The sequence below is a fragment of the Carassius carassius genome, chromosome 30 (assembly GCF_963082965.1).
Source record: "Carassius carassius chromosome 30, fCarCar2.1, whole genome shotgun sequence".
Classification (NCBI taxonomy): Eukaryota; Metazoa; Chordata; class Actinopteri; order Cypriniformes; family Cyprinidae; genus Carassius; species Carassius carassius.
This window is the reverse complement of record NC_081784.1, coordinates 19,886,128-19,956,988: the sequence shown is the minus strand read 5'-3', so window position 1 is coordinate 19,956,988 and position 70,861 is coordinate 19,886,128. Positions and strand designations below refer to the sequence as shown.

The 70,861-nt window shown below is 39.0% G+C and overlaps 6 protein-coding genes, 1 long non-coding RNA gene and 1 pseudogene across 10 annotated transcripts; 5 read left to right on the top strand and 3 right to left on the bottom strand.

The window, feature by feature from the left end:
- The first annotated feature begins 24,516 nt into the window (after positions 1–24,516).
- On the top strand, positions 24,517–27,880 carry LOC132111183 (butyrophilin-like protein 8; annotated as a pseudogene).
- Positions 27,881–28,979: 1,099 nt separating this feature from the next.
- LOC132111182 (uncharacterized) lies at positions 28,980–31,363 on the top strand. Of its 3 annotated transcripts, XM_059518342.1 has the most exons (9): positions 28,980–29,077; positions 29,315–29,401; positions 29,576–29,737; positions 29,988–30,071; positions 30,169–30,306; positions 30,525–30,617; positions 30,815–30,898; positions 31,063–31,151; positions 31,262–31,363. In XM_059518342.1, the coding sequence occupies exons 1-9, from the start codon at positions 28,996–28,998 to the stop codon at positions 31,295–31,297; spliced, it is 855 nt and encodes a 284-aa protein (XP_059374325.1). In that variant the 5' UTR covers positions 28,980–28,995; the 3' UTR covers positions 31,298–31,363. The 3 variants fall into 3 exon arrangements, 1 of the variants encoding a protein (XP_059374325.1); XR_009424748.1 differs by lacking the exons at positions 28,980–29,077; positions 29,315–29,401 and having other exon boundaries at positions 29,580–30,071; positions 30,525–30,898; positions 31,063–31,155; XR_009424749.1 differs by lacking the exons at positions 28,980–29,077; positions 29,315–29,401; positions 29,576–29,737; positions 29,988–30,071; positions 30,169–30,306 and having other exon boundaries at positions 30,387–30,617; positions 31,063–31,155.
- Positions 31,364–34,230: 2,867 nt separating this feature from the next.
- LOC132110848 (neurofilament light polypeptide-like) lies at positions 34,231–37,561 on the top strand. The gene is made up of 3 exons (XM_059517859.1): positions 34,231–35,352; positions 36,120–36,244; positions 36,343–37,561. The coding sequence occupies exons 1-3, from the start codon at positions 34,372–34,374 to the stop codon at positions 36,401–36,403; spliced, it is 1,167 nt and encodes a 388-aa protein (XP_059373842.1). The 5' UTR covers positions 34,231–34,371; the 3' UTR covers positions 36,404–37,561.
- A 1,001-nt stretch (positions 37,562–38,562) lies between these two features.
- Positions 38,563–40,003, top strand: LOC132111181 (small ribosomal subunit protein mS26-like). Its single transcript, XM_059518341.1, has 4 exons — positions 38,563–38,936; positions 39,044–39,190; positions 39,502–39,625; positions 39,807–40,003. The coding sequence occupies exons 1-4, from the start codon at positions 38,716–38,718 to the stop codon at positions 39,939–39,941; spliced, it is 627 nt and encodes a 208-aa protein (XP_059374324.1). The 5' UTR covers positions 38,563–38,715; the 3' UTR covers positions 39,942–40,003.
- Positions 40,004–45,795: 5,792 nt separating this feature from the next.
- On the top strand, positions 45,796–51,406 carry LOC132110845 (uncharacterized). The gene is made up of 2 exons (XR_009424686.1): positions 45,796–45,840; positions 50,507–51,406. It is a non-coding gene; the product is annotated as an uncharacterized LOC132110845 (long non-coding RNA).
- LOC132110843 (pantothenate kinase 3-like) lies at positions 50,718–56,027 on the bottom strand. Of its 2 annotated transcripts, XM_059517851.1 has the most exons (8): positions 55,924–56,027; positions 55,537–55,795; positions 54,023–54,375; positions 53,208–53,461; positions 52,926–53,102; positions 52,209–52,332; positions 51,875–52,000; positions 50,718–51,790 (listed from the first exon to the last, which is right to left on the bottom strand). In XM_059517851.1, exons 2-8 carry the CDS (start codon positions 55,763–55,765, stop codon positions 51,740–51,742), a joined length of 1,314 nt encoding a protein of 437 aa, XP_059373834.1. In that variant the 5' UTR covers positions 55,766–55,795; positions 55,924–56,027; the 3' UTR covers positions 50,718–51,739. The 2 variants fall into 2 exon arrangements, with proteins under 2 accessions (XP_059373834.1, XP_059373836.1); XM_059517853.1 differs by lacking the exon at positions 55,924–56,027 and having other exon boundaries at positions 55,533–55,671.
- Positions 56,028–56,113: 86 nt separating this feature from the next.
- Positions 56,114–64,777, bottom strand: LOC132110842 (uncharacterized). Its single transcript, XM_059517850.1, has 6 exons — positions 64,188–64,777; positions 61,851–61,916; positions 59,635–59,764; positions 59,345–59,525; positions 58,554–59,254; positions 56,114–58,413 (listed from the first exon to the last, which is right to left on the bottom strand). The coding sequence occupies exons 3-6, from the start codon at positions 59,755–59,757 to the stop codon at positions 57,637–57,639; spliced, it is 1,782 nt and encodes a 593-aa protein (XP_059373833.1). The 5' UTR covers positions 59,758–59,764; positions 61,851–61,916; positions 64,188–64,777; the 3' UTR covers positions 56,114–57,636.
- Positions 64,778–67,337: 2,560 nt separating this feature from the next.
- On the bottom strand, positions 67,338–68,950 carry LOC132111180 (G-protein coupled receptor 151 protein-like). The gene has a single exon (XM_059518340.1). It carries the CDS (start codon positions 68,915–68,917, stop codon positions 67,697–67,699), a length of 1,221 nt encoding a protein of 406 aa, XP_059374323.1. The 5' UTR covers positions 68,918–68,950; the 3' UTR covers positions 67,338–67,696.
- Between the last annotated feature and the right edge of the window lie 1,911 nt (positions 68,951–70,861).

Sequence of the window (70,861 nt, the reverse complement as noted above, 5' to 3'; positions counted from 1 at the left end):
CACATCATTTAGAAAGAAAAATTCTAGACTACAAGCTCCAGTTCTCAAAAATCCCGGGAACCATTGTTCTTTATGTGTTTTTTTGCCTTATTCAAGTGTTTTAACATTTTTAGTTTTTCACTAACCACGCATAATATTTTTTTTCTCAAAAACACAATCATGTACATACATGCATTTCACATATTATTATAGCCCAGTTTGTGCTGATTACAGTGAGATTAGACTTTACCCATTTAGATATTTATAAGAAACTGAAAAAAGCACAAATGTCAGGGCATGACAAAACTTCTCCAGGCCCCAAAAATACCCTTAGACTCCAGAGGGTTAATGAACTGTTCCAGCACATCAGTAAGCAGCAGACAGCACACCCCGATGCTTTTCTCATCATAGCTGGGGATTTCAACCATGCTGAGTTAAAGGGTGTGTTTCTAAAAATACACCAATACATTAACTTTCCAACACGAGGTAATAACATTATGGACTTTGTTTACACCACACAGAGAGGAGCTTACAAAGCCCTCCCTCTCCCCCACCTCGGAGCCTCAGATCACATCACTGTCATGCTAATGGCTGCATACAGACCACTCATTAAAGTAGCCAAACCAGTTCACAAACAGATTAAAGTGTTGCCAGAAGGATCATCAGAGGTTCTTCAAGACTGCTTCAACACAACTGACTGCAACATGTTTAAGTAGGCTGCCACATGCAATAACACCACTGACCTCCAGGAGTACTCAGAGACTGTCACTGCCTACATCAACAAGTGTTTTGATGATGTAACAGTCACAAAAACCCTCACTGTCCGGGCCAATCAAAAGCCGTGGATGACAGGGGAGGTCTACAGACTCCTGAAGACACAGAACGCTGCCTTCAGAGCTGGATATGAGGTGGGCCTGAGAACAGCCAGGGCCAACTTGTCCCGCGGCATCAGTGAGGCTAAGAGACAGCACTCCAGGAGGATAGCCCATCAATTCAGTGACAGCAGAGACACTAGGAACCTGTTGCAGGAGATACAGACCATTACGGACTACAAGCCCCCACCACGGACCTGTGACAACAACATCTCTCTGCTGAACGAGCTGAACACCTTCTTCGCTCGCTTTGAGCAACAAAACAGCACCACTGCACAGAAGACTCAACCTCCTCCCAGCGACCAGGTGATGACACTGACCCCAGACAGTGTGAGGAGATCCTTCAGGAGGATCAATGCACGCAAAGCTCCGGGTCCTGACAACATCCCTAGGCATGTACTGAGAGACTGTGCAGCAGAACTCACTGATGTCTACACAGACATTTTCAACATCTCACTGAGTCAGGCTGTTGTTCAAATATGTTTCAAAACTACCACCATCATTCCAGTTCCGAAGAAGCCATCTCCATCCTGCTTCAATGACTACCGTCCTGTTGCACTTACCCCCATTCTTATGAAGTGCTTTGAATGGCAAGTCATGCAACAAATCAAGTCTGCCCTCCCCCCTCCCTGGACCCCTTCCAGTTTGCATATCGGTCCAACTTGTCGACCGATGATGCCATCGCCACTGCCGTCCACTCAGCACTCACACGTCTGGACAAAAAGGACTCCTATGTCAGAATGCTGTTCATAGACTTCAGTTCAGCATTCAACACAATCATCCCTCAACAGCTCATTTACAAACTGATCCAGCTGGGGCTCAACACTTCGCTGTACAACTGGCTGTTGGACTTTCTGACTGGAAGACCTCAGGCAGTACGGGTCAGCAGCAACACATCCAGCACCATCACACTGAACACTGGGGCCCGTCAAGGATGTGTGTTGAGCCCCCTCCTCTTCACTCTACTGACCCATGACTGCACACCATCACACAACACCAACCTCTTCATTAAGTTTGCGGATGACACTACTGTGGTAGGTCTCATTAGCAACAAAGATATGACAAACTACAGGAGCGAGGTGAGCCGCCTGGCCAAGTGGTGCAGTGACAACAATCTCTCTCTGAATGTGGAGAAGACGAAGGAGATTGTTGTTGACTTCAGGAGAGCGCACACTCAGCACGTTTCTGTGACCATCAACGGTGCGACTGTGGAGAGAGTGAGTAGCACCAAGTTCCTGGGTGTGCACATCACAGAGGACCTCTCCTGGACTGAAAACACAGCAGCACTGGCCAAGAAATCACAACAGCGTGTCTACTTCCTTCGCAAACTGAGGAGAGCCAGAGCCTCACCCCCCATCATGTACCACCATGTACAGAGGCACCATCGAGAGCATCCTGTCGAGCTGCATCACTGTGTGGTATGGCGCCTGCAACGCGTCCTGCCGAAAGACTCTGCAACGCATAGTGAGAGCAGCTGAGAAGATCATTGGTGTTTCTCTCCAAACGATCCAAACGACTCCTTTGGAAATGCATTATATACTGCAAATGTACTCACATTCACATAAAGTAGATGGCTACTTTACAAGTTACTTAACAAATACTTTACATCACTGTGTATTGTGATGCATTTATTCAGCTGTTTGGACTCTCATTCTGACATCATCCATTCACTCCATTGGTGACCTAATGCTACATTTTCAGCAAATTAAAATTTTGGGTTAACTATTACTTAAGTGAAATAGATATGAATGCGATTTCAAGTTTTCCTTTTCTCTTTGGAGTGTTTCAAGCTGTTTGTGAATAGATAAGATCCATAAAGTTGCAAAGACTAAAGTCTCAAACCCAGAGATTTTCTTTATAAAAGTAAAGAGTCATCCACACCTTCCTAAAACACCATGTTTAAACATGGCCCTACATTTACGTCACTGTGTGGGAAGATTTGCATAACACCGCCCAAATTATAATGACCTTACATGGTATATTATTAATGCCCTATTTCCCTAAACGTGTAATTACTGATGTATGCTCATGACAGAATTGACAGATGCACTTCCACTTACGATTTACTTTAGCTGTTTTATTTATTTTTCATTACAATTTATTCACTTTAAATAAATGATAATATAAAATTATAGGATTAAAATTAATTGTAGTTGCTCAACACAAAAAAAGTCTAAACTCACAACTCCAGAGGTTTACGGAACGAGAAGGGGGAGAAAGGATGGTGAACTTGCGCATGAAAAAAAAAACAGTTTGAAACAGGACACACCTTCTCTTTTTTAATTGATGATGGCATTTGCTCACTTTCTCCATTTTTCGAATTGTAAAGCATGCATCTAAAAGTTCCTTCCCAGTGTGTCTGGTATGCACGTGCATGCGCTGTCATGACAACAACGAAAAAGTTGACAACAACCTAGTCAGCAGTTCAACTGAGGGGTGGGTGTGGCAACAGTAGCGTGCTGAACTGTCAAGTAATGTTCGTTTGGCTGCCTGGGGCTCGAAGATATATAGCGACCAACTTTTTTTGAGCAAGCATTGATTATGCGTGACACAGTATCAATTTGTGGGACGCATGAATTGGGCTTCAAATGCTGTGCGAGCACGCGCTACGCGGGACGGGTGGTCACCCTACTGCCGCCACCGCCGTGGTCATGTTGTGAAGAGGATTTGTGTTCCATTGTGAAATCGAAACTGCTTTGTTTGGCCTTCCAAAAGAGGACACAACTAGAAATCAGTGGTTAAGTTGTTTTTACAACACTGTTCCTGAACAGTTCAACTTAAATATTCAGATGTGTGCAACACATTTTATGGAGGACTGTTTCCTGAACCTACAATGCCGGCTGTTCTGACTCACAGTCTGTAAGTACGTTTTCATATGTAAAGATTTTGCCACTGTTGATTCAAACACGAGCTTGCAGATTCAAATGCAGACTTGGTTTTGTGTTTACACGGTGCGATATGCAACGCAACACATAGAAAGACAATATAAGTCATTATAATCAGTAAGTACGTCCCCACAGGATGCAACAAATGCCTCATTTGTAATGGGTTTTATTGGTTTTGTCTTGTCGTGCCGGGACACGGCACAACATTTCTGGTATTTGAGGTGTAAGGTCCAGGCACTCGGCCCAAGGAAGGTATCCGGTGCTGGATGAAGGTTTCCTGCGTGTTCGGTCTTTCAGCGCGTAGAGTTATTCATTTTAGGTTAAACTCAAATCTGACTCCATTTTATCATTTAATCTGACTCCATTGTATTATTATTTTATCTGACTCCATTTTAATATGACCTCGAATTTAGGTTGGAATGCAAATTGGTGGTACGTCTGTTTCTAATTAGTAGGCCTCTTCTTCTGACATTTGATTATTCTGGTTAAACTCTTTAGTTTATATTAACTAGTTCATTCGGGTGCTCATGTCGCTTACAAGGATTCAACGTAATCTACTAGAGTCAATAATTTCAGAGTAAAACAGAATAAAATCAAATGTAACAATTTATTATCAGTCAGGTAAATATGTATTCTGCCAATTACATATCCAATTGAAACACATCAAATCATATCAATACAAAACATCAAATTCTCAAATATGAATCTAAAAGTAAAATATGCATACCTGACCTTAGAAAATATATAGTATGAAGTGAAGAGACACACAACACACTACGGGCTTTCTGGCTACAGAAATCGCCCTGATCCTCTTGCTGCAATCGTTTAAATACCTCAGACCAAGACAAAACATCCCCCGAGAGGGAGACAGGAACAAACAATTGGAATTTGCATTAACTCAGGTCCCAAGCCTGGGTGGTTTTACAACTCAAAGGGAATAAAGGGTAATTTACATGGAGGACCCTAGGAAAGGGCACTCCCATCACAGTAATCAATATATCTCGACTCTTCGGATCTGTATTATCTTCTAATCTACTTTTGTGAGATTGCGACCATTGTACCAGTTGCACTGAGGCATTTCAAATGATACCAGACATGACTGTTAGTTCACTTGCATTGACATTTTCATGTAATCATTTTGAGCAGACTGAGTAGAGGGAAGCATGGGCAGTGGCGGATCTAGAAAATTTTGCATGGGGGGGCAAAGGGGTGGCAAGAGGTCTTGGCAGGGTGGCAGGGGTACATGGAATCCCTATATATGAATTGCTTTAAAAAAAAAAACACAAAAACACTTTTAAACTACAGTAGTGTTGTTTAGTTAATTGTTTAATCATGCCCTTACACACTACAACGTTTTTTAATTCACAACACACACACCAGTTATGTTTAGACTACTTAATTCTATTGTATTTGTTATTTCCCCAGTTGTAACCTGGTTTCATTGCTGTGATATCTGAGAGGAATTGGATTTAACCCTTAGGGTACTAAGCCCTTTTTGGTCCGTTTTCTCTATTTTTACATTTCGGCTTATAAACCATATGTAATGATGATGGACCACCATGTATTTGGTATCGATGGATTCAGAAGACCCTAAGCTACCATAAGCATGCATGCAATATGTTTATAAAGGAAGTATGAGTGAAAAATTGTACAATAAACTAGAGAATTTCAAAACAAAAATGAGATTTTTGTCATTTATTACTGAAAATCCTACCTCACACAACAAAAGTGAAATGTTTTTGACCCAAAAATATATTTTTCAAACCCTTTGCTTGACAGAAATGGGTTAATGTTCAATCAAATGTGTAAAGAACAATTCAATAATTAACTTCATTTACAAACAGTCCTAGGCGTTTTTTCATTTTTGGGACTAAGCCCTTTTTGGTCTGTTTTCTCTATTTTTACATTTCGGCTTATAAACCATATGTAATGATGATGGACCACCATGTATTTGGTATCGATGGATTCAGAAGACCCTAAGCTACCATAAGCATGCATGCAATATGTTTATGAAGGAAGTATGAGTGAAAAATTGTACAATAAACTAGAGAATTTCAAAAACGAAAATAAGATTTTTGTCATTTATTACTGAAAATCCTACCTCACACAACAAAAGTGAAATGTTTTTGACCCAAAAATATATTTTTCAAACCCTTTGCTTGACAGAAATGGGTTAATGTTCAATCAAATGTGTAAAGAACAATTCAATAATTAACTTTATTTACAAACAGTCCTAGGCGTTTTTTTTTATTTTTGGGACTAAGCCCTTTTTGGTCTGTTTTCTCTATTTTTACATTTCCATAAACCATATGTAATGATGATGGACCACCATGTATTTGGTATCGATGGATTCAGAAGACCCTAAGCTACCATAAGCATGCATGCAATGTGTTTATAAAGGAAGTATGAGTGAAAAATTGTACAATAAACTAGAGAATTTCAAAAACGAAAATTAGATTTTTTTTTGTCATTTATTACTGAAAAACACACAATATAGAACAGTTTTTGAAAAAAAATTTTTTCAAACTCTTTGCTTGACAGAAATGTGTTATGGTTTAATCAAATGTGTAAAGAACAATTAAATAATTAACTTTTTTTACAAACAGTCCTAGGCATGCCAGTGAGCAAAGCAAGGCCAGGAGGTCTTGTTGTACACTTTGCTTGCCTTGCAGTGCTCACAGTACTTTCTGACATCTGCAGGCTTGTGTGCAGGGTTTGCTGGGTCCAAGGGACAATGGGTAGGGGTGTGCGGCGAGTTGTCCTGTCTGCATCCTGCATCAGAGCAAATACACAATCAAACTGGAAGCTTTTTTTGTGTCAAAATTCAATGTAGAAAAAATAACTCCTATAAACTCATGTAACCCTATGAAACTCCACTGTACACTAAAAACACATTTCACCTCTCTTGACCTGAGCAGTTTACTTAGTTGAGTAAGTCAGTCTATTGAAACAAATTGCACACCACTCTTGAACTGAGTTTACAGGGAAAGAGTAGTATGGTACACTAAAACAAATATTTCATGCCTCAATCGCTATCTGACTAAAAATCCAAAACATATACATACTCAAGATGTATGATATAATAAATTATAATGATAAAGAGGTTATTTGAAGTTACATACCAGTCCTCAAATGGATCTTCCCCATCCTGGTAAAATACTTCGTCATCTGTGTAAAAGCTGTCTGCTCCAGATTTCCCCTCGTCACTTTCCAGTAATTGTTCCAGAGCTTGTTCTGCCCTAAATCTTTTACTGCTTGCAATTTTGATAAAACAATTCTGTAATAATGCTATATCTCTCTCGAATTTATTTCTTTGTGCTCGCTAATACTCCGATCGTTCTCTGTAACACTCCGATCGCTTTCTGCTTTCTCCACCTCATGCTGATTCTCCGATCGGTTATTGATTACACCTGGCTGGAGGTCGTTTTACTATAGTCCAGCCCAGCTTTTACAAGGCTACAGCAGAGCTACAGAGTCCTCTGAATGGCTAGAATAAATCATGGTAACCTTCCTCTGATTGGGTTAGAAAAATATTCCTCCCAGCGGTTTTTACATTGGTTGTTGCGTGTTGAATCTGCCTAACATAATAGTTTTCATTGGCCTGTTTACGCAGTGGTATTGCGCAACAAGGGAAGCGTGTTTATACAAACTGGATACCGCTGTTTTCAGTGGAATCTGAGGAAGACGGCAAAAAAAACCGCATCTCTCTAGCATTAATAGTTTTTGAGATAACTACACATTTGTAAAAGTATGCCATTTTGGGCGGTACCGCCCAATCCGTCCCCAGAGGGTTAATAGGACTGCTTAGGCTTAGCTAATCAAATGATCGATCTCCTAACTGGCACTGTATTGTGTGTTGTAACGTAACAGCCCAAACTAAAATTGGGTATTTTTATTTAAAGTAATTAATTAATTATTAAAGCGATTTAAGGGAATAAAGAAAAAGAAAGACTTGTTGTATTAGTGAAATAATTGTAACTATTTGCAACTAATATTTTATTTTTAATTTACATAAATGAATCAAGGAAATTATAGCATATTTTCAATTCAAAAAGGCAAAATGTAATAAATAAATAAAAAAAGTTGAACTTTTCTATTGTAAAACAGTCAAATATTAAATTATCTACTTACATTTTACCAGGCATTTGTTAACTTATTTAATAATTTTGACATTGGTGAGCTAGACTGCTGAACTTTTAGTCTTCCTAACAACAAACAGAGCGTTGCGTAATGTAGTGCATCAGAGCAGCATCAATAATAATATCAAGTGAATCTCTTATCTGCATCTTAAGTTTATTGCCAATAATAATGACAGGTTTGCGAACGCGAGCTCGCGCAAAACACATCTTCAGCACAGCGACTCATTTAAACGCCTTTGATTGGCCGATGTGATCAACAGACATGTCTGTGATTGGCTACAATGCTCAACGTTGCAAAAGCACGTCAAAAGTACCTTTAATGCAAAGGGAAAAATATAAATAAAAATGTAATATGCACTGTTCATGATTAGTTAATCGCGGCCGCTGTAATCTTATTCACATTTGTTTTTCTGATGAATTGTTTTGCTCTGTGAGAAAGACAATTTAACAAAATATTCGGGGCTTTACTAAAAACTTTCGGGGCTTAAGCCCCATTAGCCCAGCCCTAGCGCTGCCCCTCAATATTTTATATTTTTTATTAAGCTGTTCTTGTCTTTACTAAAATCAAAATCAGGCTAATCAAAGAGAAGAGTGCTCTTACTTGGGGAAACTCACTTCACCTTCAGAGGATCTGTCCGGGGCAGTTCAGTCTCTGGTTGCAGGGCCACCGCACCGAAGCAGACTCGCTGTGTGTATGAGCCAGACTGAGCGAACGCCGCTCTGCACTTTTGAATCAGGGACGTAACTAAGTATTTGAGGGGCAGGGGGAAGGGCGAATAATACATTAAAAATTAAAAATTAAATTTTTCACTTTTGGTAAATTTTGGTAAAAAGCTGGGGGGGCAAGGCTCTAGAGTGGGGGGGCACCTGCCCCCCTTGCCCCCCTGTAGATCCGCCCATGAGCATGGGTGAAGGGATTTAAAAGAAACAAATGGCCAGAAGGGGAGGAGGTCTCCTGCTCCTCCACTCTGTGGGGTGTCTCGAAGATGCCTGTGTATGTTTGTATTGTCTGTTTCTCAGGAGATCAAAGTATCTCAGGTTCCTTCATCCTTACAGAGGTATTTGACTAATCACAAATGGCAAATCAGAGCACACCTCACTTTTCAGTCGATGAGCTTCGTAAAAATCAACATATCAGAAAGTCTGTATTAACCCAAATAATATATTTTTTTAGCAATGTCATATGACCCCTTTAATAGTTTGTTTTAATGGTAATTGAGATTTTTTTTGTCTTGCTTTTTTTTCTTCAGCAAACAGCCTGATGAATGTTATTTTTGGAGGACAAATGGCTGCATTAAGAATGATCACTGCAGTTACAAGCATATACCAGAAAACAAGGGCATTGACCGAAATAAAGCCATTCAGTTTTATTTTTAAATTAGTTTTTGCAACAAAAAGGTATTTTTCAAAAGAAACCAAAAGCATTGTTCTTTTCCTATTTTAAAATGTTAAGTAAAATATTGTGTTTGGAAAAAAAGACATTTATTGGTATTTAACAAATTATGCATGTAATTAAAGTCCCTTTAAGGCAAGTCATTTTACTCGGTGGCCATCTTTGAAATGCCTTTCAGGCATGTGAGTAAATATCAGGGGGGTAGGGTTTCATATTTTATTGAAGCAGCCCTGGGCGCCGCCATTGGCTAGCGGACCCCCACCTGCTGTTAGCATTCCATTGACTCCCATTCATTTTGGCGTCACTTTGACAGCGAATAACTTTACATCTGAGGCATTTAAAGACTCCATTTGTCCATTAATTATTTCTAAAGAAACACGAAAATGTATAAAAGGCTCCATTACCTTGTATCTTACATTATGTTCCCCTAGAAGCAGTTTTTGTAAAAAATAGGCTAACGATTGCGTCATAACCAGCGACTCTCTTTCGCACAGTAGAGAAATTACTGTATGGACAGGAGGAGAAGCTCACAGACAATCTTTTACTGTCTATGAGGCAATCGGGGGGATGTGGAGGAATAAAGTCAATGGAGATAATTAATCAGAATACTTAACAAAATTTGCTCGTGTTCACGCTCGCCTTCTCTGAAAGATTCGGTGGATGATTAAGATTTATGTTGGCACAGCGATAAGAAGACTTACAGGTTATAATAATAATAATAATAATTCATTACATTTATATAGCGCTTTTCTAGGCACTCAAAGCGCTTTACATAGACAGGGGGTATCTCCTCATCCACCACTAGTGTGCAGCATCGACCTGGATGATGCGACGGCAGCCATAGTGCACCAGAACGCCTACCACACACCAGCTTACTGGTGGAGAGGAGACAGAGTGATGAAGCCAATCAGCAGATATGGGGATTGTTAGGAGGCCATGATGGTCAGAGGCCAATGGGCGAATTTAGCCAGGATGCCGAGGTCAAACCTCTACTCTTTTCGAAAGACATCCTGGGATTTTTACTGACCACAGAGAGTCAGGACCTCGGTTTAACGTCTCATCCGAAGGACGGTGCTTGTTGACAGTATAGTGTCCCCATCACTACACTGGGGCGCTAGGACCCACACAGACCACAGGGTGAGCACCCCCTGCTGGCCTCACTAGCACCTCTTCCAGCAGCAACCTAGTTTTCTCAGGAGGTCTCCCATCCAGGTACTGACCAGGCTCAGCCCTGCTTAGCTTCAGTGGGAAACCGGTCTTGGGCTCCAGGGTGATATGGCTGCTAATATTTTACTGATTTGTTACTCACGTGACATCTACGTCATCAGGCTCAGTTTGAGTCTGCGCAGTACGCCTGACCCCCAGGAAGTGCGTGCTTCTAATTGACTTCACTTGTCTCCGTTGAATCCAATTCAATTCAATTCTCTTTCCTAACAATTCTCGATTGTTAGGAAAGAGCTAAGGGAGGGGGACTTTTGGACCACTTATTCTGGTGTAACAAGTGTGATTGAAACTATTGGGATTTTAAAGGGGTTATTATTTAAGTGTTTGGGGAATCTTTTGGTTATTTATTTGTGTATATTCGTTAATATTGAGTTTTGGGGAAAGCTTTTATATTCTATTTGCCAAATTATTTTATTCAATTAAACAAGGGTGTTACCCTATTTTTGCTTAAATAAAAACCATCTCTAGGTCTCATTATTTTTTAATGTTTTATTGTCAAAAGGTTTTACAACTTATTAGACACTTATTAGGTGCTATTCTCACTTAAGTAATTCACAGAGTGGTTGTACGGGTGCTACATAAATAAAATGGAGGCACCGCTGGGATTATTTTAGTTCATAAGTAGTTTTAAATCAGCTCTAACTTTAGTTTGACCCCGAGATTTAAATAGTTTGTTTAAAAAGTAGGCCTAGTTTAGAACCAAAAGCTGGCTAGCTGTTAACCTACATGTATAACCATACTCTAAACTCTAAAACTGCCAGAGTAGAGTTTTACTAAGCATCCTAAGTCAGGAAAACGCAGATTAAGCTTTATCATTGTTAAAATACAACTAAAACCTACCAAATTTAGTTCTGACAAGTGGTCACTGTATGCGCACAACCCGTGGGGATGGCTCTTTGGACCTTCTGAGCAGGAGGAAGAACACCAAGCTCAGGCAGCTGGTGATGGTCACAATGTGCTGCTGCCAGATTCCAGTTTTTTTCCCCACTGAAAGCGTCCACTCCTGAAGCTATCATTCAAGCAGTTGGTGATGTCCTGCAAATGACAAGCAAGCACTCACATGGTGACAACAATCTTTACAGAAGACTGCGCAATTTCTCAGGGGTCATGCCCACACCCCAGGAGAAGAACAGTTGGAAAACTGGGTTGAACAAGCCAGACTTAAGATTGAAGAATATGATCGCCCTGAAAGAGAAAAGAAAATGAGAATAATGGAAAGTGTAAAGGGTCCTGCACTCGAAATCCTTCAAGCTGTACGTTTCAACAACTCATCTGCATCCTCTATGTATTACATTGACATTCTCGAGACCACCTTTGGCAACCCCGATAGCGGTGAAGAACTTTACTTTGCCTTCAGAATATTGTGTCAACACCCCAACGAGAAACATCCTGAGTTCCTGAGACGCCTTGAGAGAGTCCTAAATAAAGTTGTCCAAAAGGGTGGACTCCAGTCACCGGCGGCAGAAAAAGCACATCTTGACCGACTCATTAAAGGGCCATCAGGTCTGACATTATGATACTAAATCTCAGATTGAGAGACCGCAGAGACAGTCCTCCCACTTTTCTCGAGCTTCTGAATGAGATAAGCCTGGAAGAGGAGCATGAAGTTTCACGTCGCAGACTCCATCCACCCAAAGCCGTCTACGCCAAAAGTGCTACTGTGACCTCTGACACGGAGTTAAAAGATTTGAAAGCCGAAATAAACCAAATCAGAGCACAAGTAAGTGAACTCTCTGCCGCCGCCGCCATGTCAAGTCACCTTTCGACGAGCACACTGATTTCAGTCACTCCGGCGGCAGAGAACTCAGAAGACAAGAACGTTCAAGCTTTAAAGAAAAAAGTTGTCAAGCTCCGAAAGCAAGTCTCTGTAATTTCAGTCAAGCCAAAGTATAGTTCTGCTACTGAGCCCTGCCCACAAGAGACCCAGTCAAGACCCTGGCAGCCAAGACCTTCTACAGCCAGAGACCCAAGTGATTTTTTTTCTATCGCTGCGGTGAAGATGGGCATATTGCCAACAAGTGTGCCTCTCCCGAGAACTATCCCAAAGTTATTCAGAAACTGCTGCAAACTCAAAGAAATGTAATGCAAGTGTCAAGTGAAGCTCTGTAAATGTACAGACCAACAGTTTGCCTGAGGGACTCATGGGAACACCCTCCACTGCTCAGGTCAGGATCAATGGCAACCCCTGCACCGCGCTGATGGACAGTGGATCTCAAGTTACCATCATCTTGGACAGCTGGTATCCCAAACACCTGTCACACATCCAGTTAAACTCTGTGACCGGTCTAGCCATATGGGGCCTAAGTAAGTCAGAGAGCAGTTACCTGTTTTGGCCCTGGTGTGCCCTGATCCACGTTGCTCCGAGACTATACCTGTCCTGATCGGCACAAACGTCAGGGGGGTTCAGCCCTTCAAGTCCAGAACAAAGAAAGAAAACCTGGAGAATGTCAACTCAGTCAAAATCCAAGTTCAAGAGAAAAAACATTTACCCGTCCCTATAGGGATGTCCATAAAAGGCAACAAAGACTTGCCTGTGGCTGAAGTAAAGTGGTCTGGGCCTGGTCCTCTCAGCATCCCTCCTGGCACTGAATACGTTGCTATCTGCAAAGTTAAAGAAAAACAAGACATCGGAGACAGCATACTCATCATTAAACGAGCCCACTAACCTGCTCTTCCTCCAAGTGTACTTGTCCAGCCAACTGTGTTGTTCTCCAAGATGCTAGATCCAAACAACTTCCTGGTGCTCCTGCGTAATGAGTCTCTAAAGCTAACTGCCATTCCAATGGGCACCGTGATCGCTCACATTCACATCGCTGACCTTGTGACAGATGCACCAAATCCTAAAGCTGAATCTGTTTCAGCTATGGATGCTTCTCTGTTTGACTTCAGTGAGTCACCCATCAGCAAAGAGTGGAAAGAGAGGCTGAGTCAAAAGCTTGCCAAACACTCCCATGTGTTCTCTATAGAAGAGTGGGATGTCGGTTTGGCTAAAGGGGTAGAACATCACATCCGCTTGAACGATTACACTCCCTTCAGAGAAAGATCTTGACGTATTGCCCCTGCTGATTTGGATGATCTTTGGCGTCACCTGCAAGGTTTGTTGGCGGCTGGGATCATAAAAGAATCAAGAAGTCCATATGCTTCACCGATTGTCCTTGCACGTAAAAAGAATGGTCAACTTTGTTCGCATCGCCTACCGCACCCTGAACCAGAGAACCATCCCAGATCACTACAATGTACCACGTATTGACGACGCTCTCTATTACTTGTTTGGCAGTAAGTGGTTTTCAGTGCTGGATCTGCGCAGTGGCTACTATCAAATCCCAATGGCTGAGGAGGACAAAGAGAAAACCACTTTTATCTGTCCTCTGGGATTCTTCCAATTTGAGCGGATGCTGCAGGGGATCACAGGGGCCTCTGCAACATTTCAAATGACTCATGGAGAAGGCAGTCGGTGACATGCACATGCTTGAAGTCATAGTCTATCTTGATGACCTCATTGTTTTTGGCAAGACTCTGGGGGAGCATGAGCAATGACTCCTCAAAGTCATCGCTCGTCTTGAAGAAGCTGGACTCAAGTTGTCAACAAGTCAAGTTGTCAACAAGTCTCGACAAGTGCCAGTTCTGTCGCTCAACAGTCACCTATGTTGGGCACATCGTCTCTGAGCACGGTATTGCCACAGACCCAGACAAAGTTGAAGCAGTGACGCGGTGGAAACAGCCAACCGACCTTCCTTCTCTGCAGTCATTCCTGGGGTTCTGTGGCTACTACCGCAGATTTATAAAAACTACTCCATCATCGTCCAACCACTTACAGAGCTGTGCAAAGGGTATCCTCCCACCCAAAAGAAGCGAAAGTCTACCTCTTCATCAGACAAGACCTACTACAAAGTCAATGAGCCTTTCGGTGACCGGTGGGACCAGTCATGTTCAGAGGCATTCCAAAAGATCATCCACTGCCTCACAAGCCCACCTGTGCTGGCATTCTCAGACCCCACCAAGCCTTACATCACATTGATGCCAGTTTTCATGGGCTTGGCGCTGTCTTCAACCAAGAGTACCCCGAGGGCTTGAGACATGTTGCTTTCGCAAGCCACAAGCTAAGTGCCTCTGAAAAGAACTATCCAGTGCACCAGCTTGAGTTTTTTGCACTTAAGTGGGCAGGGGTGGACAAGTTCCACAACTACTTGTATGGGACACAGTTTACCATGAGAACCGATAACAACCCCCTAACTTATATTCTCACGACTGCCAAACTCAACGCGACAGGTCACCGCTGGCTCTCAGCACTCGCCACATACCATTTCACACTGCAGTACAGGCCTGGCAGGAGCAACATCGACGACAATGCCCTGTCACGCAACCCTCTTCCAACCACAGAAGAAGGCTGGCAAACCGTACCAACTGAAAGTGTTCAAGCTCTGAGTAAACAAATCAAGTGCTGTGAAACTCCGACAGAGTCCACAACTATTGCCAACTATTGCTGAGTCACTCTGAGTGTCACCTGATGGTATACCAGAGCGTTTCGCCTCCCCAGCATGTTGCTAAGCTCAAAAAAGATCTCCAAAGAGCCTACAGTCTTGCAACAGAATCGTCAGACAAGAACCACCAAAGAAACAAAAAAGCACATGACAGGCACGTCAAAGAACAAGTCCTTGACAAATGTGACATGGTGCTGCTGAGAAACTTTGGGGTCACAGGCAAGCACAAACTGAAATGCAAGTGGTGATTCTCACCATATATTGTTATGGAGAAGCTACCCAACTTACCGGTCTACAAAATCAAGCCAGAGAGAGGCATGGGAGCAGAAAAGACTATTCATCATAATCACCCGTTACCCATTGGTTACCTTGTGAGAATCCCTGTTGACAAAGGGGAAGTGGGGCCACAACAAAGACCTGTGACCAGAGCATTTCAGCAAAAGACAAAAGAACTGGTACAGACAAACAACCACGATGAAGACGTGTTCTCAGAATTAGAGTACGACGAAGTATACCCGCAAACCCTCGTTGAGTTAGACTGGGATAAGTTGCTGACATGTCCAGAATGGTCAACAAAGCAATCCAAGCCAATCGTCACAAAGCCTGAAAGACAAGCTCAAGACCCCGCTGAGATAGAACCAGCGGTCAATGATCTTCCAAACCTGCCTCTCAACGCTAGTCCAGAAGTCAACGTTCTAAAAGAGGGAGCAGCCGTCAACCCTTATCCAGACACTCAAGCTGGGATTGAACAAGTTGAGCATTCTAAAAGAGTCACCCGTCAAGTGGTCAAGCTGAGCTACGATGAACTTGGCAAGCCCTGTGATTACCCTGTGACAGTCCTAAGCCATGGAGTGTTGGTGGGAAGTGGACTCTACAGAGACTCCAGAAGCAGTCAATGTCAAACTCTCTGTTGCCACCCCATGGCGTTGTGTTTCACTTGTTCTAATCTGGCCTCTACCCTTGACTTTAAGACTATTAGAGTCCTCTAAGGTTTATTTTGATGAGGGAATCAAAACTGTCTAGAAGGGGGAGGGTGTAGCCCAGTGGTAAACTTGGGTATATATTGTAATGGGAACAGGGTGGGTTATGATTAATCTTGCTTACTCTCAAAAATGAGTAACATGACTATTAAAAAATTAAAGTTTATTTACTTTAAATAATATGGGACATCTGATATCTAAATAAGGAAATATCAGTTCATTTTACATAATTAAAAGGAGATAAATATTTGGTAATTTTATTTCATGACAGTAATTAAAACTAAAGTTTAAAGTTTATATTATTTAGCTGAATAATATTACCAGAGGTTTTATGCAGATAGCCTTTTATTACTTTATTCTTACTGTTTTTATGTTACTATTTTTATTGGTCATTTGGGTATTCATGCTGGATAGTCAATAGTGTTTGGCTGCAGGTATGTAAAACATGTATATACACATGACCTGGTGAGAGACGTGTGAGAAAGTGCTGGAAGTTTTTTTCTTCTTTTCCCGCTGGGCTCGTATGGAGCACGAGACGCTGGCACGTTGAGAAGAAAAAAAGAATGCTAGAAAGTGCGAGTAAAGCTGATGAAACTGAGCGGGAGGCTCAGAGAAGAGGACTGCGGACTCGGGATGTTTGTGAGCCAAGAGGCGTATGCTGGGCGGAACTGTCATTTAATCGCACTGTACCTGATCATCCGGACCAAAGTCTTTCCACGCTCTCAATTTGTTGCAAGTGTCCGTTCAGCGCAGTCAATGTTTTGCAAGACCAAAACAGGCCTGCAACGTGTTTTTTTTTTTCGTTCAAACCGTTACCGTGAGTCAACAGGAATGTGTGTGCGAGTGAGCCCACCACTGCATTTGCTAAGACTTATTTCAGGACGATTGTTTTTTTTTTTGTTATTGTAAAGTTCTCTGTGTATTCTCGATTGTTAGGAAAGAGCTAAGGGAGGGGGACTTTTGGACCACTTATTCTGATGTAACAAGTGTAATTTGAAACTATTGGGGTTTCAAGCTACATTTTAAAGTGGTTATTATTTAAGTGTTTGGGGAATCTTTTGGTTATTTATTTTTGTATATTCGTTAATATTGAGTTTTGGGGAAAGCTTTTATATTCTATTTGCCAAATTATTTTATTCAATTAAACAAGGGCGTTACCCTATTTTTTCTCAAATAAAAACCATCTCTGGGTCTCATTATTTTTAAATATTTTATCGTCAAAAGATTTTACAACTCATTAGACACTTATTAGGTGCACCTTCGTGGTATCCACCTGAACTACACCAAACCCAAGCACCCCCATTCTCACTTAAGTAACTTACAGAGTGGTTGTATGGGTACATATACAAAATCTATAATGCTACATATACAAAATCTATCTTTATATACCTAGTTCGGTCATGAAACTCTAGATGGCCCTGGCTGATGGGTCTTTAACATAAACTGATGATATTCTTAGCATTAAATGAATTGGCACAAGTTTGGTTCATGTTTCATAGGTAGCCAATGAGCTTGCTGCTTTACATTTAAATGGCTGGTTAGCATTTGCTTTCAGAGTTCCTCTTAAACCCTCCACCTGTACCTGCTCCATGTATGTGTGTGTATTTTTTTAATACTTGCTGCATCCATATACTAGTGGTACAAAGGATCACAAAAACTTGGACCATATTATGGATTTTGAGTCATGTATCGGATCAGCAAAAAAAAGGTTTGCTTTTCATTACTGAAAGCTTACTTTAATTGCTTATATACCCCATCAGAAACTTCTAGCTGAACTAATAAAGTCAGTAATAAAACAAGAACAATTACACACATTACAAGCATAGATGAATAGAAAAGGTTACTGATAAAATCAGTAATAAAGCAAGAACAATTTCACAAATGACATGCATGGATGAATACAACATCAAGTTACTAATAAAGTCAGTAACACAGTATTCAGGTGTAGAAATGTAATAACTGTAAAATAACACAATAGTGCTTTACACCGCATTACGTTATATATAGTAGACAGGCTGCTGCCTCTTTAAGACCAAATTCATGTATCATATATATACTGACATACTGTACATCCGCATTCTTTTTCAGCTATTTCGGTTCACTTAAGACATAACCGACTTTGTTTACCAGAATACTTTCCAAAATGGGTACTTTAATATAACTTTGTGTGTATGTTTCTGTTCAAAGAGAGTGAAAGAGGAATCAGTCTCTCTCACTCATGAGCTTGCATCGAGTGAGTGCGGCAGTGGTAGAAAACGTCTCCGGTTACTATTGTAACCTCGGCTCCCCGAGAGGCAGGAACGAGACATTACGTCAGCTATTGACGTATATGGGAACTCCTCCCTTCTCCGCATTTGCTGAAATCTTATGGACTAATTCCAGCTGGGGACAGTTGGCCAATTAAAACAAAGCAAGCAAATACTGACAGGCAGTATAAATTGCATGGGAGAGAAAATTACGTCAGAATCACGACTGAATGCTAGCACAGTTTATCAAATAGCAACCACGGTGGCTAACGTAATGTCTCGTTCCCGCCTCTCAGGAAACCGAGGTTATGATAGTAACTGGAGACGTTCCCTTCTCGAGGCGGTAACTCGACATTACATCAGCTATTGACGTATATGGGAACCGTATTAAATCCCGCCGTGAGAGCAGTGAAGATAAGCCCTGAACGGGGTCAATAACCGTGTTTCCACTGTCGAGCTTAAACCGGGCGTGCTAGTGCGTGCCAGGGTCAGTCGCGTTTCTACTGTCACTTCCGGGGCTTGATCGTGCCTCATCGGGGCTTCCTCGGGGCCATCGGCCAGGGTTTTTTGGCCCGATGAAAACTTTGGGCCGAAGCGGGCCAGCTGGGGCTAGAGGACGGGTTATGAACAAAGGCGGAGTTTCTCCGCGTCTGGAGAGCTCAGCGCTGCAGATCATTACAGAAAAATAACAGCTTTAACACCAGTATTAAATAATTTTTAAAATAATTTGAGATCAAAACTCACTCTTAGTCAGCAGTGAGTGATTTAAATAACTTGATCTGATGTGGGTTATAATCACCATACAAGGCAGAAATATTTATAAGCGATGTAAAAGACTGTGCACGCTAAACATTAGGGCTGCACGATGTTGGGAAAAATGACATTGCGATATTTTATTTTTCTGCGATATATATTGCGATATGAAATCGAATCTAATTTTTTCTTACAAACAAAAATGGGGTGAGCACACATTCTCATTTTAAATTATTTAAACATCAGAGTATTTAAATTAGAGTAAATTATTTGTTTGTAACTTTAGGATATGGTTTGAATTGGTAACATATTAACTAACATGAACTTACTACGAGCAATACTTTTGTTACTATATTTATTAATCTTTGTTTATCTTAGTTTATAAAAACACAGCTGTTCATTGTTTGGTAATGTTACTTCACAGTGCATTAACTATGTTAACAAATACTGTACAACTTTTGATTTCAACAATGAAGGCTATAGCCTAAATGTTGAAATTAACAATGTTGTAGAAGTGCAGTTTAGTAATAGTAAATGTTAAATAATGTAGTTAAATAGTTTAATAAATAGAACATTATTGTAAAGTGTTACAGATTTATTTTTTTATACACCAATTCAGACGTCTCGTGAGTTCGGTGTTGGACGGGTCAGTTGTTTAACCATTCATTAAATTGAATCGGTTCAAAGGAATCATTAGTTCGCGAATCAGACGTGTACGGCACGCGTTGTGTAATTATCTCTGCAGTTTAGGATATCGCACAAGATTTGACAACACAGAAAACATTTCATCACTGTATAGGTTTTTTTTTTTTCTGACACCATCGTGTCAATTGATTTTGATTAATATGCGCGAGGGAGAGAGAGCAAGACAGCGCTTGTGTTGTTTGAAGATGGTGAAGGTGAGTGTGTGCGCACGGACGGGGCTCTCTCTCTCTCTCTCTCTCTCTCTCTCTCTCTCTCTCTCGCTCTCTCTCTCTCTCTCTCTCTCTCTCTCATTCTTATATGCGCCCTGTTAAACTGACAGGACATAAAAACACATGCAAATTATAAACTTTCACTCTATGATGGTTAAGCTGTGCAATTTATCCGCGAATCACATTCGTCAAGGGCCGGGGAGCAGCTGGCCCGTACAGTTAATGAATAACGGATCAACTAAGACAGCCCGCACATCCTGCGATGTGACTATCGTGGATTCGTACATCGCGATATCGATGCTTAAACGACACATCATGCAGCCCGACTAAACATTAACATTACCACAGTAAACAAGGTAAATATGACCGCTTGAAGAAATCAGATGTCAGCTTCTTATCCTCTATCACAATCGTGTAATTATTTAGTAACTTATATTATCTGTCATAAGTCTTGTCTCGAGAGTTTAGCTCCACGTAGCCTATCATAAAAATATAATAATGTTTTATGTTCAGGAGCTTTTATAAAGCGAGAGACATTATCATTCATTCTAAATGTGATGTACAGGCTACTGTGGCTACAAATAAACAGAAACAGACTAGACTGAATAAGCAGGCTATTTTCATAAGTGTTAAAAATAAATAAATAAATAAATAAAATAGAAATAAATTTATTTCTGTGTGATTAATTTTGAGTCCTGATAAATTAATTCATTATGATCAATGTATCATTTATTCTATAGTAAAACATTGATGCTTTTGAATTTGAATATTTACCAAAGCATGCAAACATACGGCAGCTTTTATCATGTTCGTGTGTGATCGCGCATGTTCCAGTGATTTATTTTTTAGTTTTCTGATAACTTCTCTTTGTTGTTGAATGATGGGGTTGCATGATGTTGTTCCTGAGAGGCGTGTAAAGGGCGTGTTTTAGTGACGTGCAGCGGAGCTTCAAGCTCGACTGTGGAAACCCTGCGCTATTCTGGCTTGGTGCTACTGGCCCGAGGCTATAAGCCCTGGCTCACACTGGCCCGACAGTGGTAATGCGGCTAATCACACCCACACATAAGCAAGACAGTTCTAGCCAATAGCCGCGTCGCTAAGAGTACTCGCATCTGAACTAGACCAATGAAATATCTGCTCCGACCCTAACAAAATTTGAATATCTTAATGCAATGAACAAGAAGGCTGCACTGAATAGGGCAGACACAACATAATGAGCACTCAAGAACAAGAGTTGAACAGAGTCGATAGTGTTAGCGGTGACAACGGCATAAACCTTATAAACCATAACACAGACCAAGCAGCCTTGGTAACTACTGTATAGCTGGATATAACAGTTCATAACACATGAAAGAAACTTCACTCACCAAAAGTACATGTGATGCAACAGAGGGTACATCCAGCTTGTAAAACCTGGCAAATGTGTTCTGGGAAGACCAGGCAGCAGCAAGAAATAAATCTTGAATAGACATACCTCTAGCCCAGGCCCATGAGGAAGAAATTGCCCTCACAGAATGAGTTCTGATGTTAAGGTGATAATCTTTCCCCTGGCATTGGTAAGCCAACGCAATAGCGTCCACAATCCAGTGAGAAAGTCTCTGTTTGAAACAGCACGTCCCTTATTACATCCACCAAAGCACACAAAAAGCTGGTCCTACTGACGAAAGGTGGCAGAGCGATCCACATACATCGCAAAGCCCTATCAGGGCAAACAGCGCTCTAAGCGTCAGCATCACGCGAGGCTGCGAGCGTGGATGGCAAACTCCCGCAAACCAATCTGTGCTGTAGAAAGCACAAAACATCTGACAAGGAACAGGTCTCCAGGTCAATACCAATGTCCTGGCACCATTTTGTGAAAACTCCCCACTTCAGAGGATAGAGGTGCCTGGTAGAAGGTGTGTGCGCCTCCGTAAGTGTGCTCAGCACTCGTGGGTGCAGAGTGTCCCTCTCATTTAGGGTCCCCGCAGCGGCCACACATGAAGGTTCCACAACTTGGGGTTAGGGTGCCATATCATGCTGTTCGCCTGAGACAGCAGGACCTTCCTGAGGGGGATTCGCCATGGGGGAGCCATCACTAACTCTCTCAGGTCCGTGAACCAGGACTAATTCGGCCGTTTCGGGGCCACGAGTATAACTGATGCTCTCTCATCCCTGATTTTGCACAACACCATAGGCAGAATCTTCACTGGAGGGAACGTGTAAAGCCTGGCTTCCGGCCAACGTGCTGTCAGAGCCTCTCCCGGCAGCGGGGGAGTATGATAGCGAGGAGAACATCTGACAGTGCATGTTCTCGCTTGTGGCGAACAAATCCACTTGCGCCATCCCGAATCAAACCAAAATCATTTGAACTGATCCTGGGTGAAGCCTCCACTCTCCTTGAGGAATCCTGTTTGTCGAAAGCATGTCCACTTCACGGTTCAGGATACCGGGTATGTGCACCGCTCTTATGGAGAGTAAGTGTAAGTGTGGGTCTGCCCACAACAGGAGACTCGCTGCCTGTTTGAATAGAGCCCTGGAACACACGCCGCCCTGGCGAGACCACAGACATGTTGTCGGTTCTAATTAGTACATGTTGCCACTCCAATTTCGACCGAAAGGCTTGTATGTCTACAGTAATGACAACGCTTCCAAATACAAACGGTTCATGTGCCACCTTCTCTGTGACTCCGACCACAGGCCTGAGGCAGGTACACCCAGGCACACTGCTCCCCAGCCTGAAGTTGACACATCTGTCGAGACCATAGTGCGCTGCATCACTATACCCAAAGGAACTCCTATGCTGAGCATATCCGGGCTGCTCCACGGTCTCAGAGTGCTGAAACAACTGTGAATGACTGTAATGCACTTGTGGCCCGAAAACCACACCCTCAGCGGAGTCTTCAGCTAAAACTGTAGCGTACGCATATGCAGCAGACCCAGATGGCACACTGAAGAAGCCACCGCCATCAGTCCCAGAAGCCTCTGAAATTCCCTCATTGAAACCGACCTGCCCGGTCTGAAGTCGCTGAAATTGCCTCTATGCGCTCTTGAGAGATACAGGCTTGCATCGCCATACCATATTCGCATCGTAGAACAAAAACAGTGGTCAGTCCAAATCATTGTATGGACCCATATCTCAAAAATGCTGCAGTAAAATGGTTTGATATGAGGTGTGCATATAATATGGAATGTCCATTACAGGAAATTACCATTGTTTTTTTCTACTTATTAGAAATGGGTTCTTTATAGCCCTTTAAATCATCGTATGGTCCCATATCTAAAAAAACAATGCAGTAAAATGTTTTTATATTAGGTGCGCATATAGTATGGGACGTCCCTTATAGGAACTGACCATTGTTTTTTCCTAATTTTTAGAAATGTGGTCTTTATACCCCTCTAAATGTAATAATGTCCCATATCTCAAAAAGGCTGCAGTAAAATGTTTTTATATTAGGTTCTCATACAGTATGGGATATCCTTTATAGGAACTTACCATTGTTTTTTTCTACTTATTAGAAATTGTGTCTATATAGCCCCCTAAAGCACCATATAGTCCCATATCTAGAAAATGCTGCAGTACAATGGTTTGATATGAGGTGTGCACATAGTATGGGATATCCCTTATAGGAAATGACCATTGGCATTTTCTACTTATTAAAAATGGGGTCTTTATAGCCCTCTAAATCATTGTATGGTCCCATATCTCAAAAACGCTGGAGTACAATGGTTTGATATGAGGTGTGCATATGTTATGCAATGTCTCTTACAGGAAATGATTATTGCTTTATTCTACTTATTAGAAATTGGTTACTTAAAGTCCTCTAAAGTAACATATGGTCCCATATCTCAAAAACACTGCAGTTAAATGATTTGATATGAGGTGTGCACATAGTATGGGATATCCCTTATAGGAAATGACCATTGGCATTTTCTACTTATTAGAAATGGGGTCTTTATAGCCCTCTAAATCATTGTATGGTCCCATATCTCAAAAACGCTGGAGTACAATGGTTTGATATGAGGTGTGCATATATTATGCAATGTCTCTTACAGGAAATGATTATTGCTTTTTTCTACTTATTAGAAATTGGTTACTTAAAGTCCTCTAAAGTAACATATGGTCCCATATCTCAAAAACACTGCAGTTAAATGATTTGATATGAGGTGTGCACATAATCTGTTATGTACCTTATAGGAAATGACCATTGGCATTTTCTACTTATTAGAAATGGCTTCTTTATAGTCCTCTAAATTATTGTATGCTCTCATATATCAAAAACACTGTAGTAAAATGTTTTTATATAAGGTACACATATAGTATGGAATATCCCTTATAGGAACTTATCATGTTTTTTTCTACTTATTAGAAGTGGGGTCTTTATAGCCCTCTAAATCATCCTATGGTCCCATATCTCAAAAAAGCTGCAGAAAAATATTTTTATATGAGGTGTGCATATAGTATGGGATGTCCTTTATAGGAACTGACCATTGTTTTTTTTCTACTTATTATAAATTAGGTCTTTATAGTCTTCTTAAGTGTAATATTATCCTATATCTCGAAAACGCTGTAGTAAAATGGTTTTATGTGAGGTATGGATATAGTATGGGATGTCCTCTTTTATAACTGACCTTTAATTTCTGGCTTGACCACAGTGGATGATGATATATAATACAAGAAGTGGACAGTCATCCAAAGTTTAGCCTTCAAAAACCCACAAGGTAATCCATTACAACCCGAGTGAATGAATCAATGTCTTATGAAGTGACCCACAGGTGTGTGTGTGTGTGTGTGTGTAAGAAAAATACTTATCAGCATTAACATGAGACTCTTATCGGCCGTTAATCTGAAAGTGACGTGACATTCAGCCAAGTATGGTGACCCATACTCAGAATTCGTGCTCTGCATTTAACCCATCCAAAGTGCACACACACAGAGCAGTGAACACACACACACACACACACACACACACACACACTGTGAACACACACCCGGAGCAGTGGGCAGCCATTTATGCTGCAGCGCCCTGGGAGTTCAATGCCTTGCTCAAGGGCACCTAAGTCGTGGTATTGAAGGTGGAGATAGAACTGTACATGCACTCCCCCCACCCACAATTCCTGCCGGCCCGAGACTCAAACTCACAACCCTTCGATTGCGAGTCTGACTCTCTAACCATTAGGCCATGACTTCCCCAGTAGTCTATCTATTCTCAAAGTTGGGTTGAGAGCTGGGTCTATACTAAGCAAGCTATGATGACTTTCACCTTGATAGTTTATATAACCGACTGGCTGAGGCCAGCTTAAAAAGATGCTCAGGACAGTTGACGGGCCACTGCTGTGCATCGTCACGAAAGCTTATCTTTTTCACGTGTTTTTAAGCCTTACCGCTTGTCGATTTAAACATTAAAGCATCCAAACACAAGACATGGAAAAGCTGAACAGAGTAGCTGGTTACTCGCGGGCTGTGTTCGGTGCGGAGAGAGAGAGAGAGAGAGCCGAGTATCACGGACAGCGACACTGAACCGAGCTCTCTTCTGCAAAGTTCTCCTCAAAGTCCCTCCTGCACCTGAACGAACAAATTCAAATCGCAATTTAAACAAACAAAAAGATGTGAAAGAGCCCAATTCAGTACTCGCGGTGTTCTGGTGTTCAGGGCTCACGCAGAGAAAGGCGTCTCAAAACACTTGAACACTGAATTTGCTTATTTTTGCTCTTGTGCCGACAAATACATACAAAATATGTCAAAATATCCACCTTGGAAATTATGCTCGAAAAAACTGTCAGTTATTTCTTAAGTGAAAGTAAACAGTTGAGGAAAAAAATGGTTTTGGTTTCTGTACCTTGACACCTACAAACTTGAAAAAAACTTAAACATTGTGTAAATAGCACAAATAAATAAAAATAAACGAACATACAAATTAAACAATTTCAAACAGGGCCCACTGGTACAACCTTCAGCGGGTCCCCGCTGACCCCAGCTACGGCTCTGCTCACGCCTGTTTCACACATACTCCGTCTGCGGTGCATATGCAGTCTGGTGCGTTACGTATGTGGTGCAGCACGGACTCGATGTGCTTTCACACAGGATGCGTTTGCAGTTCGCTACTCAGTACGTAAACAATCGCTGCACTGCTGCAGATGCAACGCTCCTGGAACGCAACTGGAAGCCGTTAACATGGGTGCATAAAAAAAAAAATGCAACACATACGCACTGCAGACGGAGTATGTGTGAAACAGGCGTAAGGTTGTTTGCACCTTGTGCAATGTGGAATTAGTTTACAGCTTTTTCAAGCACTTTTGATGCATTTTGGAAACAGGAGATGAGCCCCTTTTCTAATGCACCACCTAGCTTGATAAACCCCTTCTCAAAGACTTACTGTTTGTCAATTTTATTTGGGTTACACACATATTCTGAATGCCTACGGCAGAATTCGAATGAGCCATTTTAATCTAGATTAATCTAGATAAATTTCAAGATCACTTTGAGATTAATCTAGATTAAAAAAAAATTATCTATGCCCACCACTAATTTTAAACTATAAATCATAGCTTTTGGCCAGCTGTTAAACATGGCTTCATGAGTTTATTCTTGATGTAAATAAACAGCAGCAGGAGTCTTTAGAAATGGCTACCATTGATAACTGACATTAACTTTCAGGGACAATGTGAAACATTCATATATATTTAATAGGTAATCTATTTTAGCCTTGAAGGGGTTTTGCTGGGGAGGCTAAGAAAAAAAAACAGTTATTGCTGTATGAGGTCAATAAAGTGCATCCTCAGTCAAAGGCCATGCTGTACAACTACACTCAAATAAAATGAAACTAGAAAGAACTTACATTCACACCCAACTGTTCTTTGCCATTGTATGATGTAGTCCATTTATTCTAGAGCTGTGTTTATTTATCTCCTTGATTCAGAGATTTTCATCATTCTCTATAGATACGTGCACCTGAAACATGAGCATATTTAGGTTCTTGATATCTGTAGCAGCTCTTCTTACATCTGAAGGTGAGGGTCAAATACTATGTTTCATACTTGTTTACATGATGTGTTTTTAACTTGTGCACTTGCTTTAACAATCCCATCTAAATGACTGCGGTTTCTTCTTTCTTTTCTTTTTTCAGGGCTGTTGGTTCAAGGACCTGCTCAGCCTCTGGTTGCACAGCTGGGGAGTTCCATCATACTGCCCTGCTCTGTGGAAACCCCATTACCCCTGGAGGAGCTGGAGGTCCGATGGCAGAGGACAAATGTGGAGGCATTAGTGCACTTGTTTCAGGATGGACGGGACAGACCTGAGGCTCAGCACCAGTCTTACAGAGACAGAGCACATTTGGCTTCTGAGCAGATCGTTAAAGGAAACTTCTCAATTCTGTTGGAAAATATAACAGTTGCAGACACTGGTATTTACAGATGTGTAGTTTCCTCTTACCAGAATGTTGGAGAGATCTCTGTAACAATTCAGCATGTGGGTAAGTATATCTATATATCTAAGAATAATAACAAATCAAATGATTGTTTATTATACAATGATAATTTCTCTTGTGTTTATAACAGAGCGTGTAGTTGTGACAGCAGAAGATCCAACTGTATTTGCACATGTTGGTGAGGATGTTGTTCTAAACTGCATGGTGGACTCGCATATTCCTCCTCAGGGCATTGACGAGGTCTCATGGAAGAAGGTGGACAAAAAGCCAGACATCATCCCTGTGTTGCTTTTCCAAAATGGAATTATATTTTCAGACTCGTCTCCGAAGCGTTACAGAGACAGAGCAGAGTTCTTCAGACAAGAAATTCTCAAAGGTAACTTCTCAATGAGACTAAAAAAATGTCCAGACTGCCGACAAGGGAGAATACATGTGTGAAGTCCACACAGAGAATTCAGTGAGCTCTGCAACTGTGGAAATTGGGCGGTTGGGTAAGTCGTCTGAAGCAGACACTACTGTTTAAAAGCTTTGGTCAGTAAAATGTTGTTCTTAAAGAAATTATTTAAATACATGAAATGTTTCAAACTGACACCGTAAATACATTTCAGTTATTTCTACAAACCTGATTCCACAAAAGTTGAGACACTGTACAAATTGTGAATAAAAACAGAATGCAATGATGTGGAAGTTTCAAATTTCAATATTTTATTCAGAATACAACATAGATGAAATACCAAATGTTTAAACTGAGAAAATGTATAATTTTAAGGGGAAAATAAATTGATTTAAAATTTCATGGCATCAACCCATCTCAAAAAAGTTGGGACAAGGCCATGTTTACCACTGTGTGGCATCCCCTCTTCTTTTTATAACAGTCTGCAAACGTCTGGGGACTGAGGAGACAAGTTGCTCAAGTTTAGGAATAGGAATGTTTACGCATACTTGTCTAAAACAGGCAATTTTTTTCCACAAAAAAATTTGAAGCAGCACAACAGTGTTGCTATTGTTTATTTAAACTAATACAATAGTTTTTGGTAATTGAAAAACAGATTAAAAAAATAACTGAAATAAGTTAAATAAATGTAAAAAAAAAAATAATAATAATTACCAATGACAAAAGAACAACAAAATGACTAAAACTTAACCTTAAATAAGAGAAAATGTGGATTGACTTTACAATGTCAGTAAAATCCTTTTGTGTCTTTCATGTAGGGATGTCTGCTCTGCACATCATTACACTGATACTTTGCTTTATTTCCCTCTTGTTGACTTTTGTATTCCAAAAATATGTGACTTGAAGTATTCCAGTCACAATCTATATAATAAAAAAAAGGTAGGCCAAGAATTAAGTATGCTTTTAATATATATATTTTTTTTATTGTAAAACAATTGTAAATTAATGAGATGTTAAATGGTATTCTGTTATTCTTTTACTGAATCAGGGTTGATGTGTAGATATCTATTTGCTGAATAACTGTAAACTAAATGATTGTACATGGGTTTTATGTTCCTCTGCAGATACTGGCCCAAAACCAATGTACATCAATTATTTGCAGGTTGTCTGTCCCAATATCTTTTTGTCTATTGCATTTGTGTTTGAGTTATTGAAGGTAAGAATCCTTCTGCATGTATTGTTAGGTTATATTTAACCTTTTATTTCTCTCTGTTGATGACTTTGTTTTGTTGTTTTTTACTGCTTTGTTCAGGGTCTGTAGTTGAGGTAACGATGTGTGCGACAGTTAATCTGAGTCGGATCATTTTGTTATTTCTTATGGCCCCATATTTCAATTGGGATACTACTGTTTCTGGTATGTTGGAATGTACATTGTATTGTATATGCCATAATACATTTCATATCCTCATTGTACTGTAATTATGTATTATATACTGTAGCACTTTAGGACATTGTGTTAAACCTATAAATATAGAATCTCTGAATAATTGCTTTCAATTTGAATTTGGTTACAATTCATGTTGGAAAGGTTTTACCATTAATGATTATGGACATTGATTTCTAATCATTATCTTGTTCCTTTTCATTTCAGTTAATTTTCCAGGTTTCATCCACAGAATGATTGAATTTTTAGCTATTCCCATTGCATATCTTCTGATTTCCACAGCATTTTGCTCAGGCAAGGAAGCTTGGCCTTTGAGTTTTACAGTATTTTTTATATTTAATATATTATACTTTTAATAATACTTCTGCAGACTGTCCCATTAAACAATATCCATCTGTGCTTGAGCTATGAATATATGTACTTATATCTGGATACCTGAATAACTGTGTAATCTGTTGTGTTTTGTAGCTGTTCTTCATGATCTCTGGAATACATCTAAGTGGACTGAAGTTGTTGTTCTCAGTTTTGGGATTATTCTGCTGTCAGCCATGCCTGCAGTCTTTCAAGCCTTGAACAACGTTTGCTTCGCACAATTTTTTGATATACATATGTCAGTGCGATATATTCTAGGTATATCAAATTGTCTTTTACTGCAATTGTATGCTTTAGAAAATCCTTCTTGTCAGGCCAAGACTTTGGGCAATTAATTCAGATGTTGAACACTCAGTCCCTTGTGTGACCTGTATATATGACAATTACCAGAAAAGTTTAGATCATCTCATGCAGGGTTTGAACCTAAACCTTTCAGATCTTTAACCACTAGGCTGTTCTGATGTGTAATGGTCATATGTGTTTAAATCAACTGATTGTTGTCATGCAGAGTCGTTAGGACACGTTTCCATGCAGTCAAGCAACTTTCTTCAAATGCGTCTTCTCTTCTATAGATCATCAAGTGTTGATGAATGTAAGTAGGAATTGTAATTATAATTTATCCAGGATCAGTCACTTGTGACATTTATTTACTCATAGTCATTCAAATGTGTGCCTGTTTCAATTTTCAGCCATGATCACAATGACATATGCCTTTGGGGGAATTTCTGCAGCCATATCATTAATAGTTCTTCCAATTCCTGCAATTCGCCAGTACCTTTGTTTACAACTTGGCACATATCTACTTCGTATGCTTATATGGAGATGTTGTAAGTATATTAAGTTTCTTTATATATTGAAAATCATTGTTATGTACCGGTGAGGCCATTTAAATTGAATACTTGGGAAAAATGCTTTTATAGCAAATAGAGAATTTGCTTACAGACCAATTCACAAATACTCAAAACGTAAAGTTAAAGTTGATTGGGAATCATCATTATATATGTGATAATGATGATTTGTCTTTCTCTCTCTCTCTCTGTCCCAGATTTAGTTTGGGTAAATGTTATGGTTGTTACACTCACTGGGCATAGTGCATTTATTATATATTATCTCACCAAGATTCTGGAGTATACTAACGGTAAGCTGGTATCAAATTTCGGCAAACTCTGTGTCCCTATTCAATCTCAAAGCATAAATCACTTTACCTTAGTGTTATTATAATTTTAGTGGTTTGTATGCTATGCGATACATGTCATTAGTTTTGTTAGTTTTTATGGTATAGCATAGGTTTCCAGCAGTACTAACCTGACTATAAAAATGTGTCATTCATTACAGAGCGCTTTGGATGGATCTTTGTCACAGTTATGCTGCATATCTTGACTGCAATTTCACCCACACGATTCCCCAGAAAAGTTCCTGGTAATAAAATACACTGAAAGTCAAGGAAACATTTAGATTTTTTGTTTACTTTGTGCCAACAGTATTTATGATTATTTTAATTTAATCATTAGGGTTTAAATTATGCTGTAGTTCCTCTGTAATCCTACTATATCATAAAAACCCATTCTTTTTCTCTTTTGCAGATGTAATCTACACTACTTTGTTCATGTATGGAGTGGCAGGTCTACCAGTGGTCAACTCTGTTTCTCTTGCTACAGAGTTAATATTGCAAGTATGTAAGTATCAACACTTAAACAATTTTTATATTTTCACAATATATTTCAGAATATGGTTCCATTGGAGAGGTCACTAAATTCTTCTCTTCCATCTTCTGTTTGCAAGACAAAGGGGAGAGAACGGTGGATGATCTGCGTGTAATAGTGCTGGCGTTTGAAAGCATTATGCCTGGTGTGTGGCTGGTTTTACAGATCCATGCATACTGTGAGTTTCATTGGTTTTGACACTCGTGTATAATGAAAAAAATGAAAGTGACGTGACATTCAGTGAAAGTGACGTGACATTCAGCCAAGTATGGTGACCCATTTAACCCATCCGAAATGCACACACACAGAGCAGTGAACACACACACACACTGTGAACACACACCCGGAGCAGTGGGCAGCCATTTATGCTGCGGCGCCCGGGGAGCAGTTGGGGGTTCGATGCCTTGCTCAAGGGCACCTAAGTCGTGGTATTGAAGGTGGAGAGAGAACTGTACATGCACTCCCCCCACCCACAATTCCTGCCGGCCCGGGACTCGAACCCACAACCTTTCGATTTGGAGTCCGACTCTCTAACCATTAGGCCACGACTTCCCTTCTATAAGAGCTGTTACTGATAATGATGCAGCTCACTGTCATTGTCTTTACTCCTGAATTACAGGGAAAGCTGCTGGGAGAGAGTAAGTTTACTTTTTTATAAATAAGTTTACTTTTTTTATAAAATATATATTTTTAAATTTTAACTAAAGGATTAGTAGTTGGCAGTAGAGGTCTTCACGGGTCCAAAAATTCGTGCCCGAACCCGAAAGAGACCCGTAATGTACTACACCGAACCGACCCGGACCCGTCTAATATTTCAAAAGCTGGACCCGGACCCGTGTAGATCCGAGAAATGCCTACCCGGACCCGACCCAGACCCGTATATTATTTGAAATCTGGACCCGAACCCGCCGGGAAGACACAGACCCGACTGGACCCGACGTTCACATATTCCACCATAAATTGCTATTACAAATCAATAAACCTGTTGCGAAAAATACAGCTTTTTGTCTTACCTAATTTAAAGAGCCATAGTCTCTCCTCCTTGTACCTGACTGCCTGTGATGCATTACAATCCTCCGACAAGAAATTTATTCATGTTATTCCTCTCGTTATTCCAAGTCCAAGCTGAATCCACTCATTATTTCAGTTTCAAAAGTCCACTTGATGTCACGGTGACGGATGACAAATGCTACTGTGCACATGTACATTCTGACTCGAGTTAATTCGCATAATAACTTCCACTGTTTGCCCTTTTGAACTATAATAACGATCGCTCGTGCAATGCCATGGCCGCTGACGTTATTTATTTGCTATCATCTGATCTCTGTGCTCTCTGCTCTGCATCGAGTCTGAATCTGAATGACTAAAACTTTAAGATTAAACGGTTCATTTATAATATTATAAAAATGGGAGAAAATGTAAAACGCGGTTTGGCGGTCGAAGTGTCCCTCACTGGTTGCCATAGAAACATGAAATGCGCTCGAGACTGCACATGCGTGCTAGCTGTATCAACCTAAAATGCTTTAACGCAGTTTGAGCGTCATAGAAAACATTCATGTGACAGTCCACCTCAGATTGTGTTGCTGATTTGAAATATATTAAATATGAGTGTGTCAAGTCTGCAAGCATTAATACCGTGCGTGCACTTGTATTAACTCTGAATCTGCGCGCTCTGCTTCTAAAAGCAGAGAGAGAGATCACTTTTTTTGGCTCCCTCTTTTCCTAATTTTACAAGTTGCAAGTTACAAAAAACACAAGCAGTCTTTGATCATGGCCGGGTGTTCTCCGACTCCGAGTCCAATGACTCCGATCGCATGGGTATTACACACAATTTTAAACAGACCCGGGACCCGAGGTAATAGATTCGGACCCGACCCGGACCCGGCTGATGATTTAAAATATAGACCCGAACCCGTACGGGTCCCGGGTCGGGTCCGGGGTCGACGGGTCTCGGGTGCACTGTGAAGACCTCTAGTTGGCAGTATAATGAATAATGTATAATACTAATATAAATTTACATTTACAGCTGAGGGTGTTTAGTATTGTTTTCCATTGCTTAATTGCATCAACAAGTGTTAATTGATTGTTTTTCAGTGTACAGAGAGAGGTGTATGCACTGAGGGACTTTGTTTCACAATGCACACCACAGGTAACTTTGTTTTAGAGGCTGAATATTTGATGATAAGGAATAGTCAATAGTCATCAGTTTTGTTGTTTGGTTTACAACATAGTTGTTGTTCAACAACAAAAAAAAGGAAATAAAAGTAACATGTTTTAAAACATTTTATTGCATTGCTGTAATATGGGTTACCCTCATAAATGTAGGATCTAATGCCAGAATCTTGTTAAAAATTCCTCATCGGGGAATTAATCATTTGTTGCTCTCAACCTTTACTTTATAAATCCTGAAATAAGAATGTTTAACATTACAGCAAAGAGACATTGGTGAATCAAATTTGTCTGAGAATCAACTTTCTGAGATCCAAAGAAGTCAGCAAGAGGAAGAAACATTCCTTGGAGAGCCAGATCTAAGGTTTAAATCTTTGAAAGAATAACATAACACCATGTATGATGAGCTAATATAATCTAATTGAATTGATTTCAATTGAAAAATTATGCTTTGTAAAATTTGTTGTTTCTTTGGCTAATGAATTGTAGTGAAAACACTGCTCAATCTTTTTTTTCCTCTGTTTCCACCTTCAAATTGTTAACTTTGTTGTTATTGTTTATTCCCATAGTAATAAAATGTTTAACACACAGATTCACATTTGAATTACATTTAAAACATGTGTCTAGAAACATGAAAAGTGTCCTTATAATAAAGATGTATCAATCTGCCCTACCTCTTGATATGCTACTCCAGCTAAAAAAGAAACACAAAACCAATCGGCAGCATCATGACACTGCTGAGCTGTTGATTGGCTGAGGATCTGTGTGTGTGTGTGTGTGTGTGTGTGTGTGTGTGTGTGTGTGTGTGTGTGTGTGTGTGTGTGTGTGTGTGTGTGTGGAGAGAGTGTGTATGTGTGCCCTGTATAAAGCACACTGCTCTGCAGCATTTCTGAACTGGTGCAGTGCCGGTTCATCTCCACTAATGGTGTGCAGAACAAGGGGGACTTAAAGAGGAAAACATCTCCAACCAACAAAAAATTAAAATCATTTGAAAACAAAACTACAAAAAAATCTTGCATCATGAGCTTCGACCCATTCATCTCCTCCTCCTTCTCACGGCGATGGGAAGATTCCCCCTCCAGCAGAACTACCTACCGGCTCTCCCGGGGGCCCCTGTCATCCTCCAAGAGGCTGTTGCATTTGGAGCCGCTGCATCGCTGGGAGCAGACTGACCTGAGCCAGGTGAGCATAGTAAACGCAGAGCTGCTGGAGCTGCGGGCAAAAGAAGGAGAGCAGCTGGTGGGTCTGAACAACCGCTTTGCATCTTACATTGAGAAGGTGCGACACCTTGAGCAACAAAACCGGGTGCTGATCCTACAACTGGAGGCCCTGCGACGCAGACAGATTCAGCCGTCCCGTGTGCAGCAGCTCTACCTGCAGGAGGTACGAGGCCTCAGGGAGCAGCTGCATCAAGAGGCCCAGAATATAGCACAGATGGAGGCGCAGAGGGAGAAATTGCGGGGGGCACATGCACAGCTGCACGAGTGCTGGGAGGAAGAGGCGCGGCGGCGTAGCCAGGCAGAGGCAGAGGTGCAGAGGTTGCGGGAGGAGGCAGGTCAGGCCGCTTTGAGCAGCTGTGATGCCGAGGCCAGTGTAGTCTCCCTGGTGCAGGAGTTGGCCTTCTTGAAGCAAGTGTTTGTGGAGGAGCAGGAGGGGCTGAGGGTCCAGCTACAGGTTGCCAACCTCAGTGTGAAGCTGGACACAAGTAGACCAGACCTGTCAGCCGCTCTGAGAGAGATCCGAGTGCAGTATGAGAGCCTGGCTGGATGCAACATGCAGACCGCCGAAGCCTGGTTCCGAGGGAAGGTGGCGAGTGTAGTGGAGCTGACGGATAAGCAGAAGGAGGCTGTGCACTTGGTACGTGAAGAGACCGCTGAGTATCGACGGCTGCTGCAGTCCCGTTCGGCTGAGGTCGAGGCACTGAAGAATGCTATCGATTCACTGAATGCACAACTAGGGGAGCTAGAGGAAACGCAGAACACTGATGTCACCAAGTACCAGGTATAGATCACCAGAACCAATCAATCAAAGTATAATTGCACCATCTGTGCAATACGACCACACAAATGTCTTTGTAAAGACATTCTTAAAAGGGGTGTCATCATGCTATTGACTGCTGAAACATTCTAAAGATTAATTAAATGGAACATAACCGGAACAATCTTTATTTGTGTTGATGGGCATAATACACTCAGATAAAATGTCCAAAAACCTTACATTCATGGGTACAGTACTTATACAAGCACAATTTTGAACCTTATCTACCCCTAAAAGGTGCATATTTACCTTAAGAGTAGTAATATGTAAGGTACAGCTTTGAATCTTTTATGTGTAATAAGGTACAAATTTGCATCTGCCCCAGTGATAGGGTGCCCCTAAAGGTACATCAACACATTTCCCTCATGAAATAACAAAAGGGAAGCACAAAGACTTAGGAACAGACTATAAATTTGTTTTTCATGCCAAGTCAGTGCGCTGACCTCTACTGTTCTACAGTCCCAACTTTGATTGAATATTTCTGCTGTGCTTTTAGCATTGTAAGGTCCAAGTGATAGCAAAGTTTCAAATATGTTACTGATGCTGACTCATTCCATCAGTGCTGAGTCATGACTGGCAAACTGAGTAGGAGAGATGAGAATTACTCTAAGGGAAAGATTGCTTTATAATGAAGTTCTGCTCTACACCTTTGGCACAAAACAGTATGTTTCTGTCAGATAAGCATATCAGCATTAATTAATGCTTTGAAATTTTCTTTGAACAACTTGTAGGAGAGGATATGTGATCTAGAGAGGGACATTGGCGATGCAAAAGAGGAAATGTCTCGCTATTTGCGGGAGTATCAAGATCTGCTCAACGTGAAGATGGCTTTGGATGTTGAGATTGCAGCTTACAGGTAATATGCTTGAAAGTATGACACTCGCTGTTTCTTCAATCAATTTAACCTAAATCAATTATTTTGCATAAAAAAAAAGTTAATTTTTGTCTTTACAGGAAACTGCTGGAGGGAGAAGAAATTCGATTGACATATTCCACCCTACCAGCCCTTGCCTAAACCCTTAAAACACAAAATCCTATAGTAACACATTCATCATATTCATACTTTGAATATTGTTGAGTCAGACCTACATTAAGATCCTAAAATACTAACCAACACATCACCTTCCCAAACACTGAGAGGCACATAAAACCTTACTAACCTTGACCCACCATTGAAGACTCTCTTTGCCAAATCCATATCCATAACCTTCACATTTACTTCCAGTCCTAGTTCTTTAGTTATTTACACCCCAATTCTACCATCTAACCATGAAACGAAACCGCAGAATATCATCGCTTTAAAGTCAGACGAGCCCTTGTGTCACACAAGAGGTACACATAAAGAGGTCCCCCTTCTTCTTTACACTCAAAAATGGACAAATGGCCACCTTAAGGGCAGCACTCACTCAGCCAGAGCTCAGTGTCATTGTTGGCAGATTCTCATGAAGGACCTTATATGGTTCAATTTAAAGAACTCTACACACTGTATTGTTCTGCAAATAATATATTTCACTAAATTGTAATTTTTTGTTTCATTCTCAGCACCCATTGAGAATCTGATTAGCCAATGATCCCCTATATGCAAACTTTTAACCAATTGTTTGTTGAGGTGAATCGTTGTTCAGTATCAACTCCCTTAAGGTGCAAGGAATGGACTAAATCCAGTTTGTTCATTTTACATTAGACCAAGAATCAGCCAACAGCACACTGTCCACCATCCCTGGCTCTTTAGATTATATGTCGTTAGTGCAACAGTTAAGTTTTAGCTATGTTAATTATGTTAGAATGTGATAATTTTAGTAAATGTTGTAGTTATATATATATATATTTTTTTTTTTGCTATGTCTCTTATGTTTGTTCGGTTAAGGATATTATGAGGATATGTTGATTATTTTGCTTTAGCATTTACAGTGTTTGATTTGATAAAAGCATGACTGAAAATCCATAGTAGGAATAAAAGGTTTAGAACGAGTTTTTAGACTCATGGTTAAAATAACAATCATGCTTTCATCTGCTTTTGTTGTGTCATTTAAGTTACAATGTAAGTCAATTATCAATCATTTAGAAATGAACAAGTAACCGAGTCTGTTTATCATGACAGTCTCTGAACTTAATGGTGCTGTGTGTTTGCACCTAAATACATGCTGAATAAAGCAACAGTACCTCTTCTGGAGCACGTCTCTGGTCTGTGTTTGACTGTGAGCCTGTTAGCAAGACATGCAGTGAGGTTCAGATATTCAAAACTTGCTCATTAAAATGTGTTTGGGACCATTTCACATTAAGCTGGAATAAATGGATAAACAGGTTTATGATGAATGAATGATTCAAATCTGGCTCTTTTAGTTATCAAGAACATGATTCTGCCCGATTCTTGAACAGTTGACCCATTTACTGAACATAAGTTTGTTTTGTTTGATTTCTGAAAAAAAAGTATATATATATAACAAATTGTTTTCCCTTTGAGACTAAAGTCTTAATTATAAATTAGGCAAGCCCATTTCAGCCAAAAAGTCATTATTTGGTAAATCTTAAAAAAAGAAGTGTAAATTGTGAAATACAAGTCATAATTATGACAGTGTTGTTGTTTTATCTATTTTTCCCCCATGAGTTAATTGTCAGGTTTGCCATAATTCGGAATCTTGTCATAATTGTTTTTAATGCGATGTTACCAAAGTTGTCGACTTTTCATTGTCAGTACTTGCTTTTAATATTTATCATAATTTTGTATCTGAAATTTGACTTTTATGTCATAATTATAATATAATTTGCGGCTTCTTCCACAGTGACAACAATCATATTGTCTGTTCGCATTTAAACATTAAGTATTTTTTGTAAGCAGTGTTTAATCAAAAGCAATACGTTACCAAAGTGTTGTTTATTTGGTATTTATATCTAACAATTTATGACTAGGCCTAACTGCGTACCTTATTACCACGTTTATACCTCCTCTAACCCGCTTTTTAGTTATTTTTTCCAAATAATTCTTCCTCGGAGGCAGGCTAAACCGGTTAATGGAAGCATGAGCAAAAATCATTCAAATTAAATATCCAGACAGACAGACAGTTTTTCCCCAGTTCTGCTTCTGTGCAGCGCGCGGCAGCAGCGAGCGCGTCGAGCTCAGCTCAGTCTTGACTGAGGAGCGAGTAAAAGAAACATAAAGTTCAACAATATGGCAGCTTAGGTGAAGCTGCTCAATGTTATGTGGCCATGCTGCAATCTGTTACTATATAATAATACTATACCACCTCATTCCTTTAGGATTTGACAGTATGTTCTGTGTAGACGCTTACTGTTAAATCAGTACTAACGTTAGATTTAATCTTCAGCATGTTTCGGGCTTTATCAAGGAGTAATGCTCCTGTAGTCCGTCTTCTCTCTCCTCGCGCTGCTGTTCTGCTCGAGACTGTCAGGGGGAGAAAATCTCGCACAGACCCCAAAGCGAAGTCAAAATTGGGACGGATCAAGACCCCCCCTCCCGTGGATCCAGTAGAAATGGTTGTGCTGAAGGAGCGTTACACGGAGTACAATCTGATATTAAGAGCCCTGCGGTGAGACTGCATGACATTAAAGTTGGAAACACATTTGTAACTTCAACCATTTGAGTTTGAGACTGCCATGATCTCAGCTGACCTACTTTAACATTTTATGCATGTAGACTTGAGTTCAAGGAGCAGATGTTGAGGAAGAAATATGAAGAGGAGGTTGGTTCTGTGGCAGAGGAGAGAACTAAAAGAGAGGCAGAAGAGCATCGGTCCCTGATGGCCTTGAATGATGCTGAAAACCTCCGAATGCGTAAAATACGGTGAGTGGTTTAAATGTGAGATACATGAGGGTTATTTTGTGAGAAGGTTCTGGCTGCATCTTAAATAGCAGGCGAAAGACTATATGTGAACAGAGTAGTTATGTCTGAATTCCCAGTATTGTCCCATGAGGAGGAGAAGATTGTGAATGGCAGGGAAAGTTTCTGGTGCAGGGGCTCTGATGACATTCCCTAAATGGCTGTTTTGTCTTAGCTTGTGAAGATGTGATTTATGGTGATGAGGGATGCAGTCAGATACACTTACTTGCATTTTGTTGCTCTTTGATTTTAATGCCAATGGTCTGGTCTTCCAGAGAGCAACGCATGCAGAAAGAGGATGAGGCCACAGAACTCAAGAAGAGAGAAGCAGACGTCTTACGACAGCAAGAGCTGGAGAACTACATTAAAGAAAAAGAAAGACAGATTCTTCAACTACAGGTGAGTGCTTTTGCAGAAAATTATGTTCAGATTGAAACTATGTGCGAGTAGTGCTGTCATGTTTTGTGTTGCAGTATTTTTATTTGATTGATTTCTTGAAAAGGAGGACATGCATTGTTCATGTTATTATAGGTTTCTGGATTTAACCCCTCTCTCACCCTTGCATTCATCTGTGTTTCAGGAAGAGGCAAAGGACTTCATCACACTGGACAATCTAGATCAGCGGATTGAAGAGGCTCTTGACAACCCGAAAAACTACAATTTCGCCATTGACAAAGAAGGACGTGTTGTCAAACGGACTCCATTTCAGCGATAAATACAGGATTTCAAAAACCAAAATACCCCATTATGTACATAAAATATATACTGTCAGCATCATCGTCTAAACTGTTTCTCTAAACTTACCAACATGAGTGCTTTGTTTCCTGTCCTCTGCAAGTATTATAAGGGAGTCATTGGAAGTAGTGAGTGTGTGTTTATGTACTGTGTGAGGAACTCATTTTCAGATTGTCTCAGATACATATACAGTACTAAAGTCTCTTAGAAATGTCTTGTTAAGAAGGTCTTCACTAGTTAAAATGGTTCATGCAATAATCTTGTTTGACATCTAAAAGATGTCCAGTAAGGGATACGGTGTGTGCTGAATTAATTCTGACTAACCTAAATGAAGAACAGTGGAAGTGTCAAAAAATGTAACCATAACACTTAAACATTATACAGTACATATTAACAAGAGACTTTGGGTGCGCTCCCTTCAGAAGTGATCATTCCTGTGCCCTCCACAGTAAGAAAGAGTTTGAAGGGTGTAGGGCTCCAAAATAATTGACAGCTGTCATCAGGTTTTCACAGAATGTGGAACATCAATGTGTAATGTTTTAAAATGTTTTGTTCCAGCAATTTCATTTAATAGATATTAAGTAGAACGGCTCTATGTGATAATTTTCCCCTTGCGTGATGAGCGCGTTTCTTAGTCTATGCGTTATTTTCTAGTGTGTTCAGAATGGAGCTGTGATTACAGAAGATTAAATATTCACAATCCTTATATGATTTTTATTTAAGGCATGTCACAATAGCGACAATTACTGTATACAGATTGAATAATCCACTTATTTATAGGTTATTAATATAAATACTGAAGATGATTTATTTTAAAACATAAAATGATTGAATAATAGTTCCATGAATAGTATTTTAACTTTTTCTTTAACTTCTTAACATCTTACATTAAATGAGAAATAGATGCTCAATTTGAATCTGCATAACAAACTACTTGAAAAATATAATGATATCACATACTTCTCTTTATATAACGATATGGTAAAAAAAAAGTAGTATGCTAGTACACGGTTCTGAATCGATCAAGAGCTCAACACCAAATTAAAGATATTTAATCATTATATTATGTTTATTACACTTTTATTATAATCATATCTACATAATATTTCTGATTAGTTAGTTTTTACTTAACACACTAGACAAAAATGTACGAATCAAGACGTGGCTTGTCAGATTTTCTGCTTTCAGTACGTAACGAATCTCCCACAGGGTTGCCATGTCTGTGTAACAAAACCCAAGAAGTCCAGGTACCTTATACAAATATCACTTTCTTCAGCGTCCAGCAGACAAACAGAGTAAGAATGACCCTTGACCTCACAGCATTTCATCTTGTTAGTGACATCATTTGTCGCTGATTGACATGTATCGGTTGTTTTCAGAGTCCTGGTTTGGAGAATTGGGATCAAAACGGCGTTACATTGGAGTGATGATGCTGACTTTGACCCCCATGTGCCCAGTCTGTGTTTTGATACCAGATGTGCATTTTGTTTAAAGACAATAAATCCATTTTTAGGACCATCAAAATTTTCTGCCATGTGACAATTTTTAGGCAAGGTGACTAACACTGTGACCAATTATCATAATCATAATGCAAAAATAGTATGTTCCTATAAAATGCACTCTAGTAATATTTATTTACAACTTTTAAAAAAAACATGTTTTACCGTGTACAGTAAGAAGAATCTTATTAGAACCATCATCGAGAATAATGATTATTACAAAAGAAAAAAACAACATTCAGAAGCATTACAGTAATGATTATCATGTTAGAAAAATAATACAAAACATTTGAAGGGCTACAAATAAGCTCTATTAGTTTTCCTTATATATATATATATATATATATATATATATATATATATATATATATATATATAAATGTACCTTGTCTTTTAATTTCAGAGAAAATTGTGTTTCGGATATGTTTTTTATGAGACTCATCCACAGATCAAAGGTCTGTGTATCCCGAATTCCCAACACACCCTGTGTTACAGAATGAGTGAGTAGGAAAAATAACTGCATTAGATGCACACATCTCATTCATCCCATAAACATAACCTCATCTCAGTACTTCCATGTGCATTCACCAGTTTTGATATTTTGATCATCCTGCGATAGTACCAGTTGGCATACTGAGTTTGGGGAAACAATAAAACATTAAACTGAGCAACCCACTGACTTTATTTGTGATTGGCATGAGGTTCATCCAAAAAAGTTTGTAAACAGAAGTGTTAACACCCTTTAGTATGACATCGCACGGATAATTGTGTTGATGATATTACAGCCCTTCACCGGTGTGGCAATGGGATTTCACTAATGTAACAATAGCTTAACAGACAAGTCTGGAGCCATGTGGGTCACAAAGGAAAGTAAATTTTGGGTGCCCTCTTCACTGGCTATGAGCTAGTACAGGCCCATTACCCAAACACATATTCTTCTTCAGTTTCGGGACTGCACAGCATCTTTGAATTGCCTTCATTTGAATATCAGGCCACAGCACAATTGTTTTAATCCATGCAAAAACATCGGGAATTGTAAAAAACAAAAGATTTTGTCCTTTACCTGCAGATCCTCAAATTGGGGCGATTCCCAAATATTCTCTTTAAATACGACTACTTAGGCTACTTGTTTTACAAGAAGGTATTTTACAACAATACAAAGAGCAATGTGTAACATTTTACTAGATTTAGTTCTACACTTAACTTTTATTTGTTGCCCACAAAATAATGTTGCTTTTAACTAAATGTTTAGTTTAGTTTAATATTTTTATATAATTATTGTGCACTCTTGATTTTTCTAATAACTTTTGCTGCTAAATTATCCACTAATTTAGTTTATTATATATATATATATATATATATATATATATATATATATATATATATAGTCACAAATTAGGATTATTAGTTTTTTCATTTGTTATTTTTCAATAAAATAAAGTTGTCAATATTTAGTAGATTGTGTTTAACACACTAAACTGATGATCAGGTGAATACACAATAGTATAGAAATTCTACATTAATAATAATAAAAAAACTAAATTGGCATTGATTCTGAAATTTTTTTTATCGTTGTATCCCTACTGACAGGTCACATGACCTACCACAGCTGCCACCAGCCACTGACAGGTCACGTGACCTGCCATTGGCGGCTGCCGCTAGCCAGTTGAAGATTGAACCAGGGGCGGCCTTAAGCATCTGGGGGCCCGTTTCAATAACTAATATGGGGCCCTGCCCACATAAAATGTAAACATAATAGAGCAGAAAAAGCAAGGATTCCTGTTGGTTTGCATCATATTATTTTATTACTCGCACTTTCAGCTTCATTAAAAGGCAGCTTTATACAAACTATATACAATACAGCGTTTTACGTAGGAATAAGCCTCGCCCTTTCACGCAGGGCAACATCACTGCTTATTTGATTTGCGCAGTAGCTATATTTTCAGCTGTCTGGGCTGACTTAAAAAAAAAAAACAGTTCAAACATCCCCTCAACTTGCCGTATTACGGAACCCGGGAAGTCACCTGTGTAAGTAAAAATAATTTTTAAAAAATCCGTGACGACGGTTTTGGCAATCCGTGCGCCCTAAACCGTACTCACGAATACTCAAACTGTTCCCTCGGTTTAACAAATCGTGCCCACGGATTAATAAACCGTACCCACGAGTTTCTAACCCGCGCTCTCAGATTTGTAAACAGTGCCTGCAGTTTCTGAAATCTGTACCCAAGAATTCATAAACCGTGCCCACGCTTTCGCAATCCGTTCCCACGGGTTTGTAAAATGTACTCACGGATTTGTGGCTCACTCATTTTAGAAGATCATTTGAGAGCTACTTTTTAAAAATGAAAGTGGCCGAGAGCTACTCATGCAATAATTAAATCTCTTAAATAATGTCTCATAACTCTCATATTAACAACTATGCTAACTGTTTTAGACCTAAAAGAGTTATTGTAGGCCTATATATGTCCCCCTTAATTGACATAGGCTATATATATCAAAATATTATACTGTAAAAACACATAATTATTGTTGATTTTATAGTGCATCATAACTAGAGATAAAATGGTATGAAAATGTAATTTCATGATTATAGTGACCAAAATGAGCATGGTTATCACATAATCCTGTTCAAAAAGTACTAATACTACACAATAAAATCAATTCACCAAGTTTTATGTAGAAAACCAAATAACAAATAAACTTACCATCAATATGCACTTTTTGTTTACATGAACATTAAAATAGTAACATTAAAAATGATTGCCAAATTTGAAAGGAGTGTCTTGCAACATGTTATCTAACATGTACACGTTCAAATAAAGTTTTGACAAAAAAGTTTTTATAAAAAGATAAACCTCGCATATTTCAGCCTTTAAATCATTTTTATAGAAAGAATGATTCAAAAAAAGACAAAATACTGACATTTACAATGCACATTATTAGCTTATCTTTTATTATTAATAGTAAAATTCGGTTCCCGTGGCGTCTGTCGTTGCTATGCACCATGCGCTCTCCACAACGACAGAGAAGTTTTAATAGCTAATGGATTTCCACCACCGAAAAACGCTTTGCTGTAGCTCTGCTAGAAGATTTATTTAGAAAAAACACCCGTAGTTTGGGTGCACCCCCATCCTTCATGTTGACTTGTTGCGCCTGGAAAAAAATGAGCGCGTCGCTTCAATTATTTGAAATAATGAACTTGAGCGTGCAAAAGACGCGATATTGAACGGCCCTCGAGCTACCTCCAATCAGGTCACGAGCTACTCTCGCGAGCGACGTGTTGTAGAGTTGTGACGTTCGCGAACGAACCGATTCTTTTGAACGGCTCATAAACATGAACGATGGGAGCCGAGTCGCGGCTGGAGGGGAGCCGTTCTTTCTGTCGTTCTTTTTTCCTATGCGTGTTTCACACAGATGCACACAAATGAGCTCCTCCGCGAGACAGAACAGTTATAGGGGGAGGGGCGCACCCAGCGCAGGCCAACCCTTTATAGCGTTATGTTATTAGTTATTAGTTGTGCATGTTCATTGCAGCCCACTTTGTTATTGTTCCTTGACTTGAAGGGGCTGATGTCCTATTTGCAAAGTTTACAGTAGTAATAGTATGTAGTATGTAGACATTTCCATTTTATTTATTCTAATTTTATCTACTTTAAATATTTTTTGTTTTCTATCAAAATGTTCTTGTGTGATAACAATGTTCTTGTGTGAAAGTGTTTGTAGTAAAAGCTGTTTTGCACAGAAATTCATTGCAGCCGCTTTGTTTTTGATGTTTATTTGAGTAGGTATTGTATGAATAACATAAGTCAACGTAGCTTTACACACACACACACACACACACACACACACACTTTGTACTAAAGATAAATCCAAAATAGTGATGTCACTGTCTTAAGCAGAGGGATTTGTGCAACCCTATGGAATATAGTCCACACATGACAAACGAGGTAATAATCAATATTTCAGAATAATTCAAACTCAGATATTGGTGTGTGATATCTGAGTTTTAATTATTTGACTACAAATCTCACCTCATTTTTCCTCCCAGTAATTATTTCCAGGATAAACTGAGATGCCCCCAAGCTGGCTTCTTAAAACTGACTAAATATTTAAAAAGAGCCAAAAGAGCCGTTCTTTTGAAAGGCTCTTTGAAAGGAACGGATCGCGAAGATCCGGATCCCCTCAAAGAGCCATAAATCCCATCACTAACGTGTTGGAGACCACTTTAGACATTATGTCTGAAAATCAATATCCTAGGGAGAAAATGAATGGGATTTTCCTGTTCTGTTGGGTGCCCCCTTGGAGGGCGGGGCCACATAGGTAAGGCCGCCTCTGGATTGAACCCCCACATTTGAGTAAAAACACACAACCCTTTCACTAGTGGTGGGCGATTCTGCAAAATTTGGTATCGATCCGATACCAAATACATATAGGGTCAGTATTGACCTTTTCCTGGTTTTAAAAGCAAATGAAATAAAGTGCACACAATTATTACTGAAGAACAAACAAAGAACAATTATACCTGTGCAATTACACTCCCTGAGCCCCGCTTCTAGACTTCAATGTGCTATCAGTTTCGCTCTCCCTCTGTTCGCTGCTCCTCGGCGCGTTGTGTCAGTGAGTCACGTGACGACACAACAACGACTCACAGCAGAGCAACAGGAGAGGGAGGAGTATGGAAGGCCGTTTCAGCATAAAAACGTTCCAGCGTTACTCGTCGTAATTATATCTTTACTAGTAACAATTAAATTAAAGAGCTCTATAATTTAATTTGTACTAGTAACAATTACAATTATAGAGCTCTATAATTCAATTTTTACTAGTAACAATTATGATTGTAGAGCTCTCTAATTCGGTTTTTACTAGTAACAATAACAATTATAGAGCTCTACAATTAAATTGTTACTAGTAACAATTACAATTACAGAGCGCTATAATTAAATTTTTACCAGTAACAATTATGATTATAGAGCTCTCTAATTCAATTGTTACTAGTAACAATTCCAATTAGAGAGCTCTACAATTCATTTATTACTAGTCATATGTCTCCATTGACTGCCATTCATTTTTAATTATAGAGCTCTGTAATTCAATTGTTACTAGTAACAATTAGGATTATAGAGCTCTCTAATTGAATTGTTACTAGTAACAATTGGGATTATAGAGCTCTGTAATTCAATTGTTACTAGTAACAATTACAATTATAGAGCTCTCTAATTGAATTCTTACTAGTAACAATTACAATTATAGAGCTCTCTAATTGAATTCTTACTAGTAACAATTACAATTATAGAGCTCTCTAATTGAATTCTTACTAGTAACAATTGAATTACAGAGCTCTTCAATTGATTTATTACTAGTAAACATACACATTAAAGATATGTGTAATTGCATAGCTCTAATTGAATTACAGAGCTCTCTAATTGGATTGTTACTAGTAACAATTGAATTAGAGAGCTCTCTAATCGTATTTGTTACTAGTAACAATTGAATTACAGAGCTCTCTAATCATAATTGTTACTAGTAACAATCCAATTAGAGAGCTCTGTAATTCAATTATAGAGCTCTATAATCAAATTGTTACTAGTAACAATTCAATTGTAGAGCTCTCTAATTGCAGTTCTTACTAGTAATAATTAAATTATAGAGCTCTCTAATTCAATTGTTACTAGTAACAATCCAATTAGAGAGCTCTATAATTAAGTGAGTGAAGTGGAAGTGAAGTGACATTCAGCCAAGTATGGTGACCCATACTCAGGATTTGTGCTCTGCATTTAACCCATCCGAAGTGCACACACACAGAGCAGTGAACACACACACACACACTGTGAACACACACCCGGAGCAGTGGGCAGCCATTTATGCTGCGGCGCCCGGGGAGCAGTTGGGGGTTCGATGCCTTGCTCAAGGGCACCTAAGTCGTGGTATTGAAGGTGGAGAGAGAACTGTACATGCACTCCCCCCACCCACAATTCCTGCCGGCTCAGGACTCAAACTCACAACCTTTCGATTGGGAGTCCGACTCTCTAACCATTAGGCCACAACTTCCCTGGAATTAAATTACAGAGCTCTCTAATTGAATTGTTACTAGTAAGAATTAAGTTACAGAGCTCCATAATTCAGTTCTTACTAGTAACAATTAGAATTAGAGAGCTCTGTAATTGCAATCTTACTAGTACAAATTGAATTACAGAGCTCTACAATAGCAATTCTTACTAGTAACAATTGCATTACAGAGCTCTGTATTCAGCGACATATCATTATGCTAATCGTGCCTTATGCATATTATTCAACTGGGGTATATAAACAGACAGGCGGGAAACTTTGGCGCCCCCAGCCGACATGGACGAAGTACACGGTGGAGAGGCAGAGCAAGCAGTCTGCAATATCTGCGATTTGTAGCCAAAACATTTCAATTCAAACACAATACCATTTTAAAATCCCCAGGATGTCTCCTAATAAAATAAAAAGAGAAAATGCAGATAACACATTCATAAAATAAATTATAGACATATTAATGCTCTTAGTGCAAGTTGTTTAAAAACAATCTGGTGCTTCCTAATGTGGGACACTGAAAAGTATATGATAAAAGTCCAAAATCTATGATAATGATGATAGTAATAGTAATGATAATAATAATAATGATATTGATAATAATAATGATCATAATAATAAAAGTTCTGAAAAGGCCAAAGTAAAGGCCAAAATCTACGATAATGATGATAGTAATTATAATGATAATGAAAATCGTCTAGTAATTCTCTTGGTTATGGATGGATTGATTGATAATTGAACATCACACACACACACACACACACACACACACACACACACACACACACACACACACACACACACACACACACACACACACACACACACACTCACTCATGAGACGCGAGCACACACTCGCGTCTCATTGAGTGATGCCTGTCTGTGAGGCGGCCAATGCGTGTGAGAAGAATAGGGAATGGCCACTGTAAGTGGCTAAAATGTGTGGAGGGGGAGGGGCCTATAGATAATCGAGCGCGCGTAAACATCTGTGGGAAGGAAACGGAGACAAATATCATCACAACCTGATATGTGCGTGCGTCTGAGCTATGAGCAAGCGAACTATTGATTTGTTCTTCCGACCTGGATGATGATGCAGAGTCAGAGGTTGGTCTGGCGAAAAAGCCCGCACTCACCATTTTCGAGAAGACTGTCTGAAAGAATTCAGCTGGCTGAGGTACTTTCATTAGTCCAACATCTATATGAACTGTGATTACTGCAGCAGCTACTCCAGAAATGCGGTGAATATAGTGTTTGCTAATAGTGCAGACTTTTCGCAATTAAAGCACAACACATTGTTTAATCATTACCTCAGCCGGAAACATTGAGTATAACGTGACATAATTAATCAAGATGCAACTCCACTATCGGTTGCCTTTGCAAAACAAACGACTGTAAGTCACGAGTGCAGATGAGGCAGAGATCATATTGCCCCTAATGTTTACATACATTTAAGTATTGTTTGTAACTGTGAAATGACCGGAAGGTTAATAAGCACTTTTTTTTTATTCTGGATGTATGGTATTTTGTTTACTATTTGTACTGTCATGACAGCGATGGTGCTGTCAGTTTACCTTGTTGTTGCATCTTCAAAAGTGCAGAATAAAATGTGACACTGAATTTGAAACAGCACATTGTAATTTCTTCATCTATTATTAAAGTATTTATTAGTAATACAGTGGAAATTAGTAGATTTGGTTAGCATGTTGATTTACGGTGTGCGCCCCTAAATTTCCTGGTTGTGCCCCTAAAAGTTTCTGTTGGGGGCCACTGTGCTCCTAGTGAAAAAAGTTAGTCTGGAGCCCTGAACACATGCAACCACAACAGGCATAAGCTTATTTGAAGCAAAATATAAAATCTTGCAACCTGGAGAAAAAAAAAAACTTGAACAAACTTTAGGCAAGATTTAACATCGAGTCACAATTTATAAAAAAGTTTAAGACTATTTGGCCTAATGTTTTCTATTTTACTAAACAACAAACACAATCATTCTATTATTGCATAACAATACTAAACACTGTAAATATTTAAAATTAATTTATACTCCTTAATATCAAGTTTGTCAAAAGGCTTTCATCTCAGGCATCATCTTAATTTTCCTTAAATGTGAACATGATTAATATGTTACCTAAGTCTGTAAAATATTTCAGGATACTTTAGAACCACGCTACAGGGCTTTTATTTTGAAACGCACTTTTGTAGGCGGGATTCTGCAATCTGTTTTGCATCTCATGAATAGGAGTTTCTACTAGTAATAATACAATTATAGAGCTCTGTAATTAGAATTGTTACTAACTAGTAAGAATTGAATTAAAGAGCTCTCTAATTCAGTTTTTACTAGTAACAATTACAATTAGAGAGCTCTATAATTCAGTTTTTACTAGTAACAATTGAATTAGAGAGCTCTCTAGTGGAATTGTAGAGCTCTGCAATTGGATTATTACTAGTAACAATTGAATTAGAGAGCTCTGCAATTGAATTCTTACTAGTAATAAATGAATTGTAGAGCTCTCTAATTGGAATTGTTACTAGTAAAAACTGAATTATAGAGCTCTTTAATTCAGTTGTTACTAGTAAGAATACAATTGCAGAGCTCTTTAATTCAATTAGAGAGCTCTACAATCATAATTGTTACTAGTAAAAATTGAATTATAGAGCTCTATAATTGTAATTGTTACTAGTACAAATTAAATTATAGAGCTCTTTAATTTAATTGTTACTAGTAAAAATATAATTAAGACGAGTAATGCTGGAACGTTTTTATGCTGAAACGGCCTCCCATAGGAGGAGTAGCAAAGTGGGCCAGGATGTGAAAGCAGCGTTTGTTTAGGATTGTAGAGGTAGAAGACATGAGCAAAGTATAATGAACGTAGATGAGAGATATTTAAATTAAAATATCGATTAAATTACAATTGTATCAATCCGATACCAATACCAGTGTTGGCATCGATACTATCGATATTTAGATCGATCCGCCCACCCCTATCTTTCACAGTTTAGGAGATGTTCCTGCTTGGATACCGGAACGTTCTTCTGGTTAATGCGCGTTTGTAAAATGACACGTGGGTTCTGATTCTCAAAATTAGCTTGAATATGTAAATAAAACAATTACGCACTACTATAAAAATATAGTTTTAATAGATCATTGTTTCTCCATGTCAAAAGTACGAAGAAGCCTTATATTGTTACGTATTTTATTAAAAAAGAAAAAAAATAGTTTTGATTAAAACGGTACAAAGACGTTTTTGTTGAGGAACAATTTGTTTTCCATGTTTTAAACAAAACGCAAGGCACTTATTTGCTGTTGTAATAACAAACTATATCCATACAGACATGATCAATAACTAAATAACATCTGATACAACAGACTATAAAGAGAAGTCAACAGAGCACATGTTGGTTTGGTGTTGATTTATGCAACAGGGAAACAAAGTTATTCAAAAAAAGAAAAAAACAAGGAGGATAATTATCCATAGTGTAAAAGTTTTTGTTCCCATCCCTGATATTAGATCCTTTTCTCTCTCACAGCAGTTTTATGCAAAATGCTGTCAAACAACAGTTTCTCTATAAACATAATATGACCTACATGACATCCATGAAATTCTGACTCTGAACTCACTACACATAAAAAACAGCTTTCATATAACAGACCCCAACGGCAAAAATTATACTTACTAATTTTGCATTTACATTGTATTACATACAAAACAGCAAAATGCAAAAGAAAGGTGCTTGACTGATATCAGCTTGCTGTGCCCCAAAAACAGTGAAATGTGTTGTCATTAACAAACATAAACAGGGTTCAGTCACTGTTCTTCTGTTTGATGAAATATCTTTTCATAACCTGTAATGATAATAGTTTGACAGCCGACACATTATAAATGATGTCTAATCACCTGATTGTGAAGTGTTGATTTAAGCTATGTATCAAATCGTACTGTCTTATTCTCATATCAGCTGGTGGTCTTTGCATAAGCCTTTGAAAATTGACCGGCTCTAAATAGTTCTGATGTTTGCAACAATTCCTTAAACTATATGTGATTGTTTAACCTGACTGTATAGATCATTAAGAGATGTTATTATAATGACTAGAATATTTTTGGTGATAATGTCCAGGCTTGGTCTGCATAGTTGATGGCATTGTCTGTTATATGAAGGCAACTATGGTCTGTTTGCATAAATATTTTTGAGTTCTGGTAAAAGCCGTGATCTATGATAAGGTAACAGATCAGGATGGGTTTGGTAATTCCAAAAGTGCACCAACCGCTCCAAAATAACCCTGAAAAACACAAATAAAATGACAATGAGTGATTTGTTTAGATCTTGTTTGAGCTTTGGAGGTATTATAAAGGCTCACACACACCTCGTGTCGGAGGAACAGGGCTTTGAGTTGTCCTTTGCTCCAGTAGTCCAAAGCATAAGAGAGCAGCTTCATGGATAATGTGTTCACTCGCAGAAAGTTCCCAACAAATACCACTCTTTCAATGTTCTAAATGGAAGAAACTTATCATAAGCATCAATTCTGAAAATGTCATTCTTTTAAGAGGGGTTTCCTAGGAGCTGATTGGCACCTGGTCTCTCATAGCCCTGTACAATGCTGCTTGATCCAGATTCCACAAGGCAGCACCGTAAAGAGGCTGACAGACAAGGGCAAGGACAAAATAATGGTGATTTCTAGTGTGGATGTGCATGTTTACCTCATTGAGCGCACACATGCGTGTGATTGAGCCAATGTTGTTTGTAATGGTCACAAGTGTTGCTCTAGCCAGATCCTCCTTGGAGACGGAGTCTCTCTTCTCCTTGCATATCATGTTCCCAAAGCTGCAAAAGAAAATGCACACACGTTATATTGATTAACGTGTATTCGTTTCTGTCATAACAGAAACATTTTAAAATGATAAGAGTGTCATATAATGAATAAAAATGTAATTGTTTGCATATAGCAAAAAAAAGTTTTATTTATCAAGGATAAATTCAATTGAATGTCAGAAAAGACATTTATAATGATACAATTTTTTTAAAGTGTTCTTTTGGAATTTCCATTTATCAAATAATCCTGAAAAAAATGATCACAGTTATGACAAACATGTTTAAGAATAATATACCCAAATATTAAAATCTGTCATGATGAAACCCATTATACTTTGGCTAATCTTCAAATACATGTCCCTCCACTGAAAGTCCAGTTAACCAAAATATGTGCAGCAACCAGTTTAATTTCAAGTCACATGATTGTTTAGATGTAATTAAAAGCCTAAATTAATTCTGTTTCTCTGTATGGACTGTATCTCTTAACAATCTCTTAACAATACTTGGATTAAACTACTCAAGTTCATTTGGATTGATTAAAAACATTGAAAATGTAAAAAATAAAAAGACCCCATACTTTCAAACATTAGTGTATATGACTGTACCTGGAGGCAACAGCCCATCCTGGCAAGCCAAATCGCTCATAGTCGCCACCGTAGATGTCCCTGACTAGTTTATCCACACATGTACTTTCTCCTTCTGTGGCCATTGCCAACGCTTCCTCAAAGGTGGAGCATCCAGTCAAGAGACAGCACAGCCCAAGGAATGTACCACCACCAAGACTGAAGGGAAATACAGAAAAGATTACTATAGCTTTACAGTAAAATCCCTGTTTACTGTTTAAGAGTTATTTAAAAAGAATGCAATATTATAAAGTCATGACCAACCTGGTTCCAGTGACACGTTTGTAGTTGTCTTTGGAGTATACAGCCAGTATGCTGACACCAGATCCAATGTTTACAAGCAGCAGAGGATAGGGGTCCTCCAGGTTGTATGCCTTCTGCTCGCAGCGCTCAGGGTCTGTTGGATGCTCAAAATAGTAACATTCAGGTGGACCACTTGAGACCACTGAGTAAATGTACAGAACCCCCTTTATCAGACAATCCAGCTCATCCAGCTTCAACAGCTGCAGATTGGCCATCTTGGTAAGGAAAGACAACACAGGGAACCATTTATTTAAAGGAACAGTTTGCCAAAAATCTCCCTCAGACCATTCAAGATGAATATAAGTTGGTTTCTTAAGTAGCAACATAACTGGAGAAATTTACAACTACATTACTTGCTCACCTTTGGATCCTGGGTGCCATCAGAATGAGAGTCCAAACAGCAGATAAAAACATCACAGTTTTGGATGATGGAATCGTATTTTGGCCAGAAGACCTTGTACAGTTGAAACATCTTAATAATGGATTTGTTCCTTAAAAACACACAGCTTTTCACTTCACAGGGTGTTCATTGATAGACTGGAGTGGTGTGGATTATTGTGATGGTTTTATCAGCTGATTGGACGTTCATTCTGACGGCACCCATTCACCGATACATTTCTCAAAATCTGTTCCGATGAAGAAACAAACACATCTTGGACAGCCTAAGGCCATAATTTCATTTTCGAGTTACTTATTCCTTTAAACAAATCACATAAAATAAATAAAATAATAATAATAATACATATATAAGTGCAACAATGCAATCTTGAACACACCGTACGGAAGTCATCTTCATATTTAAATGCACCACCTCCAGTGGCACAGAGGGTGGTGTGCAGACTGGAGAAGTGCTTGTCTCGACCCATCTGCAGGAAGGCAGGCAGCTCGTGCGTGGGAAAGCGGATGAAGTGCAGGTTGCCCTTGCGGCCCCAAAGGATGAGGTCAGAGAGCTCCAGGTGAACATCCCGAATACCTGTTTTGCCGTAGGCAGTGTGTGAGGTGAGGTAGCGACGGATGCTTTTCAGACTCTCCACCTCTTCCTGTTCTTCTTCTGCCGTTATGTCTTTGGGCTCAAAGTAGACCAGCTTCACCAATGTGCCGCCAATGTCCATGCCAAACCATGGGAAAGCTGGGGAACAATTGTAGGTAAATGACTTCAATATCTTGTGCATATTCTAAAATTTTTCTTTGAGTTAATCTGAACTGTCAATTGTAAAGCTTTACTCATTTCACTTTTTTAGGAACAATTTCAGTTAACTTTTTATGAACCGTTTTATTTTCTGTTAATTTCATTGAGGTTGCCACATTTTCAGCTCTGGAGGTAAAATGGTCGGGAAGTTGTGGCCTAGTGGTTAGAGAGTTTGACTCCTAACCCTAGGGTTGTGGGTTCGAATCTCGGACTGGCAATACCATGACTTGGGTGCCCTTGAGGAAGGCACCGAACCCCAAGCTGCTCCCCGGATGCCGCAGCATAAATGGCTGCCCACTGCTCCGGGTGTGTGTTCACGTTGTGTGTGCACTTTGGATGGGTTATAAATGCTGGGCACGAATTCTGAGTATGGGTAACCATACTTGGCTGAATGTCATTCAAAATTTGGGAAGTTTCTAAACAGTTCAAAACAAAATCCTCATTTGTGATTTTGCTATTTTTAGCTAAATTCTAAACAGTACATAAAATTTTAAATAGACAACATTTAGAATGCATTTAAAATAACAGAATAAGTTACAGAGTTACGAATTAATATACACAATAGGGTTTTAACTAGTTTTGAAACACATTCCTCATTAATCAAAGAGAATTATTTGTTCTTTACACAATAACTTTGCATGACTGAATGGTTGAGCTTGACGAATAGGTCAACATGACGTTAGAAAATTGTTTCACACATTTTTGGTTATTAAATGGCATGACTCCGTACCATTGTACTACAGTTCTGGGTTGCCTTTTGATAAGATTTCTTAAGAAAATCTTGCTTATTAAATTAATTAGAGTAACGTTATAGCATTAATGCTATTCAAATTATTGTATTACGTTTAATGCTAACTTAAAATATATCTGTCGTCTATACACAACATTTAATTTTCAGGAAAAAACGTAGTTTTTGTATTCAATTTTTGTCACGTAATATGATGACGACCGTGAGCGCACGAAATTGACTAAAACCGCTTTAAGGCGGATGACTATGTTTTATTTAATTATATATATTTGAGATTTTATCAATATGATTTCACTGTGGCATCAGCTCCGTTAAACCTGTTACCTAGCGCAATAACAAGATGGTTCACCTACGCGGCCTGTTCTTTTTCAGCGAATCCAGCCTCAGCATCACCGGTGTCGATTTTGACACCCGTTGCTCTCGGAGTGCACTGTCGACGGCCACTGCGCTGTCTGCACCCGGTGTAGCAATTCGGCTACATTGCGTTTCCGTCTTCGATCGAGGCAGCCTGAGCGCTGGCGGTTCTTCCTCTTTCTCCTCCGCACATCCCTCGCCGTCACAGTGGAAGCCGTTCAGCTCCATTATATATTTTACCAAAAATCTCTACAACGACTGTTAATGAGAAAAATCACCGTTAACGTATACAAATGCATTGTCGGTGCTTCTTATCGCCATTTACATCTCCATTTAAAAAATTTACGTCGCTGTGTTTACCCCACAAGCACAGTTACTCGACTCACCAATGAATGCGCTTCTCCTGTCAACTGAACTCGCAACGAGCCAATCAGGTTCTCAGTTCGGTTCATCCATTCGCTCATTGGCGAGCACGTAATCTTCTTCACCAGCAGATGGCGAGCTTCACATAACAACACTGCAAGCATCATTTGTTCAAACTTTTTACCGCCTTTCATGCTCTCTGACCAGAAAGACTCAAGGTAGGACATTTTATTTCAGAAACAATTCTGGAAATCATTATGACAATGCATGATCAAGTTTAACCAGTACACAGAAAGCGAAACAGTTAAGCATAGATACACATATTCCCCTGGAAAATAGTATCTAGCAAACATACAGGCCCAAATAAAGGATCAGGAGTAGCATACAGTGCATTTAAAACCAGGTTCAATCATTTAAATTGATGTGTGAATAAAGTGCAGTTGATTAAAAATGACATGGATTACATTTGTATACCTAATTCATTCAGACATTCACAATCTTTACTTACAATGTGTAGCTGTTTAATGTTACCCTTACACAGATAACTTTATGCTAATAGCACAAATCTTTTCATGTTGTTTCTGCAGCCCAAACGATAGGGCAATGAGGCTATCAACCCCAAAGAACATGAGTTTGAATCTCAGAGAATGCATGAATATACTGAATATATGCCTAGAATACAGTGTTCAATAAAAGAGTCAAAAATGAAAATGATATTTTTCAACTAAAAGTATTACTGTTGTGCACTGTACTTGGAGACTTCAACACAACACTTCAACACAACACTTATATCAGCATTATAAACAATATAAACTTTACATTTTCACACATGGGGCACTTGGTTATGCTTGCATTTAGCTTAACATATCTTAACAGTTACTCCACTATTGGACCCTCTTACAGAAGGCATTAGGAGAATACATTTGATTTTTTCCAAAGCAGACAGTGTTCTTGTGTGTGTGCACTTTGAAACTCTTACGGGGTAAAACTGCCCAGAACATATGGGACAGTGAAGGAGAAAGTTTTCACTAAGGCATCTGTGAATGAGGATTCATAAGAAACAAGATGAGTTTGAGAAGAAACACTCCTGTGAGTCTTCTGTTAAGGGGGCTAGTGGAGAGGGTTGGATCAATTGTCCAGTCCATGTAATATGTTCCAAATGAGTTTTTTAGACATGTCCGATAGGTTAGGTTATGCAACAGCTCCTTATATTCATGGTCTGTCACTCACAGGATGTATTCCTGCAACTTCTCACAACTCACAATAAATTAAATTGTTGAATACTATAATGCCTGTCAAGCTGGGTTCTCCAATTTATTTTAAAGCTCCATGACACTCCATTTAATAGCAGTGAAAAAGGTGCAACGGCATTCATTATCGGCCCTAGCATACAAGGCATATGTATGTAAGGCACATGGCAAACCATGATTACATAGTCCTATATATACACACTCATTTAAATAAATACATAAGGATAAACCACAGGCGACAGATATTATATTGGACAACTAAAATCTTAGTCTGTTCCTCACAGCAAGCTATCAAATGGTTATAGAAGACTTGGAATATAGCAAACATCTGACTACTTTTATTGTATGTTTTGTCCTTTTCTGAGCTTGACAGCACCAGTTATCATTATCCACTGTTGTTTATGGAAAGAGCAGTCTGGACATTTTGCTTCGAAAAAGAAAACTCATATGGGTTTCATGCAACATGAGTACATGATGACAAAATTTTCATTTGTGGGTGAACTTCCAGGCCAAGAAAAAAGCAGTAAGACCAATCCCTGCTGCAGCAATAAGGTGGCCATTGTTTATCCTGAATAACTCAGGGCACCCCTCTCCTCTCTGCTCTGGCGTTGCAGCACTGGATTCTTCCTCTCGAACTTTGATGGTGGTTGACTTCTTACAGTCATGCCCAAATGGTTCAGAGAGATAAACCGCACTTTCTTTGCCAACATAGTTCAGGGTATTGTTGTCTTTAGAGATGACTCTGCTACGTTGCAGGATGTTTGGCGGCTGACCATTCATATTTTCAGTAGATGGCTCTTCAGCAAATTGAAATACATTTATCCGTGTATGATTGTCGTAGAGAGATTCATAGTGGTCCTCCTCAGGCTCGTTGAGGGTCAAGGAAACAGCAGTGTATGGAGGGTCTTGAAAGGACTGAGTAGCAGAACCAAGGGAAGCAAGGGATGCAGAGTTCTGGTCTGCAAGACTAGTAGACGGTCCAGGTTCTGTGGAAGGCTCGGCTGCTTGCACCGATCTGCTGATCTCCAAATCATCTGAAACCACTGAGCAAGGCTCCTCTTGCGAGACAGGAAGAGTCACTGGTCTGTTCTGCTGGAGTTCTGAATGCTCAAGGATGCCAGGTTTGCTGAAATATTCCTGGTCGATGGAGGGAACGTGCATAACCACCTCTGCAGGTGCAAAATATGTTGCCTGAGCTGTTCCAGTAGAATTTGTTGGAGCATTAAAAACTGGCAATCTAACAGTGTTGTTCCTTTGAACAACCTGGAAAGAATAAGCCACAGAAGACAACAGATTAACCATTGGAAAACTTGAAAAAGAGTTCACTAGATCTTTTTAATAACAAACTTTCTGTCACAGTATTGCTAAAAAACAACAGTGAAGTGCTTTGGGTTGACTGTTACCTCATTTGCAGTTGGGTCAGAGATCTCTTCCGGCTCCTGAAATGTCCTTTCCACTCTCAGAAAGGGATATGTGTCTTGGACAGGGAGTCTTTCAGAAGTGCCAATGTATTTGACTTCTGATGGCACCTGGGTTTTCTTTATCTTCGGAGAAGTTTGGGAGGTGGTGTAAGTCTTTGTCATTTGGCTTTGAGAAGTAGAAGTGTCTGAGGAGGATGTTTGAGCATTTGAGGTGGAGAGGAGACCTTCGCCATTTGATGAATAGATGGTGGTTTGGTCTGTTAAAGCCAAACCACCTGAACTATCTAAAACAGGTGTTTTGTTCTCATCTGCCCCTGTGTGGGTTGTGACATTTTGCTGAACAGGTAAAGGCACTTTTGAAACTGAGGCTGCAGTAGGAAGAGGTGGTTGGGAAGGAGGAACGATATCAGCTTGGGAAATTGGTTCAGCAGAAGGTGCTGGAACTGGAGTAGGCGGGTTCTGCACCTGCTGTGTCTCTGGAACCTGGAGAACAGGAGCAGGAGATGGTTCTGGGGCTGCAGTGTTGGTAGAGGCAGTTGAACTTGCTGGGGCTCCCCTTGAGGGTGGAGAAGTGTTTGCTGGGACTGTATGAATTGTTGCTGTGGTAATGGTTGTTGTGGCACCAGCTGAAGTATAAGAAGGAGCCTGAGCAGGTGCTTGTCTGGGTGTAGGAGCAGCATTATCTATAGATAAAACAAAGAACAAAAGGCATTCATAAAATAATCTCCCTCCTTTTCATGATTTGTTTAGAACATTAGCAGGAAAGCTCTTACTTGTGATCCCCCTGATCCTATCATAAGTAGCACTTAATTCATCAGCCAGTTCCCTATGTTCACAGTTCCGGAGTGCAGTGATGAACTGATCAGGCCATTTCTCTCGCCTCCGCAGATTGTCAAGAAGTGTCTGCATAGCAGTGAAATTTCCAGAAGTTTCTCTCTTGGCTTCGACCTCTTCCTACAAAAATACTAATTCAGTTAGTAAAAAAAATGAAAAAAGTCCTTTTACTCTTGCATATCTGGTTATAATTATGATATTATTTGTAGTTAAATGTAATACTACTTACCCTATCAGTGAGTGTGAGGCATTGAATGTGAGGTAAGATATCTCTCACTTTGACCGTTGATGAAAAACGAGCCAAATTCGGCCTGATTGCCTCATTATAAAATTGCTCACGTGTAAATGACATTTTTGCACTTATAAAGATAAAGAGAGAAAGATAGAAAAATAATGTTATTCAATGGTTTATTGTTAATAAATCACTCTAAATTTAAAGGGTTCACCGAAAAATGAAAATTATGTCATTAATGTCTCACCCTCATGTCGTTCCAAACCCAAACCCTCCGTTTGGAACCCTGTAGTTCCAAACCCTCCGTTTATCTTCGGAACACAGTTTAAGATATTTTAGATTTAGTCCGAGAGCTTTCTGTTCCTCCATTGAAAGTGTGTGTACGGTATACTGTCCATGTCAAGAAAGGTAATAAAAACATCTTCAAAGTAGTCCATGTGGCCAAAATTAGCAAAAACTACGACTTAAAAAAAACCCAAAACGAGTCAGTCTTTCGTTCGTTATCTGGCTCGGTGTTCATCTTCAGTTCTCTTCACAGCAGTTCAGTCAGTGTACTATTTGAGTAAATGAATTACTCCGGGATATTGATTTGTTTTAACTCAGAGGGAGTGTCAGCCACATTAAAAAAGTTAACAGCTTAAGTCATTTGTGGATTAATGCTTATTGGAGACGCGAACCGTTTCAAGCGATTCAGTTCGATTTGGTGAACTGGTCAAAGAAGATCCGATAAAATCTAGTAATTCGTTCGTAAACAGGATATCACTTAACTGCAGTGTTCTGAACTCGCTCACAACAGACACGGAAGAGAAGACGATGCTGAATAAAGTCGTAGTTTTTGCTATTTTTGGACCAAAATGTATTTTCGATGCAAAAAATTCTAACTGACCCTCTGATGTCACATGGACCAGTTTGAAGATGTTTTTATTACCTTTCTAACCATGGACAGTATACCGTACACACACTTTCAATGGAGGGACAGAAAGCTCTCGGACTAAATCTAAAATATCTTAAACTGTGTTCGGAAGATGAACAGAGGCCTTACAGGTTTGGAATGACATGAGGGTGAGTCATTAATGAAATAATTTTCATTTTTGGGTGAACTATCCCCTTAAGGGTGTCCAAACTTATTCCTGGAAGACCATTGTCCTGCAGAATTTGCTCCAACTTGCTTGAACAAACTTGCCTGGAAGTTTGTAGCATACCTAGTAAAACCTTGATTAGCTTGTTCAGGTGTGTTTAATGGACCTATCTGTAAGCCCCGCCACCTTAGTTACTATTGCTGACCTGGACAAGTCTAACAATGACAGCTATCATTGTGTAAACCTTGTCCAAAGATGTTTTTGAGTGTGACTTAAATGTGCCATGGAGGAATAAATAAAAGATTTTAAAATAAATATGGTGGGTAACAAGATTAATTTGGAAGCGAGGGTTTACAGATCACAATGCAACTGGCTAAAGCCTCATGTTACGGTCGTCACAGTCGAAGATGACAACATCCAGGATTCATGTACCGCAGGGTAAGATTACATTAATTTACATAGTTACAGAAGAGTCAAGTTTTAAATAGGAAAAATATAGAAACTCATTTTTGAGCGAGATGTTAACGGTCTTATTAGATTCAATGATCTATGCTAAACTAAGCTAAGCTAAAAGTGCTACGGACAGACCCAGAGATCGGCTGAATGGATTCGAAATTGATAAAACTCAACTGTTTAACTCTGGAGAGGTGGAAAATTAGCCTATTTTTACCCTACAGAGTTTTCCTTCACCGTTCTGCTGGAGCAGATGAAAATGACAGTGTAACACCCAGAAAATTAAAGTTTTCATCTTCATTGGGATTGGGTTTGAATGCTTGGAATAAATGGAATAAAATAAATTCTATTGCTGATTCTCTCAGAATGCATGGAATCAAAGTTACAAGTACCCCAGGCACATTGTTTTTCCATATTTGTAGCATCACACCGCGGAGAGCTTCGGATCTTCCAATGTTTCTTTATGGCGCTGAAACCTAAAAAATTTCAGAGTTCAAGACCGGTCACCATGCAGCTGATACTCAACTGCCATTGGCTCATCTGCATTCGAGGGGAGGGGCTTACCAATAGGTCAATTGGGGTTGGAGCTAATTAAACTCTGCTGAACAGTGGCCCTCCAGGAGCAGGATTGGACACCCCTGCACTAAATAAAATCACATATTTCAAAATGAATATTGGTACCTGCTTTAAACAGTAAAACCCAACAGCTTCTTCTTTGTGATCCTGAATCTGGACTCCAAATCAGACCTGGGAAACAATTAAAGAAAATTGTTATGAAAGCCTTTAAGTTTAATCTTAACAGTTTATTGTGAACGTTATCATTACAAGTGTGAATTTAATTGTTAAAATAATCAGTAGGGAGAGTGCAGTCTCCTGACACTGCTAGAAATATTATTGCATCATCTCATATAATCCATCCTGTCTCAGTACATCTGGATAAGGGAAGCTTTCACTTGAAAGTGAAAGTGAAAACTGATGTATGCATGAGAATTTTAGGGGAAATCCTTAAGTTTCCATTTGGCCTTCATTATAAAAGAGTTTCAAACAACAGATAAAACATAAATTCATTTACATAACTGATGTAACATAAATGTTGTAAAATGTAGATATGAGGAACATAAAGCAGATTTTGCATCATAGTTGCAACATTGACTCATCAGTACAGGGGTTGTCCCTGAATGGGCATTCCTCATATCCACTCTACATTTTAAAAACATTTGTCACACCAGTTATTTCAAATGCATTGCTGTTCTTTCTAATGATTCTAATTCTTTACCAAGGTGTACTAAATTGTTCATTATAAGTCAGAGCTCTGTCCATTTATGGTTTGGTTAATATGTTAATGACTGTTTAAATTAATCATTCCTGATTGTAAGGTCTTGTTAAATATATTCCTAAAATAAATCATGCCATCATGTAATGAGGACATACATTTTTTCTTTTGGTGACAGACAGATTAGAGCTGCACTTCCTGTAGACACATATGATATTATTCACTTAATGTGTATGCTAAGCTTCTGAGTACATGTACAGTGTATCTGTAAATCATTTTCATTTGACTTAAACATTTGTGAATGAATGAACCAAAGTGTACCAAGATCGCAACCATTGATTTGTTTGGTCTTCTGGGGTGATTCCTCAACCTGATTTTGATATCTGTGTATCAGCTTGTGCAATATATAAATACAACTATAACATTTAATGTTTTAGAATGATAGTAGAAAAGTAGTAGAGAACAGTTATACAGCATAATACTTTTCATGTTTTATAATACTTTCTAACAGTACACTAACAAGAAGTATAAAATGTTTAATAAACATCATTGGTAAAAATTATGAATTTGATTTAAGAAGTACTGAATGAAAACTATTCATACAATATTGAAAGAAGAAACATATATACTATATGTCCATATATGTCTGACTCGTCCAAAGCAGACAGTCACACAAACATCACCTGCATCTGTGTCACATAACTACATGCATAAAGCATTAATAAATCATAGCACATTTCAATCTTTCTCATAGCAAAAAGTGGACCCATGAAAAAACTTGCTGTGTAGTGGGAACAAATCATCAGAGACCGTTTTTAGCCTGAACCCTGGTCTGTTTGCACTTAAACAGCTGAGCAGTTACAATCTGTTGTAAGATTCAATGATAGTACTGCTCTTCTGAACAAATGCACTGGCAGGTTAATCCATAGCTCACGTCCCTTAAAGGTCAAACATAAAATAGTTTAACTGGAACAGAGTTATTATATGTCATCTGTGATGATAACAGACATAAGGGTCCATTTATTCTTCTATGCCACACTAAACTGGACAAGTAGGCAGTAGCTGTCCTTCCTCAGAGCTAATGTGCAGCCAGCAAGTCCTAGACTATTCACAGTTTCTAATAAATTATTATATGGTTTAAAGAACTAGGTTGAGGTCACAATGAGAGACTGTGTAGTTGGCTTATGTTCAAGGAAACTGGCAAACCTGCTCTCATGTGGAATGTCCTCTAAACGACCGCACCATTTCCACGGAAAACCTTGAAGAAACATTGTCACGTAGCCTACTTCAAGTTGACCAGGAAGCACCTGACTTGATATACAGCACACCATGCTTTCAAGTATGTTATACATTGTGCATGACGAAAATGATTAAGATTAACGACAAAGAGCAACTTTTGAATCCCATCCAAAAATGATTACTAAGAGTTCAGCGAACTATTATAACCAGTATTTGAACATGCATGTAAAGTCGATTTGCCAGGAAAAACAAGTCGAGAGTGTCAGAAACATAGCTAGGCGAAATGCGCACATAAACGTCTCAAATTATTAACATTTGACTTCATGTAACACGTGTTTACAAGAGATAGTCCGCCTGTTTGTAAGTGAATTCGTCTTTAACTTTACTGGTCCGCGAGCTTAATATAAGAAAGACATGAATACACGAAACGCAAGTAGCTACAGTAGCCTATAATCTGCGCCCAAAACATAATTTTTTTTAAATCTGAAGTGTATTTTTGAACCTACCTTTTAGACGAAGGTCAGTCTGTGAGGTCCTTCGCAGGCTGAACCTCTAAGTTTCGATATCCACGTCTTCCGTTCAGCGTTTAAAGCACAGCCCTCCTCTGTCTTCATCACACCCCGTTTGTCTTTGTCATTGGATCCTGGAACTGTGTATCAACTTGTTACAATATTACGCCACTAAATATTCATATTTCCGTTTTGTAAAAATTATTTTGGTATCGGATGACTTGCAAGGATAAGTTTAAAAATCGTAACCATTATTATTTGTATCATTTTGTTGGCAGGTGCAGCGGTCGAAGGGGAAAAACGGTGATGTCGAAAGTAAATTATTTCAGGTCTGGTAGACTTTGAAATAGTCTACATGGTTACCTAATTCAATTATATAGCTGTTTAAGGTGTGGCAGTTGTAAAATCCGATAAAGAAGACGCAATTGAAAATTGATCAACTCTGACAGAGGGAGAGGTGAGATATGCTGAACGAGGCTACTTCAGTTCATTTTATCAGACCCTCGAGCCGCCGTTTTTGTGGCCTGGGTCATGTTGCCCGCCATCAAAAATATAAATGTGTACAAATAATGTGTCAGATTTCAATAATAATAGGGGAATTCGTTTTCAAAATGGCTGTAAAGAGTTAGATACGTGTTTAAGAGTGTGCACACTGCGCAGACGCGCGTTCTCAGACATGCGCGTTACGTACTTGCACATCTGCAGTAGGCCTAATGACAAAAGAAATGTTTACTCCTAAATATTTCTTCTTTAGTGATTTGCGTTACTAACCTAAATAAAATCCTAAAGAGAGCTATCATCTGGAGAAGTAAAAGCTTTGAACCATCTACACTATTAAAATAGATAGGCTATATTTCCATCAAATGAGTTTCGTTTTGTTCTTGTTTTAATAAGATGTCATTGTGTTAAACTAACAGCATAATTAGCAACACATATTCGCATTATTAATATAAAATAGAGGAGAGTGGGGTGATTATTTGGTAACTACATTTAGTTTCAAAATACTATGTTTTTGCTGTTAAAATCGATTTTGTATGTTTAAGGACTATTACAGACAAATCTGGGGGGGGGGGGGTATAAAATGAGACTATAATGTTAGCATGATGTTAGCTCTAAACTGCTGGATGATACAAGTTTGTTAAAATGCAGGAGTGGAGTAATTTGAGCCAAAGGTCCTGGAGGAAAATTGAGCCAGTTGCTCACCCCTTATGATTATAAAGTATTATTTTACTGTAATTATACATTATCATTATAAATCATTACACCAAACATGATTTGGATTTTGTTCTATGTTTTGAAATTGATTTTGTTCTGTAAATTTTAAATCGTCTTTGTTTATGAATATTGCAATCTGAAGTTTTTATGAAATTTTATTTCCCTTTTTTTTTTTTTATTCTTCAATTGGAACGTTTTATTCTGAGATGGTCTAATCATTTTAAAAACACCTTCAGAGTTGTGAACTGTATCTTTAAATAATACCTTAATCCATCCACCTTTAATCCAAGTCATTAATCCGTCCATTCTGTTATCCGAACCTATATGTCCTTATTAGGGTCGTGGGGATCTGGATCTTAACCCAGCATCTTGAGCCACAGGTGAGGGAACAGTGAGTCTATTACAAGGCTCACACATTAATTTTAAGAATTAATTTTTACTGTGGCACAGTTTAACTCCATGTGGCTCATTTTACCCCTTAATGGAGGCAGGTTGAGCCAAAAGAACACTTAAAAAGAAAAAAATTATTATTTCCAAGGATGCACCACATCCTGAAATTTAGGTATAAGTTGGAGCCATTACCGTCATTTGCTCGCTTTCAACATAGCATAAGTAAAAACTCTAAACTCACCCCACTCTCCCTAGTTATAAGACGTTTCTGTGCTGCCCCTATTGCTATATTGTTCCTGTTTTGGGCCTCCTATTCTAAAGTGGAGTAGCCCTATGGAAAATTGAGATATTTGATCATGTCAGCTAAAGCAAAAAGAGAAAGAGGTGCAGCAGTGTAATAATAAAGTAATACAAATACACTTGTATATTTTTTGTTGAAGAAACTGTTTGGTTCTTGACTAAATGCAAATACCCTCATGTATGTATCAATGGCCAATTCACCAAGTCGCCACAGTGAATATTTCTGCAAATGGCCATTAGATGGCCCTGCATGCACAGAGTACAGCTGTACTCTCACGTTTTCCTTTCATCATCTTGCCTCTATCCAACTGAATTCACACCCTGACTGCATCTTTCAGTCTTTTCCCTGGTAATCGCTGTTATACTATAGAAAATACATAATGAGAGCATATCTCCTAAGGCTACAGCCAGCCTCTGTGTTTGTGTGTATATGGGCCACTGAAGATAAAATACTGTGCATGATAAATCACTGGCCTTGTGTTTAGCTCAAACTATCAATGCATTGCAATGCAAACCACACTGTATATGGTAAATACAATACTGTGCCTTTTAAACCATTCCTTTTCATATGTTCTGAGTCTAAAGTAAAAACTTAATATTGAGTGTATAAGTTGTTGTAAATTATATTGATGTAAATACTTTTGGCAAAAACATTATGAATGTACTACATTAGTGGCATGTCCTCATGTCATAGAGACTTGCCATGAGAAAAAAATAAAATAAAATAAATCCGCTAAGCTGCTAGGTGTTTACCAATCACATTTGTGGAGATTATTCTTGGCCTATATATTGCGTCACAGTATGTTCACCCTGGAATGTTAAATGTCAGAGTGTATTTTGGAGTAACCAAGAAAGCTTTTTGTTGAAAGAACCCTGATCTTTTAAAAGCACCTTAAGCTAATCATTCATTCGGCACTAATAGAGCCTATATACTAAAAAAGCATCCACTCTGAGCTCTTGACTGACAATATAGGATTCTAATTTTCTATTAATTTTCTAATCTTTTGATACCACATACAAATAAAGACATATATATTGTGTATATAGTGAAAAGAATATAATGCATGCATGTAAGCATATTTCTATGACACATTTTTTAACAAATAACGTTGAAAATGTTTTTAAATATTTGCACCTGTATTTTAGGTTGCATTTAAAATCATCCAACAAAGGGATTAAACAATACACATTTTAAAGCATATTTTTATTGTTTACATATATCTGAATCATTTCATAGTTAAGATTCAGAACATACATTAATTAAATACACAACAGCCAAAACAGAAGCAGACTAGTGACAATTGGATAATTTACTTCATAAAAAAAGAAATGTAACCTTTTTGGCCTTGTGCAAAGGTAAAGGTTTTCATAGTCAATACATTTAGTCAATACATGACTGCACAGTTAATTATCTGGGGTGTCAGATGTACAAAATATTAGTAGATCTGTCACGTTTTATGGAGAATTATATTATTCATGTGCAACCAGCTACCATGTTCCAAAAACTAGCTTGATGATGGTATGACCAGCTGGTTGGTTGGTGGGTTACCATCTTGGACGAGCTATATTTAACTATCATTCTCCAAAACACAGCTATCATCTTAAACTGGACTTTCCAACACGGGTATAACAGAGGTCAAAGGTAAGAGTTCAACTTTGCTGTGATTCATTCGTTCCCATGGTAACGGGTCACTATCTTCTGTGACTGTAGTGTTTCGCCGTTCGCTCCAAAAGTGCTCGAGATCTGGGAGAGTTTGACAGGATGCATCTGAATGCCTCCCTGTTATGGTCACACATCCTCGCTCATCCAACACCTTCATAACCACAGTGTGCATCTCATTTCCATTCCCCTCAAGTTTTAGTCTGTGTTTATCACGTCGACAAGCCAGCAGTGAACACAAATTGCTAAGACTCTTTCTGAGGGGTACATGCATGGTGAGGAGAATGGCGGGAAATAACGTGCTACTCAAGTAAATGCACACCTGAGCGAAGATCAGCAAACCGACTGAAGGTTTGCAGCTTTCGGCAGAACCATGGCGTATCCACACCCAAGAGACCCATTCGGGAAGCATCATCAGAGTGTTCATGGTGATGATGCTTAGGTACATCAAAGAATGCTCATACTGACGTGCAAGAGAAGACTTCTCGCGGGAACTCGGTTTGATGAGGAAGATGGTCCTGATGTGGCACACGGCAGAGAGGATGATGGGAAGAACGTAGATGCCCAATGGTAGCATCTTACTGAATACTCGCATTGCATCTTGGGATTGAGATGTTAACTCGGACACACACAGACTGATTTTTCCCTCTTCTTTTAACCTGGAAAAAATGATATCAGGAACCGGAAACACGAGCGCAACCGTCCATATGATCATTAAGGTTATCACAACATTCTTTTGACGGAAATTTGACTGCTCCTCGGGATGACTGGAAAAGTTATGCCGTGCTTGACTCATAGCTAACAGTGTAAATGCTTTTACCGCCAGACAGCTGTGCTGAATCCACTCTGTAGTTCTGCAAGCCAGTAGTCCGAGTGTCCAGGTGCGCTTGTAGTATGTGACCGCGCGCGCGGGAGCGCACAGAGCGAGTATCATCAAGTCAGTTGCACTCAAGTTGGCGAGCATCACGTTTGCCTCGGATGCGCTCTGGCTGGCGAAAACGTAGATTAGTACCACAAGCACCAGCACATTCCCACCGATCCCAAGCCCACTGATTGTACTGAGAATAGCCGGAACGATTATTCTAGTATCTTCACCTTCTAACTGCTGAATACCACCGTCAAAACTCACAAATGTGCTGTTCACTGCCATGGCAAACTCCATGAGACGCAATCCAGTGGGAAGTTGTATGATGTGGATGCACTTTCCTGTGCAGAATTCCCTTACACGCGCTTGATTGCAGATATTTGAAGAGATGCCATTCAGTGTCGTCAAGCATCAACGTCATCGTAGCTGAAGGGAAACACAAACCTAGATTTGTTTATTATGGGATTGGAACATAATGAGGTTTCCCATTTTCTCCACAGCACCGCTTGATCGAAGTGAACATACGTAACAGTTGGAAAAAAACTTCGTCTTGTAATTTTGTGTATTGTGCTTTGGTAGTTGATAGTGCAAATGGTGACATTAATCATAAATACTAAATAAGTGAGATAACCCTTCTGGTAATTATCCAAACATATGTCCCATTATTAACTTTAACAGTTACAACATATCACCCCAAAATGATAATTTGCTGAAATGTACCTTAAGCCCATCCAAGCTATGAGTTAGTTTCTTGAGGAAGAGATTAGTAATTACATCAGTTGCTCAACAATGGATCAGCAGTGAATGTGTGTCATCAGAACGAGAGTCAAAACGGCTGGACCAAGTAATATTATGTATAAAATACTTATTTTAGCCAGAAGAAACAGTTTTGAGTTAAAACAACATCTTGATGATGTTTCTTGCAAACATGCAGCGTGTTGCTTCACAAGACTTTTAACTGATGGATTGGAGTGAGCAACTGAAGTAATGCTAAATTTCTTCAAATCTGAAGAAACAAACTCATCTTGGATGGCTTGAGGATGAGTAAATGTTCAGCAAATGTTCATTTTTGGGTGAACTATTCCTTTAAATAACTGATAATAAATTTATTCATTATTAAGAATTATTCATGAATATTTATACTGTTGAGTTATGGGAAACTTAAAATCATATTTCAAAGTACAAAATTATGTTTTTTTAGCAAAAAAAATGTGCCTTGTACATGTATGGTTATTCTATTAGTACATTCATATGTTCATTCTGTCTGTATTTAAGCATCCTGTGTCTCAGAGACCCTGCAGTCACTCTCTCAGATCTAGACCTGCTTTTACATTTATGGGCCAGTGTGTATATGTGCTTTCTTCTTCTTGAAATGACAAACTGCCCTTGGCTTTGCTCTTGCAATTTCTAACAACAAGAGAGCAAAAAAAAAAAAAAAATTGCTTTATGTGCACAGGACAGCCGAGAAGGTTATTTTTATTTCTCTTGAAGAGTTTCCCGGATGGAGAAAGTAATGTTTTTACTGGAGGGATCAACTTTTATAGAAGATTTTTTCTTTTTTTCTCTCTCTGCTGTGAGTCGGTGCTTTTAGAGGCATGTATTGCATGCCCCTGGGTCATTAGAAATCTCTTAATAACACTCTTTGACATAAACAATGTGAAAACCCAGGACAGAATATTCTATGGAGTGAAACCTCAGCAGGAAATCAGTGAGGATTTTCTTGTTGATTTAGAAAAAAGTTCAAAATATGATCTCAGACTGAGACAAACCATACAGATAAACAAACCTTCCATCCATCTCAACTGTTATGCAGGGTCACAGAGATGTTGGGATCTATCCCTGCATGGATGGCCTTAAATAAACTTTCTTTCCAATGTAAAATATAATTTGAAGTGTGTATTTCCCATTGAGCATTGACAGTTTTTAATGGCAATTTTCTCACTTGTCTTAGGGACAGGGACTGAACCTCCAACGTTTACAACAGAATGAAGGTTTACAATAAATGAACTGGTTCAGGGTTTGCATAAAATAAATCTGGACTGTCATGCAAAAACGAATGACCCCAGCTACACTTTTATGGGGTTAGAATTGTTGCATTATTCCAAATAAATAGATTATGATCCACAAATAAATGTAACGAGATTCACAAAAATATATCAAATTCACAAATGAATATAAAGAGTTTCACAAAAAAAATTAAAACTCACAAATAAATAAAATGAGATTTGCAAATAAAAAAAA

Excerpts from the sequence above, each read along its gene's own strand:
- LOC132110843 (XM_059517851.1), bottom strand. The coding sequence starts at position 55,765 with ATGGAGCTGAACGGCTTCCACTGTGACGGCGAGGGATGTGCGGAGGAG. Across the intron at positions 53,462-54,022 it reads ATGAAGATGACTTCCGTACG|ATGGCCAATCTGCAGCTGTT; the intron begins GTGTGTTCAAGA and ends TTCCTTACCAAG. Across the intron at positions 52,333-52,925 it reads GGATGGGCTGTTGCCTCCAG|CTTTGGGAACATGATATGCA; the intron begins GTACAGTCATAT and ends TTTCTTTTGCAG.
- LOC132111180 (XM_059518340.1), bottom strand. The coding sequence starts at position 68,917 with ATGGAGTTTGCCATGGCAGTGAACAGCACATTTGTGAGTTTTGACGGT.
- LOC132110848 (XM_059517859.1), top strand. The coding sequence starts at position 34,372 with ATGAGCTTCGACCCATTCATCTCCTCCTCCTTCTCACGGCGATGGGAA. Across the intron at positions 35,353-36,119 it reads CTGATGTCACCAAGTACCAG|GAGAGGATATGTGATCTAGA; the intron begins GTATAGATCACC and ends AACAACTTGTAG. Across the intron at positions 36,245-36,342 it reads GTTGAGATTGCAGCTTACAG|GAAACTGCTGGAGGGAGAAG; the intron begins GTAATATGCTTG and ends TTGTCTTTACAG.
- LOC132111181 (XM_059518341.1), top strand. The coding sequence starts at position 38,716 with ATGTTTCGGGCTTTATCAAGGAGTAATGCTCCTGTAGTCCGTCTTCTC. Across the intron at positions 38,937-39,043 it reads CTGATATTAAGAGCCCTGCG|ACTTGAGTTCAAGGAGCAGA; the intron begins GTGAGACTGCAT and ends TTATGCATGTAG. Across the intron at positions 39,626-39,806 it reads GACAGATTCTTCAACTACAG|GAAGAGGCAAAGGACTTCAT; the intron begins GTGAGTGCTTTT and ends TCTGTGTTTCAG.
- LOC132110842 (XM_059517850.1), bottom strand. The coding sequence starts at position 59,757 with ATGTCATTTACACGTGAGCAATTTTATAATGAGGCAATCAGGCCGAAT. Across the intron at positions 59,526-59,634 it reads GCCTCACACTCACTGATAGG|GAAGAGGTCGAAGCCAAGAG; the intron begins GTAAGTAGTATT and ends GTATTTTTGTAG. Across the intron at positions 59,255-59,344 it reads TAGGATCAGGGGGATCACAA|ATAATGCTGCTCCTACACCC; the intron begins GTAAGAGCTTTC and ends TTTTATCTATAG.
- LOC132111182 (XM_059518342.1), top strand. The coding sequence starts at position 28,996 with ATGTGTGCGACAGTTAATCTGAGTCGGATCATTTTGTTATTTCTTATG. Across the intron at positions 30,307-30,524 it reads TATGCTTATATGGAGATGTT|ATTTAGTTTGGGTAAATGTT; the intron begins GTAAGTATATTA and ends TCTCTGTCCCAG. Across the intron at positions 30,618-30,814 it reads GATTCTGGAGTATACTAACG|AGCGCTTTGGATGGATCTTT; the intron begins GTAAGCTGGTAT and ends CATTCATTACAG.